The 72,089-nt window shown below is 43.8% G+C and overlaps 1 pseudogene; it reads right to left on the reverse strand.

Moving 5' to 3' along the window:
* Positions 1–20,005: 20,005 nt before the first annotated feature.
* Positions 20,006–47,176, reverse strand: LOC117546022 (annotated as a pseudogene).
* Positions 47,177–72,089: the final 24,913 nt, after the last annotated feature.

A 72,089-nucleotide genomic window follows, 5' to 3' on the forward strand; every position in this document is an offset into this window, starting at 1 on the left:
TTTAACGTATCTTTGCCTTGAAAAATATTCGATGCACACACACACTAAGACTGAATATCATGTTCTATTTGCAATTAAAGATTGATAATTGTGTGTATTGGGTTATTGAGAAGAGACTAGAGAGTGCAAGACATGTTTTTGGGCAGAGAGGGCCTTTTATCAGTCATTAAAGTATTAAAGTTGAAAAGCAATGATTAAAATACGATTAAAAGTTTAACTATTCCGGGCTTTGAACCAGGAGGACATCGCTGCATCCTGGCCGCCGGCTCTATCCACTGGGCTATCTATTCCTTAGACCATTGAAGTGTTTTTATATTACTCATTTTCTTTTTGTTCACAGCTTCTCCACATTTCGAAGTGTTTCACGAGACCTATCTTTCTTCCTGGCTTGCTCTATAATGATCCAATTCAAATGCAATAACAACAACAACTCAACAGCAACAACGCAAACTACGACAACAACCCACACATTGCGCATTGTTTAGAGCCGTTATAAAGTGTTGAAGCGCTCAAATTTGAAACTGTTTGAACCTGTCACCTGTCAGAATCGAGACGAGGCAGTGCATTGAATCGCGTGAATGGACCGCGAACCAGTCAAGTGAGTCATTCAGGAAATGAAGCAGTTGCTGTTTCGACCGTCAAATGTCACGTGATTTGAAGCAGTCGAACCACTTGGACAATTGTGTCGGAAATAGGTATAAATAAATATAAATATGTGTATATATATATAGAACTATAAATAAATATATATATATATATATATATATATATATATATATATATAGAGAACTATAAATAAATATGTATATAAATATAGAACTATAAATAAATATAAATATATAAATAAACTGTATGTATCATGAATATCATTTACAAATAAAGATGGATGAATGTGTGTATTGTGTTATTGAGGAGAGGGTTCTGGGAAAATATGGCATAGATTATGGTGCGCTTGTGTAACTTTGGCAGGGGGTGTTCATGTGGGATGGGGAACACTCAAAGATTTTTATTCAGGAACATTATTTTTTCAACAGTTTTTGGATTGAGCCGATTTCTTTTCTTGCTTACAATTTCCCCGCATTTTGAAAACACTCGCTCAGATGGAACCGATGATGCTGGCATGCATACAAATTGTTTCGCCAGTTTGAACAGATTGGGATACACATTTTGATGGTCCACCCAGTATGCCAGTGGGTCTTTCGATCTTTCCAGCGGTGGATCAGTCATGTACCGCTGCACCTCCACTGTAGCATCTGCTGTGGCATTCCTTGCCATCCTCGCTTCAGAAGCATCTCTGTCCAGAGTTTCCCAAAGGTTAAGGCCTGAAAGACAAACATGACTGTAATCATCAGTACTGAAAGGTTTCAATATGTATTTTTTTTAACTTATACTTATTTTGTCCTGCATTTTATCAATTAACTATTTATAACATTACCTGTGGATGATGGATTGTCAACATTTGCTGGTGCCGGTTGAGCTGATGTGGAGGGCTGTTCTTCTGTAGGTGTGTCAGGTTGTGCGTTTTTCCTCAGTTGTGTGCAAAATGCTGTCAGTCGTTTAACTGATGCCGCTGCCTGTACTTGATTGTAGAATCCAATAGTTTTGAATCTAGGATCCAACAGTGTTGACAGGGTCAATGCAGTTTGGCTCTCGGTGGTGTCAAACTTGTTTTGCATATTTGACACCATGTTCTGTCCCAGTAGTTTTGCTGTGTCGTGGCTTGTTTTTCCAATTGTGTCGTACAAGTATAGCATTAACATTTTCATCATTGGGATGATCTTGGATCCTGAGACTCTCTTCTCCTCGGAGAGTTCCACTGTTGCCTAGAAAAAGGGGGAGAGCAATTGCAGGCATGCATCTGCTGTTTCATAGTCCTCAGAGGACAGAGGTCTCACATCTGTTTTCAGCGTCGCAAGAGCTGCCCCCACTGACTTCCTCTCTTTGAAAATGCGTTGTAGCATTAGGTAGGTGCTGTTCCAGCGGGTGTCCACTTCCTGAATAAGCTTCAGCACAGGGCGATTCATCTGCTCCTGAACTTCTCTGAGCTTCTCTTTTGCTGTTGTGCTGGTTTTAAAGAACGTGACTACTTTTCTAGCCCTTGTGCGTAGGTCTTGTAGGCCAGGAGTTGCATCCAGAGATTTCTTCACCACTAAATTTAGTGAATGAGCAAAGCAAAGTGCATGTCTTAGATTTAAACTTCTGACAGAGGCAACCATATTTGCTCCTGCATCACAATTGAGGTCACTTTGCCTTCAGTGCCCCATTTCTCCATGAGAGACCTCATTGCAGCAGTGATGTTAACCGCTGTATGAGCTTCAGGGAAAGGCAGCACTCCCAAAAGCACTGTGGCCAGCTTCGCAGAGTCATCCACATAATGGCAGGTCACGACTAGATATGCGTCCATATTAATGGAGGTCCACATATCAGCAGTCAAGCTCACAGCCTCTACCCTCTGCATGACAGCCTTGGCCTTCGTCTTCTCCTCCTCATAGCGCTTGACCACCATCTCCTTTAGAACCCGTCTGGATGGAAGAGTGTATCTAGGATCAAGCAAGGCCACAAGCTCCTTGAAGCCACAGTCATCCACGATGGAAAAAGGCTGCAAGTCTTTCACCACCATATTCACAAGAGCCCCATCCAGCTCTCGCTTCCGGTCCACTAAGACAAAGAAATAAAGACATAAAGAATAAAAACAAAACCCAAAAAAGCAAATAAGGATTTACGTGAAATTGCACTCAAAGGAAGCAGACTTGTGAGTCATGGAATACAGTCATAGCATATTGTGTTAGTGTTACTAGTTAATAATAATATAATACATACCATGTATGTTCCCCTGGTTCACAGCAGCTCCATGTTCGGCAGTGAAGTGCCTAATCATGGAGGAAGTATTCCCATGATACTTCAGTTCAGTTGAACACACCAAGCACTGGACCTGTAAAGAAAGGCATTTGTAAATAAAAATGCAATTTCAGTCTATAAAGCTATAGCCTAATGGCTACATTGGTTCATATACATAATTGTACTTTAATGCTACTTAATATAGATTTGAGATAAACCATAGCTATAATACTGTAGTTGACCTACCTTATCATGCGCAATCAGATTGAAGTGATCCCACATCTCAGAACGACCTCTCTTCCTGGCTGCCTCCATAATGATCCAAACGCAATACTAACAAATCAACAGCAACAAGGCAAACTACGACGACAATCCCACAGATTGCCAAATTGTGCTTTTTTTTGAGCGGTTATAAAGTGTCACTTACTAAGTGACGCTCAAATTCAAACAGTTTCAACCAGTCAGAATCGAGACGAGGCAGTGCATTGAATCACCTGATTGGACGGCGAACCAGTGAGTTGATTCATTCAGGAAATGAAGCAGTTGCTGGTTCGGACGTCACATGTCACGTGATTTGAAACAGTTGCTGCTTCGGACGTCACAAGTCACGTGATTTGAAGCAAGCTTCGAAGCACTGCTTCTATGGAATAGGAAGTCTAGGGTTGAAGCTCCGTTCGAAGCTTCAGTGTCAAACTGCCATCACTAGTTGTACTTTGTTATCGGAATAAACTGCACAAATGGAGAATCTTGTCTGGACCTGGATCATTGCCCTGGTAAGATCTGCTAACTAGTGCCTCAGCGGCTGTATTATTTTAAGTTAATTATCTGTTTTATTTCTATATGATTTTGGCTGCTACATATTTATTCATTGATTTCTACATCAATTATTCTCGCGCAATTTGAATTAATCCAAAGTATTTGTTTTTATTTGCTTTTACACATTTAAAAAGAAAAGGTGAATAAAGAAGCACATTAAAACTAAAGTATCAATGTATGTCACATGTAACCAACTAGTGCCTACATGTATGGGTAATATTTAAATCAGTACATTAAATGGCATATTATTCAATGTAGGCCTATGCATTTTTATAAATATATTTATTTTGGTAGGGTTGCTCTTCCGTAATACATTTTAATTATTATAATAAAGTACATGTGTCTAATAATACTTACGTACTTTTACTTAAATAAGATATGAATGCAGTACTTTAACTTGTAATGGAGTATTTTCACAGTGTGGTGTTTGTACTTTTACTTCAGGATCTACTACCTGCAGCAAGTGCTGATAAAGGGTCTAAAGTGTTAATGTGACAACAAAGTGCTACTGAAGAGTGTAAAGTGTTGATTAAGGGTAAAGGGAACAGACCTGCTCTGTGTATCCGAAGCTGAGGCTGTAAAACAGCGTCCAGTAGTTTCTGGAGTCTCTTGTTCTCCTCTTTGGAAAGAGACAGCTCCTCCTCGAGATCTGCTATCGTCTTTTCAAACAGAGCAAATATCTCTTCAGCAGCAGCAGTGAGTCGCTGCTTCTTCAACGACAGCAGCATTTGGACTTTACTCATGTTTCCTAGATCACCTTTTCCTGCAGACTCCGTTAAACACACCGTTTCTCTCTCCATCAAACTCTCAATCTGACTAGTGTTGCTAACGTGTTTCCAGCTAGCATGCTAAGCTAGCTCCTATAGTCCGAGGTAAACGCTCCAGAAAAAAGAGCACACAGTCCATTCAGAGGTTTATCCAAACACACAGATGATGGATCAGTAGTGTTGGAGCTCACACACACTTTCTCAGGAACACACAGAGAGAGAGAGAACCGTAGCGACGAGACGCGACATGGATCTAGGTTCTTCTTCTTCTTCTCTCGGTTTTTGGCGACAGCTTTAAGGTGCATACCGCCACCTACTGTACAAGAGTGTGTTTCGCCATATCATCCTATCACCACTTGTGGAATTATACCACTGTATTTACGTTGTTTTAAATTCTTCCAATCAATCCTGTTTCACTCAAATACTTAAGAATGGCCTTCCTGGTAGCTATTACCCCCTCACCTTCTGTTCCCAGTGTCCCCATCAGGCTCCACTCCCTTCCTGCCTCTCTGACCCTGTCTCTTAGTGTTTCCCTCTCTGTTTTGTACATGTTGCAGTGTAATATGATGTGTTCCACATTTTTCTTTCACTCCACACCCCCTGCATTCTTCAACTTCGCTTCGGGGTCTTCTGTCCAGCTCAGCTAGCCACCGCACCGCAGCTGCCTGCACTGTACAATCGCTGGAGGACTGGGCTGTCACTCAAAAACTGAGTAGCCAATGGGGACACACCCCTGAAAGTCCCGCCCACCTGGGATGTTTGTGTCAAAATTGAAGCGAAAACGAGAAGAGCTGCAGTGAGAGCAAAAGTCTGATCATTGAGAAAGAAGAAACAAGAACTGCCAACAAAAACCTATGTCAAAACAAAGAAAAAAGACTTATAGTTTACATGATTACACAAATGATTTGTTTGCAACTTATAGTTTACTTTTGAAATGTATTTTTATTTAGCTTGAATCATTTTTTTTTTCTTTCAAACTCATAGTTTTGCTTTATTCTGAAAAAGTGTTGCTTTATCTTTATGATATAAAAACTAATCTCATAGAAAACCCTAAGATGTTATTTTTTTCAGACCACTGGGAGTTAAAGAATGCAGCTATCATCAGCTTTTACTCTAAACCAGTTACTTTTTGAGTAGAACTTTCTTTGAAGAAATGCTCATTATTAGAAAATAATGGGGAATAATAAGTGTTCAGTAGGTTCAAGGTTCTTTATTTAGTCATGCGAACATAGCTACAGTGTAGTTATGCCGATGACAATCTTGTGTCGCAGGCTTCTCCAACAGAGCAACACAAAACACAGATTAACAGAAAAATATAGTGCAAGTAAATAGTAATTAAAAAAGTGAAATAGTACAATAAGGGTCTATATGCAAGTTATGAAATATGATATATTAAGTAAATAGATAAATGATGTTGTTTCAACAGATTTTGCTTCAACAGTTCAGGTGTTTAACAGTCTTATTGCCTGTGGGATGAAACTGTCTCTGAATCTGGTTGTTTTAGTCCGGATGCTGCGGTAACGCCTGCCAGACAGCAGCAGACTGAACAGTTTGTGGCTGGGGTGCTGGGGGTCTTTTATAATCCGGAGGGATTTCTTCCTGAGCCGCTGGGAGTAAAGATCCTCCATGGATGGCAGCTCTGTCCTGGGGATGTTATGTGCAGTTTTCACCACCCTCTGTAAAGCCTTACGATTGAGAGCGGTGCAGCTGCTGTACCAGGCCGTGATGCAGCCAGTCAGGATCCTCTCTATGGTGCACCTGTAGAAGTTGCAGAATATCCTGGAGTCCATGTTGAACCTCCTCAGCCTGCGGAGGAAGAAGAGCCGCTGTCGAGCTTTTTTGGTGATGGTGGTGGTGTGAAGAGTCAGGTATCAGTGATGTGGACACCGAGGAACCTGAAGCTGCTGACTCTCTCCACCGTAGTCCCTCTCTCTGCTGCTTCCTGTAATCCACAATCAGCTCCTTTGTTTTGCTGACGTTGCGATGGAGGTTGTTATCCTGGTAGTATAATGCTCTGATACTTGGTATAATACAGTATAATAATATAGTTTAATGTTAATGTCAGGCTGAACATAAGGCCACTTTTAGGTTCAGGTTAATTATTCTTCACATTGCCTGAAGCTAATCGGGTACAAGGTTACGACTGAGAAAAAGACCAGTAGTAAAACTCCCCTCACTTGATGGTGAACCTGGGTGAAGGTGAAAAAGCGGTCAATGTGACGGAGCGCTTCCAGGACACGTGTGCGGAAGTGTAAATAAATGCAAACGCCTGCGAAAAAACAAAGAAACTAGGAGGTGGTTCGTACCAATGTCAACCAATAAGGAACAAGAAGGCTTAGCTCTAAAAGTGCTCGAACAACGTTTGTTTAGCAGTTTGATCCCGTTGTCTGCTCGGACTTTGATTTATGTCTTTGACGTATAAAAGCTATTTTGCATCAAACTCTGTCTGCCTCCAGCCACTTCTTCTGAACCTGTTCAAATGTGTTGGTATAGTGTTGAGGAGGTCCGGATCTTCAACTGGCCCAGACCCAGCTTTCCTCCAACATTACCACCAAACAGATTCAAGAGCTACTGTGGTTCTTAAAGCAGGCAAAGAGAGGGGCTGATAATCAAAGTGTGTCCTCTAAATAATACATTTCAAAGTCAAAGTCAACTTTATTGTCAATCTTTCATTTTGTGTGTACAGACAGAGAGATCCAAATACTGTTTCCCACAATCCCGAGGATTTAAAAAAACATATACACATACATAATCAACAGACACATATACACACATTAAGAGGCATAAACAAAAAGGCACAACAGTCAATACAAAATAACAGTCACTTCCTAACGGATGTGGATGAATATATTCCAGTAAGAAATGTACGTTTGTTTTTTGGGGGAGCATCCTGTTTTCGGATGAAGTAGAGGCGCCCAAACTAAAAACAGAAACCGAGTAAGAGACAGGAGTAAGTGTGCTCTCATGAAGTTTTGTTTTTCATTTGTGCTGTTTCATGTGTCTTTGAGGTAAACAGATGTATGATCTTGACCCAGCTTGACCTCGATGTTCTGAATTGTTTGAACTTCAAAGTCCTTTGATAATGTCCAAACAGACATACACAGCGATACATACAGTACACTCCTTGAAGTGTGGATCTGCCTGAACTGTGCTTGAAAGGAGTCAGCACAAAGATAAAACAATTTGTTGCCAAACATGAGAAGGAGAATCTGATGTGGAGTTTGTAGTGGAGTCTGATCCTTCTTCGTCTGACGCTTCCCCTGAAAGTGGAGAGGACACAGAGGATCCCATCCCGTAGCTGCGCTACATTCCTCTGCACTATCCTATCCGGAGGATCGTGTCCATCGTGGCAGTGGGTGGACATCAAAACATTTTCAAATCTGGTTTCCCTCTCACAAGGAAACGCCGCGCTACATTCCTGCTGCCAGAGGTTTGGTTTCAGGGCCCACGCGTTATGCCATTACGAGTGGCATAAATAAGAATTCATGACGTGGAATCCTTCTTTTATTTATTCTTTACCCCTGAGATCATCAGCAGTATTGTCGACATGACACACCTGCATGGGGGACGTTCGGTGGAAAACTGGAGGGATGTTGATGCCACAGATGTTTGAGCAAACATTGGATAGGATAGTGCAGAGGAATGTAGCGCAGCTACGGGATGGGATCCTCTGTGTCCTCTCCACTTTCAGGGGAAGGGTCAGATGAAGAACAATCAGACTCCACCACAAGCATCTGATCATTTCTCTAAGCATGGCTACACGTGGCAGCGCAACAAATATTCTTGTTACTCCTGGGGCAATCTCTGGTGCTATCATACCCTTTGTGGTGTGATTCAGGAGGGAATCACTAAGCACTTTAGTGAACATCAGGCTTTTTTCATCCAAAAGGTTTTGTAGTCCTTCATACATCTCAACCTCATCACCATCTTGTTGTTCCTCAGCAGCTCCTCAACCTCCTCAGCAAAGGACCTCATTGATTCCTCTGTATCAACGTGGGATTCGGGGCAGAATTGTTCCTTCTTCTCTGCCCTCATCTGATAAATGAACTGTTTGGCAAACTGTTTGGCAAAAAAGTGTTATATCCTTGTGCTGACTCCTTTCAAGCACAGTTCAGGCAGATCCACACCAGATTCTCCTTCTCAGGGTGTTTCTGTTTCAGAGGATAAGTCCTGCAGCTGAAGTTACGGGCTGCATGAGACCTCTTGTCCCACAGAGAAGCTCCTCTTCATCTTACTGCTTGTTGCGTATCACAGGAATGAAATGACCATCCAGCCAAACTACACATATTTGAAGCTTTGGCTTTGCAGCCAGGTGTTTTTATTTACTTCAAGGAGTATATGTATGGCTGTGTATGTCTGTTTGCTAAAGAGACATTATCAAAGGACTTTGAAGTTCCAAACAATTCAAAACATCGAGGTCAAGCTGGGTCAAGATCATACATGGATGTCATCAAACCTTCTCAAAATCAACAGCAATAAAACAGAGCTCATGATTGTGGCTCCCAAGGCGCAGCTCCAGAAGGTTGGAGACCTGCTTCTCTCCATTGACGGCTGCTCCATCTCCCCGTCCACTGAAGTCCGCACACACCGGCACCCAGTGAAAATCAGCGATCTCATTCGCCAGCTGCCAAATCCACTCCCCCATAAATACGCCGACTACCTGCTAGACGGCAGCTATTCTTCTCTTGACAGTTGCTGCCTCACCTCACCGCAGATCGGATCGGATCGGATCCCTCCTCCTGCTCATCCTCACCTCGCAGCAAATTGGACCGGATCGGATCCCTCCTGCTCCTCCTCACCTCGCAGCAAATCGGACCGGATCGGATCCCTCCTGCTCCTCCTCACCTCGCCGCAGATCGGACCGCACCCTCCTCTAACCATCGGATTCAACGCTGAAACAAACTCCAGATAAAGGGAAGTGGCTATTTCTCCTGCTTTTGGGCGTCTAGTTTTACGTCACGAAAGTTACATTGTTGTCTCCTCCCCTGAGTCTCCTTTTGTTGTTTACCGAGGGCTCCGCGACCAGAGGCCGACGGACAGAGGGCGGCGGGCCGGCAACGTGGAAATCCTGGCACTGGATTTCCTGGAAGAGACTTGAACCTTGGACTTCTGCCTGGCAAAAAACCATAGTGGAGTTCGCTTCCAAGCGGACAGGACTTTCAGGATTTTATCAACCCTTGCTAGAACTGTAATTCTTAAGTAACTGGTTTATATTTATTGAACATTATTTTAACCTTACGTTATTTTAAGTATTTATCAAAGGAGTGTTTTTAAGGTAACTTTGTATCAATAAACCATTTTACACCTATTGTGCTGTCCTTCTCGCTGTATTGGTGTGGCCGGGAATCCGAATCTTTTAATATAAATTTGATGTTAAAAGGCCTCACTAGGCTGTTACACACACACACACATTTCTCAGCTGATACTGTATCACTCTTCCACATCCATACCAACACACCTACATCATATTAGTTGCATACATGTATTCCAATGGCTGTCAGGGCCCCATTATACAACAGGCAAAGAAACCAATAAATGACAAGCATGTAATTCAATGGTAAAATGTCACATCTGGTTTTTACAGTAAAAAGGACAAATTTAACTATTTTCCTACAATATAAAACCCTGACATTACAACATGCATGATTTTATACCGGTATGGTGGAGAGATCAAAAGATGTGGTTATAATGGGAGTGGATGGGACATTTTTGTCCGCGAGTGGCTAATGTGTGACTTTTTTGTTTAATCTGATTCTGTGCAAAAACTAATTATCCACCAAAATCAATGTTGTTTCTAATCTTTGACATATCCAAGACTGTGATAAAATAAAAATAAAGCCGACCCCCCCCCAAACATTTATTATATGGAAAATAACTGCCTGTTTGTTCATGTTTTTCATAGAAAACGCAAATTCGTGTTTGGAAACTGGCAGTTAAAGGGTTAAAATCCTGAACATAAGTTAACATTTGGTATTTTTGATCAGGACTGAAGTTGTTTGTTTTTAGGATGACTTTTAACATCTGTCCAGGGACTACAGACGAAAAATAGCCTGTTGGCTAACTCTGGTGCATTTACAGAAATGTCAATCAATGTGCACTATCCCTGTCAAATAAATAAATAAATGATTGAAAGATTTAACCCCAAAACGTTTTTAAAAATATGAATCTGTTGTCATTTTAGAGCAGTTTTTGGAAGTGGACCTTTTTGTCCCGAATGACTAATTTGTAACTTTTTTCGTTCAATCTGATTTTGTGCAAAAACTAATAATGAAAAAAAATCCATTTTGTTTCTAATCTTTGACATATCCAAGACTGTGATAAAAAAAAAAAGAGCCAGTCCCCAGATATTTATTTTTTGGAAAATAACTCATTTTCTCTGTTTTCATCATGAAAAAAAACAGCGGTTTCATGTATTCAAAATGGCATTTAATGGGTTAAAATCCTGAAAGTGATTACATTTTTGGTATTTTCTATTAGGGCGGAAGTTGCTTTAAAGATTGAACCCAAAAAAGTTGTTGAAAAAACCTTTTAATATAATGTTTTTATTAAGGTCTTTTGCAGTGGACATTTTTGTCTCGAATGACTAATTTGCGTAGTCCAATCGAATGATACCGGAGGGTTAAGTAAAAGTAATATACTGCAGGGTAGCTTGTGAATTTACTCCAGGTGTAACTAAAGTCTGATTTAAGAGTTGATTATATTTCACATCATTCATCCAGATCTGTAAAGTAACTAAAGGTATGAAATATATGTAGAGGAGCAGAATTACAAAGAGGCAAAAGTGGAAATATTTAAGTACCTCAATATAAGTACAGTACTTGAGTAAATCTACTTAGTTACTACCAACACTGCAGGTATGTCATGTGTGCTAGAAGCCCATAATCCACACTATACATACAATAAATCAATGTGAATTATGTTTCCAATTTGTTTAATTTTTCCCTTAAAGAAATTACAAAAAAGAAAATACTGTTAAAGAACCGGATCGATAAGCAGTATTTGTAAATGTTTCAATCAGGCCTCATTATTTCACAGTGGCACAGGATCATCTGCCAATACAAGCACTTCTGTTCATGTTCAATCCATAATAATATATAAAATAATATATATTTTTGTCACGTTATTATTAGCAGAGAAAATGTAACGTTCGTACAATTAATACAATACAATTAATTCTAACAATCTAAGTGGGAACCGGGTTAGGGAGGGCTCGCAAATATTTCCAATCACCCAAGGGTGGCCTGACTGAAAAAGGTTGGGAACCACTGTTTTAGAGGACTAGGGCCATATCCAAGCAGACACAATAGAGGTTCTACTGACACCTGTTGACCGATTGCTGTAGTGATGTTTGCACATGTTGCCCTCCAAAATACTTGAGTTTTGCTGCATTCCTTCATTGCAATGCAGCCTAGTCCCCTATATGAGTCTCACATGTTGGACAATTCTGTGAGTTCCCCGTCTCATACTTACTATAGATATAAGGAGAATATTATAACTCTTTATATCTGTTCCAAATAGAAATGTTGGAAGGTAGCTTCAAGATATGAACCCAGATACCATCATGCATCACACAGTTAAGCAGAGTACACCAAGATGTTCTCAACCCTCCAAGTTGGTCTGCTTTTAGATTTAACATTTCCGAGTTGAATTTGGATATAAAGTGTTTTAGTTCTTTGTGATCCGGGAAAAATATCTTTAGTAGGTGAGAGTCTCTTGAGATTTCCAATGAATTGGATTTTTATACACATAATGTCTGACAAAATATTTTTAGAAGTCTGTATTTTGTAAATGGTAATTAAAATGTTGTAAGTCTTTCACTGTCAAATATCATTCTGTTACGGTGTGTGTAGGAAGCAGGACCCAAATGCAGATTAAAGTGACAAAAAACTCCTTTATTTCAAGGCTATACTATTAAATAAAGACTAAACAGAACACTCACAGAGGAACAAGCCATATCACAAGACGAACCGACAAAGACAGACAGAAAAACCAGAACTTAAATACACACAAGACTAATCATACAAACAAGACACAGGTGAGGAGGGAGGAGAAAACACAGGGACACCAGGTGAACACAATCGGGTAAATTAGACACACCAGGGAAACTGAGGCCAACAGGGTGGGTGGAGGGGGTCTGGAGGACGGACTTGGGCTGACAGCGGAGGACCCGGAAGGGGTCTCGGGCGGACGGCCAGGGGGCAAGGCAGAGATCAAGGATGGGGTCTCGGGCGGACGACCCGGGGGCAAGGCAGAGTTAAAAAAGGGGGACTCGGGCGGACGGCCCGGGGGCAAGGCAGAGTTCAGGGTGGGGCGAAGGCCAAACAGCACAGTGGGACAGGCTTCGGCAGGATCCCCCACGGAAGAGGACCAGGAGTTGGCAGCACCCCCGGCGAGACAGATGATGGCGGGGCCTCCAACGGAACTGGACAAGGGGTTGGCAGTACCCCCGGCAGGACAGGTGATGGCGGGGCCTCCAACTGGACTGGACATAGAGCTGGCAGGATCCCCAGCGGAACCTCCAAAGGCACGGGACATAGAGTTGGCAGGACCCCCGGTAGAAGTGTAGTCGGCGGGACCTCCAACGGGACAGGACATAGGGTTGGCAGGACCCCCGGCAGGAGAGTAGTCGGCGGGACCCCCAACGGGACAGGACAAAGGGTTGGCAGGACCCCCGGCAGAAGAGCAGTCTGCGGGAGCTCCAACGGCACAGGACATGTGGTTGGCAGGACCCCAGGCAGGAGAGTAGTCGGCGGGACCTCCAACGGCACAGGACATGGGGTTGGCAGGACCCCCGGCAGAAAAGCAGTCTGCAGGACCTCCAACGGCTCAGGACATGGGGTTGACAGGACCCCCGGCAGAAGAGTAGTCTGCGGGACCTCCAACGGCACATGAGTAGGGACTTGAGCGGGAACTCGAGAGAGGGCTTGAGAGGGAACTCGAGAGGAAACTTGAGAGTTGACTTGAGAGGTGACTTGAAAGGGATCTCGAGAGGGAACTTGAACGGAGACTCGAGAGGTACTCGAGAGGGACTTGAGAAGTGTCTTGAGAGGGGACTTGAGAAGTGTCTTGAAAGGGGACTCGAGAGGGGACTCGAGAGGGGACTTGAGAGAGGGCTTGAGAGGGGACTCGAGAAGAGACTCGAGAGGGGACCTGAGAGGGAACTCGAGAGGAGACTTGAGAGGGAACTTGAGAGGAGACTCGAGAAGAGACTCGAAAGGGGACCTGAGAAGGAACTTGAGAGGGGACTCGGGTAGGAACTTAAGAGGGGACTTGAGAGAGTACTCGAGATGGGACCAGAGAGGGGACTTGAGAGCGAACTTGAGAGGGAACTCGAGAGAGGACTCGAGAAGAGACTCGAGATGGGACCTGAGAGGGGACTTGAGAGGGAACTTGAGAGGGAACTTGAAAGGAGACTAGAGAGGAAACTTTAGAGGGGACTTGAGAGGTGACTTGTGTCGGTCGGTACGCCGACAGGACTCAGGGAGATGGCGTCGGCTGGAGAGCCAGCAGGAGATGAGGTGCTGGAGTCGGCCGGTACGCCGACAAGACTCGGGGAGCTGGCGTCGGCTGGGGAGCCAGCAGGAGACGAGGTGCTGGAGTCGGCCGGTACGCCGACAAGACTCGGGGAGCTGGCGTCGGCTGGGGAGCCAACCCTGTAGCCGAAACTGGAGTCGGGCCCATGGCTTCTGGGGCCGGTACTCAAGCCGGAACCATGGCTGCTGGGGCCGGAACTGAGGCCGGAACCATGGCTGCTGGGGCCAGAACTGGGGCCGGGACCATGGCTTCTGGGGCCAGAACTGGGTCTGGAACCATGGCTGCTGGGGCCAGAACTGGGTCTGGAACCAGGGCTGCTGGGGCCATAACTGGGGCTGGAACCATGGCTGCTGGGGCCAGAACTGGGGCTGGAACCATGGCTGCTGGGGCCAGAACTGGGTCTGGAACCATGGCTGCTGGGGCCAGAACAGGGGCCGGAACCATGGCTTCTGGGGCCAGAACTGGGGCCGGAACGCTGGCTACTGGGGCCAGAACTGGGGCTGGAACCATGGTTGCTGGGGCCAGGACTGGGGCTGGAACCATGACTCTTGGGGCTCGGGCTGCTAGCTTGGCCTTGCGACTCCTTCTCTTAGCAGCCGCCTGAATACTCCGTGGACCTCCATAAGACAGACGAGTTCCAGAATACGACTCCTGGACAGGAGCAGGGACTGGGGCCGGAACCATAGCTGCTGGGGCCAGAACTGGGGCTGGAACCATGGCACCTTGGGCTCGTGCTGCTAACCTGGCCTTGCGACTCCTTCTTTTAGGAGCCGTTTGGAGGCTCCGTGGACCTCCAAAAGCCAGACGAGTACCAGCGAATGGCTCCTGGATTGTAGCAAACACTGGGTGAGAAGCAGGGGCTGAAGCCAGACGGACCACACCGATGCGTGTGGTATCAAAAAGGGAATTGGGAGACCTGGGTCTATCAGGATCGGGAAAACAAACCGTGAGGTAATCCAAAAGCCAGGCAGGTAAGAATTTAACCAAATCTTGATTCTTAATTGTAAGGTGGAATGCATCTGCCAGAGCAGCATCTCGCTGCTGAACCCTGACCGCTCCTATCCATCGATGAGCGCAGTCAGACAAAGAAAAGGTATAATCCAATAGTTCCTGCTCAAACGGATCTGCTGGGCCCATATCTCAGGTCGATTCGTAATATTACGGTGTGTGTAGGAAGCAGGACCCAAATGCAGATTAAAGTGACAAAAAAACTCCTTTATTTCAAGGCTATACTATTAAATAAAGACTAAACAGAACACTCACCGAGGAACAAGCCATATCTTCTTTTTCTTTTTTTAACTTTTTATTAGAAAATTCATCATTTACATTTTATTGCGATACCTTGTCTTTACATACCGTAACTGTGGCCATACATTTTAAACAATAATCATGCAAGACATGACAAATAAGAGAAACAAGCAAAATGCAATTGCCCGGGATAGATTACAAAAAACCCCATTGGACTTCATTTGATAGTCCAATCACAGTAAATAATGATACAAAACCACAATATGAGAAACAATTAATTAATAATAATAAGGTAATCATTTTTGCATAAGCCACACTTTATGTGTATCAAGCCACTCCACACCATACTCCCACCGCACATGCTAGCCAACCCCATCATACTCAAACACCAGGCTGTCATCGTCCATAACACCCACTAGAGCGCACCCTTCCAAAAAGCTCTCCAGAAAAATGTCTTTCTCCAGGTATGCGTATGCCATGTGAATGTTTTTGCTTTATATCCATTTGAAAACATCCCATACATCTACTGTTCTGCTCTCATTATGGGCTACGTCCCTCCTGATCTTCACTGCATACCGGGCATTGCTCAGCACATAATTGCAGAGATTCACATTGAACCCTTTCATTCTCTCATGCACCCCAAACAGCCACAACTCCTTCCATACCATCGTTTTTATTATCCTCTCGCCCCAACATTTATCAATTAGCTCTTTCAGTCTTTCAAAGTACACTCCCAGCTTGCTACATTAAAAAAATGCATGCATACACGTTTCGACCTTTGTCTTACACACATCCCATTCCCTCTTCACTGTGACATCAAACTGGCTTATGATCAAGTTGTTGTACACCCTATTGTGACGCAAAAAAAATCTAAATGTTCACACTCTATGCTATTCCACTTCACCCTTAAATTCCCCCATATCTTCCGCACATCAAACTTCTCAAGAACCTTTACCCACACACGCTCAGAAGCAGGCCTTCTTATTTTATTTCCCCTCAGTATTTTGTAAATCGTCTTGGTCTTTACCTTTTCTATTTTCACACATACATCTCCCTCCCCCACGTACATTCCTGCCACACTCTCTCCACCTCTTACCGCTTCGCTCTCAATCATTTCTCTCCACCCACCAGGCATTCCCTTTTTCACCCTATTCATGATCCCTTCTGCTGTTTTCAAAGGCATTCTCCCCCCTCTACCCCTCACCTCATCCACTATCACATGTACCCCCATAAACCCAATCATTCTCCCTTCACCATCATCCTCAACCTTCCTATAGCATTCCTTACCTCCCCTGAGTTGATAAGTATCGCCACCCCCCTAGCATGTACACTCCCATTATTTGCAAACACTTCACCCACACACTCCCCATCCCAATGTGTTTCCTGCAGACATATTATACTGGCCCCACATAGAATTAGCGCCCGTTCTCTTCTAATCCTACTTTTGAGGCCATTGCCGTTAAAGGAGGAGATGGTTGCCATCAAAAGGGATGTTATTATGATAAGCGTCCTTAACATCGTTACCTTAAGCTGATTTATTTCCCGAGCTCCCCCTCTGTTGAGCTCGCTCTCCTTTTCTCCATCTACCTCTCCTTGTTCTCTTTGCGTCTAGCACTCCGCCCGGCGTTCTCCGCTGAGGTCTTCTTCTCATCTTCATGCCTATTTCTCCTCATGCCGCGGCCCCTCTGCTCATCATTAGGGTTCCCGAAGACCATTGCGCCCACAGGGTCCTCCTCCAGCACTCCCTCCTCCATCTCTGAAGCCTCCGAGATGTCCTCCACCACTCCAGGACTCCAACACTTCTTTCCCCCGCCGCTACTCCCTTCGGCGCCTCCGCCGCTCTGCCTTGCACTTTTCTTAGCTCCATCCTCACCTCTCGCCGCTCCTCCTCCACTCAGGCCTTCCTCCTCATCGCTGACCTCCTCAAAGGGTATTTTCTTTGCTCCTTCCGCCCCTTCCTCGTCCTCCTGGTCGTCCTCCTCCTCGTCTTCCTCCTCCTCATCTTGCTCCTCGTCTTCCTCCTTGTCCTCCTTCTCTTCCTCCTCTTTCTCCTCTCTCTCCGCCCTGAACCTGCACTCCCTGGCATAATGTCCTGTCTGGCCACACTTGTGGCACTTAAACTCCGGGCACTCCCTAAAGAAGTGACCGGGCTGGATGCACAGCCTGCAGACAGGAACCTGGCGATTGTGCAATACTCTGAAGTACTCCACCCTCCTCACTGTGTCTAACTTTGTGGAATAGGGGAGGGAGCTGACCTTGTCATTGAACCTTACTCTCAGGAATCTGGTGCCGTCTGTGATTTCTGTGCCCGGCCACACTCTTTTTTTGATTGCCGAGATGGGCTCGACCCCCCACTCTTCCAGTCTCTTAAGTATCATCCTATCAGGTACATATACCGGCAGATTTAGGAACGAGACAGTCAGATCTTTGTTCAAGAGGTCCTGTGCGTGCACCATGACACCGTTCACCCTCAGCCCCTCCATTATTTTAATTTTACTTTCATCCATCATACTTTCTACTTCTTACATTTTCAAAACCAACCCGTTACTTTAGTTTTAATCTGCATTTGGTCGAGGGATCATTATTATTTCGAAACATTGAGAGCCCATCTTTTGGTGACTATGTCCCAACATTGAGTCTAATCACTCAAACATGATAAGCGCTATTGTACTGTACATGTTCCTTTTTTTAACAAAGCCTTTTGGGAAGAGGCGTTAGAGGCTCTTAAAAAATAAATTCATGCCATCTTTACTTTTGTCTTACAGTTTTCACTTCACTATCTAAGAAGAAAACCCTTAAAATGATATATGTTTAAAAGAAAAATAAATAAATAAAATAAAATATATTTCAAGAAAAATCTGATTTCTGAGATTGTCTTGAAAAAAAAAATAGAAAATCTGAAAAAAAGGTTTAATTTTTTTATCATAATTCTGACTTTCACTAGTAAAGAAAAAGTTGAGGTACGACCAAAGTGATTTTTATCTGACTTTAAGTTTCACAGTTCACCACATGTCCCTAACCCTCTTCCATAGACGCTTCTTCATCTCCATTTTTGGTATAAATAAATGCGCTTGTGTTCACTTTCCCCCCGACTCTCTCAATGTTATTTGTTGTTGTGTGTTACTGTCTCCATTTTTGCCCTAGAGCTTATTTGGGGACGTAGCAGTAAAAAAAGAAATACATGCATTTAAAATTAAACTCAACTTAGTGCAGCTTCGCTGGAGAGGAGAGATAATTTCATTCATTACAAACAAAGAATGAGATTATCACTTGTGTTCTCTTAGCTCTTTTATTAACAAGAAAAATCTCAACATTTTATTTTTTACTGTAAATGTGGCACTCATCTCACATCTTGAAAATAGAAACACAATTTATAACAAACTCAACCTATTAGCTTTTCTTTTAATGTGTTTTCTTTCCTTTTTCAAACTTTCATTAATGCATTCAACACATTGAGACTTAGTCAAAACTAAAAGACCTATTCAACGAATATTTAGAGCAAAGTTTACATTTTCATGCAGAGAAATATCAGTTGAGGTTGACAGAAATCCTCCTGAGCAGTGACAGCCTCCATGGCAGAACAGACACAGGAAGCGTTGCCTAAAGAAACTCCAACATCTACAGAACAACTCATGAGAAGATGTTAAAGCACATCCCATAATGTTAGATTGACAGCTGATCTCTGTGCAGTGAAGACATGAACAACCAGCTCTCAGCAACAATGATGGACACACAATTAGTTTAAGACAGGGGTGGGGAACCTTTTTCCTCTCAAGGGCCATTTCAATTTTTACAATATCCTCAGAGGGCCGTACAAATTATTGACCTCTGTTAAAAAAACTAAAATCACAGCCCATTCATTTCATTCTGTGCAAAGAAAAAGCAACCTCTTAATCCAGATATCTCACCATGACTCGCGCATGCATGCACGTGCACGGTGTGGCGTGACCACCAAAACAGAAAGATATGGACACAAGATGTGTGCAAATGTATTTAGTTTCCTATCCATGTGAACATGATTTAAGTGGGGGGGGACCTAACCTCCTCTAGGGGGGTCCGGGGGGCATGCTCCCCCGGGAAGATTTGTTTTTAAATGTTGAAGTTAAAAGCATCAATCTGGTGCACTTTGAGAGCAAAATTAGGAGATCTATGGATACATCTCTCAACACCCATATGAAACAGAACTGGAAGCAGATTTATTTTTCTTTATGAATATTTGACAAATCACTCTCCTTTCAAACTGTATTCTTCTTTATTAATAACAACTTTTTTTTACTGTCATATAGTATTTTATACCTGTTTACTTTATTCTCTTATTTTTTTATAACTATAATGATCATATAAAGATGTGCCTTTACCTCACTGGTTGGAGAAAAAGCTTCTTGTATTCGTTAGCATAGCTTGCTAACCAGATTTCAACTAAAGACACTGACACGCAGAAACTGCAGCATGTGTACGGCTCCTTATCGGTACTGCAATTTCTGAAGTGCCGGAGTGGCGTTCTGGTGCTCTCCGTCAGAACTGCACCCCTGTCAGTCGAGACCGGTCGAGACATATACCACGTGATGACACGTTAGGCTCGTGTTGTGTTCAAGGACCCTGACCTTGGCCAGGAAAAAAAGGCACTCGCTTGTTTAATTTTTTGCGGACTAGATTTCTTACATTTTTTTCTTTTTTTGCGTGTGTTTCTAAATTACCTCGAGGGCCGTACCAAATTGTCTCTCGGGCCGTATGCGGCCCGGAGGCCGGAGGTTCCCCACCCTTGGTTTAAGAGGTAGAAGAGTTCCTCAAATGACTTCAAGCTATTTGAGTTTACACAACTCAGCTGTGGTTCCATTAGGATAATAAAGCCCAACTCCAGCATGTAGCGGCTGAGTGAATGTGGTGTGGACTCTGTGGAGGAAGAGTCATGGTTTCAGAGATGCTGTAGAAGGACAGAATACCTGCTCTGTGATCAAGGTACACTCCTACTCTGGAGGACAGAGGACCTGAGACGGGAGTTTTGATTCTGTTGTAAAGAAATTAATAACTGTTTTTGTCACAATATAACGCCCAAGATTTGTCATTGTTTCCAAATCCACATTCATTCCCATCCCCTACTCTGCTGATATTCTTGTATGCTACTGCTACTTCAACTTCTGCCCCTCTCCACTCCACCTCCCAGTAACAACGTCCAGTCAGACTCTCTCTACTCAGGACCTGAGGATATAAAGTGAATCTGTCTGGGTGACTAGAATAAGACTTGTGTGGTTTCATGTATGTTGCTTTTCTGCTCCCCTCAGATAATACCAGCCGTGTGTTTGCTGTGTTTGGATCCAGAGTGATCACCTGTGAATATTTGAAGAACCCAGCTCTGGTGGCGGGCTCTGCTGCTGACAGTAAAACATCCAATTCAGTCGGTGAGACGTTTTTCCATTCCTCTCTCAGGATGTCCTGTAGTTTGTATCTGACTGCTGACAGGAGATAGAGCTAATATAGCTAATTTGAATAACCTTATGTCCTGCTGCTGGATATCTTATCCTATAAATAACTGTCAAGGTGTATTTAATAATTGATTTATATTTTTGAATAATCTATATCTACCTAGTAACTAAAAGCTGTGAAATTAATGCAGTGGATTAAAAAGTACAATACTGTCTTCTAAAATGTATTAAAGTAGAAGTATAAAGCAGCATAAACTGAGACGTATTGGCATCAACCACTACTACTTACTGTGCGTAATGTCCCATTTTAGAATCATATATATTGAATTACTGGATTATTTCATTTTTTATAGATTAATGTGTTTGTTACATCCCTAATAAAGTGTAGGGAAATGGAGACAGTAACACACAACAACCAATAACAGTCAGGGTGAAAGAGAACACAAGTTTATTTATCTACACCAAAGAAAATGCCCAGCTGCACAGGCAGGAAGTGATCAGCTGGTTATCTGCAGTGAGAAAAAGGAGGAGAAGAAAAAAGAGCAGGAGGAGGGAAGGTGAGTCCACCTTAAATGAGCAGTGGGTGATCAGCAGGTAAAAGGCAGGACACGGGAACTTGGTCCTGAGGAGATGTAACGATTATTAAACAAGAAATAGTCGAGTCAAAGGGTTAAAGAAATGAACATGTCTGATTATTAGTGAATCGTTTGCAGGCGGGTGAAATCAGGCTTAGGGAGTAACGTATTACATGTAACGGCATTAGGTCATCAGGATACAAAATAGACAAATGTATTCCCTTAGTTACAGAAGCAGCTGACGACCAACACACTTGTGTCTTTTGAAACGATTACGCAATTTAAATCTTTTGTCACAAACTGTGCAGCTCTATTTTTCCTCTCCTGTGTGGACTCTCATGTGTCTCTTTAAATTTCCACTCTGTGAAAAACCTTTCTTACAGACTGAGCAGCTGTGTGGTTTCTCTCCTGTGTGGACTCTCATGTGGTGCTTTAAATTTCCACTCTGTGAAAAACCTTTCTTACAGACTGAGCAGCTGAATGGTGTCTCTCCTGTGTGGACTCTTATGTGGTCCTTTAAACGTACACTCTGTGAAAAACCTTTCTTACAGACTGAGCAGCTGTGTGCTTTCTCTCCTGTGTGGACTCTCATGTGGTCCTTTAAATGTGCACCCCGTGAAAAAGCTTTCTTACAGACTGAGCAGCTGTGTGGTTTCTCTCCTGTGTGGACTCTCATGTGGTCCTTTAAATTTCCACTCTGTGAAAAATCTTTTTTACAGACTGAGCAGCTGAATGGTTTCTCTCCTGTGTGGACTCTCATGTGGTCCTTTAAAAGTGCACTCCGTGAAAACGCTTTCTTACAGACTGAGCAGCTGTGTGGTTTCTCTCCTGTGTGGACTCTCATGTGGTCCTTTAAACTTCCATTCTGTGAAAAAGCTTTTTTACAGACTGAGCAGCTGAATGGTTTCTCTCCTGTGTGGACTCTCATGTGGTCCTTTAAATGTGCACTCCGTGAAAAAGCTTTCTTACAGACTGAGCAGCTGAATGGTTTATGTTCAGCACTATGTCGTGGATCACTGACAGATTCATGTCTATTTTTCAGTGAGTTTGAACATGATGCTGGTTCTCTGGTCTCTTTCCAATCAGCACTGTCTTCAGTGTCAGGTTCAGAAGAGTCTCCAGTGTCAGGTTCAGAATAGTCTCCAGTGTCCGGTTCAGAAGAGTCTTCAGTGTCAGGTTCAGTATTTGGTTGTAAACTGTTCTCTGGATCTGAGTTCCTCGCTGGTTCTGGTCCTCGACAGTCCTCTCCATCAGCTTCTGTTTCCATGTGTTCAGTTTGTCTTTGATGAGGCTGTGAGGACTGAGGTTTCTCTTTATCATCTTCACTCTTCACAGGGTCAGGAGTGAAAGTGGAATTAGTGATATCAGCCTCCTCCAGCTCCTGAAGCTGCTCTCCCTCCTGTTCCTGCTTAATGTGTTGGGGGGGCTCTGGGTCCTCCTGGTCCAGACTGGTGCTCCATTCCTGCTGGTCAGGGAGAAGCTCTTCTTTAACCACCACCAGCTGCTGGACGTCTGCAGGAAACAGGAAACACACAGTCAGAACAAACTGTTAAGTGTTAGCATTTAAAAATCTAATCACCATTACAATTGGAGACATTTTTCAGCCCTAATTAATGCCTTTGTTTTTATATTTTCACATTATCTTTCTTAGTCCCACCTAGTGTGTATTTGTGTTGGCTCAATTCACCTCATGTAGCCCAGCCCCTTTGAAAATGAAAAAGGGTTTTTTCTTCTGGCGTAGCACTAGCCGCAATGTAAACAATGAATTGTATTTGGGATCGTTCACAGATACACTGCGCCTACAGTATAGAATTAAAATACTCTGTTACAAATTAAATCCTGCATTCAAACCTTATTTAAGTAAAAGTATGCAAGTATTAACAGAACATTTTACGGCACCTTTTTATGTAAAAGTAATGATGGTGCAGTAAAATGTTCCCTGTCAGTGTTTAATTTATGTTGTTTCTTGATTATTTTGTATGTTGCATTTTACTGCTGTACATGTTCAAAGTTGTGCTTGCATAAATGATTATAGATGAGGGAACCTGCTAAATATTAAATTGTGTGTGTTTTCTATATACAGTACAGTACCAGTCATATGTTTGGACACCTTCTTATTCAATGTTTTTTGTTTATTTTAATTGGTTTCAGTGTTTACCCTATATACAAATAACGGCGGCGCAGCTATATAATATGTACGATGTACCACCAGAGGAAATAATACACTGGACCGGGTGTATTCTAACCTGAAGCATGCCTACAGAGCGGCACCACTTCCCCATTTAGGTCTATCTGACCACCTCTCACTGCTTCTCATCCCAGCTTACACCCCCCTCAGAAGTGACACCAAGCCGGTGGTAAAATATATCAGAACCTGGCCCGAGGGGGCATTCTCACAACTGCAAGACTGCTTTGAACACACAGCATGGGACATATTAGAACAGACAGACTTGGAGGAACACACAGAGCCTGTCTTATCCTACATCAAGTTCTGCACAGACACTGTAACTGTGGAAAAATGCATACGGGTCTACCCAAACCAAAAACCATGGATGACAAGAGTGGTGCGGTCTCTTATGAGTTCCCGTGACACAGCCTTCAGGACGGCTTGGCAAGGGTGAATCTGAGGAGAAGCATCAAGGCTGCAAAGGAGGACTACAAGGAAAAAGTGGAGGAGAATCTCGCTCATAAAAACACACGCTGCGTTTGGCAGGGCCTTCAACCGCTAACCATCTATAAGGGCAAAACATTTGGTACTAGTAGAGCTGACGCCCACCTTGCAGAGGAACTAAACCACTTCTTTGCTCGCTTTGAGGCTAGCAGACCCCCCCCCACTTTTCTACTCAGCCCCTGTCCCTGCAAACGACCAGCTCCATACCACCTCCCACTCTCAAAGAACATCAGGTGACGCTGAGGTCTGTGAATCCTGGAAAAGCCGCAGGACCCGATGGAGTACTTGGCAAAGTACTCAAAGCTTGTGCTGACCAGCTTTCAGGGGCCCTGACCAGGATATTCAACCTGTCCCTGTCACAAGCTTGCATTCCATCCGATCTGAAAACGGCTACCATCATTCCTGACCCCAAAAAGACACCAGTCAGAGAGCTCAACGACTGCATAGCCCTAACATCGGCGGTGATGAAATGTTTCGAAAGACTGATAGCCGACTACATCAAAGCCAGCCTCCCACCCTCCCTGAACCCTCATCAGTTTGCCTATAGAGCCAACAGATCCACGGATGATGCCATCGCCACGGTCCTTCACACAGCTGTGAGCCACCTAGAAGGCCCAGGCAACTATATAAGGATGCTGTTTGTCGATTTTAGCTCAGCTTTTAACACCATCATACCTGACATACTAGTGGAAAAACTGTCAAGCCTAAGTTTCCCCTCCATCTTATGCGCCTGGATTAATAATTTCCTTACAGACCGTCATCAGACAGTGAAAATAGGCCCCTACTGCTCCTCCACCCGCACCCTCAGCACTGGCTCCCCGCAGGGCTGCGTGCTGAGCCCTCTACTCTACACTCTCTACACACACGACTGCTCTCCCATTCACCCCTCCAACTCCATTATCAAATGTGCAGATGACACCAAATATATAAGGGAGACGACGAGTCGGCATACAGAGACGAGATCCTGAAGCTGTCTGCGTGGTGTTCAGCTAAGAACCTACATCTGAATACAAGCAAAACAAAATAAATCATCATAGACTTCAGAAAGCACCGTCCAGAACCCGCCCCCCTTCACCTCAATGGAGAGAGAGTGGAGAGGGTCTTTTTTTTTGCACACCGGGACAGAGTTGCACCCTGAATCTCGTTATACTTTGTGTATAATGACAATAAAAGGCTTTAACTTTAACTTAAATATATATACAGAATATATTATAAATACATGTTGGCAATAATTGATTGTTGAGATTTTGCATAATTTATATTAATGTTTTAATTACTTAATGACCTTTGTACTAGTTCCCCTATTCTTTATCAAGTAACATTTTAGATGTGTTTAATTTATTATTGAACATATTTATTCATTGATTTCTTCATGAATTATTCTCGCGCAATTTGAATTAATCAAAAGTATTTGTTTGTATTTGCTTTTACACATTTAAAAAGAAAAGGTGAATAAAGAAGCACATTAAAAATAAAGAATCAATGTATGTCACATTTAACCAACTAGTCTGGTCCAGGCTCTCGTCATCTCACGCCTAGACTACTGCAACTCCCTCCTGGCTGGTCTACCTGCATGTGCCATCCGACCTCTGCAGCTCATCCAGAATGCAGCGGCTCGTCTGGTCTTCAACCTTCCTAAATTCTCCCACACTACTCCGCTCCTCCGCTCCCTTCACTGGCTTCCGGTAACTGCTAGAATCCACTTCAAGACACTGGTACTTGCTTACCATGCTGCGAATGGATCTGGCCCTTCCTACATCCAGGACATGGTTAAACCGTACACCCCAGCGCGTGCACTACGCTCTGCATCAGCCAAACGACTCGTTGCGCCCTCGCTGCGAGGGGGACCCAAGTTCCCATCGGCGAAAACACGTGGGTTTGCTGTCCTGGCTCCAAGATGGTGGAATGAGCTCCCCATTGACATCAGGACGGCAGATAGCTTGCACATCTTCCGGCGCAAACTGAAAACTCATCTCTTTCGACTCCACTTCGAGTGTTAGAACTATTAACGAAGCACTTGTATACTAATAAAAGGACTGGCTTATCTAAAGCCAGTTGAGTAGCACTTGAAATGTTTGGCTCTATGAAACCTGATGTACTTATATGATTCTGTTTTCTTCAAGGTTGTGTCTTCCTGGTCGAATGTACTTATTGTAAGTCGCTTTGGATAAAAGCGTCAGCTAAATGTAATGTAATGTAATGTAGTGCCTACATGTATGGGTAATATTTAAATCAGTACATTAAATGGCATATTATTCAATGTAGGCCTATGTATTTTTATAAATATATTTATTTTGGTAGGTTTGCTCTTCCGTAATACATTTGAATTATTATAATAAAGTACATTTGTAATAATACTTACATACTTTTACTTAAATAAGATATGAATGAAGTACTTTAACTTGTAATGGAGTATTTTCAGTGTGGTTTTGGTACTTTTACTTCAGGATCTACTACCTGCAGCAAGTGCTGATAAAGGGTCTAAAGTGTTATTAATGTGACAATAAAGTGCTACTGAAGAGTGTGTGACAGTCGCAGATTGATCTAAGTGTTTCTTATAAAATGTAGTGACAGGGGAAAAGGTTAAGGCATGTGGTTTATATTGAAATGAAATGAAAACTATAATTATGTGTATTATCCTCGCAACTACAATTGTTAAATGTCCACTTTTATGTACGGTTTGAGGGTGTGGTTTTTCAAGCCTCATCTGCATATGCACCTGTCGCGGCGCGCCCAGAGGCTTTTTAGTGGGCGCGTCAACAGGATGTCCGAGTGGGGTTCTATTTCGTATATGGCTTCGCCCTCTAAGGCTATCGCTATAATCCCCTTGCGCACCTGCGCACCCCACTCTCGGGCTTCCTTACGGTATAAATAGGAAGGAGGCCCGACAATCTGCTCCCTCTTTTCTTCAGCAAACCAGCACAGTTACTGAAGCACAAGAGACACTTCAATTGCAGAGTAAACATGAGTAACAATTGTGTGAGAGATTGTCCCTCATGTGGCTCTGGGTTCATAATGAGTTATGACCAGCACAGATAAAAGCAGTATGCTAATCCTGCCTTGGGGTCAGAGCACGCGTACGCGGCTCTAAACCAGCATGCAAACTGCGCCCGTCTCCCCTCGGGCGACAGGAAGCGGAGAGTTGACGCTCTTGCTGCTGCGGCCGAGGAGGACGATTGGCCCGTCCAGGCTTACGAGGCCGCGGACGGGGGCCTCGTGTCCATGGGGCCGAGTGCCAGACAGGAGTCCCAGCAACTCCTGCCCCGCCTCCCTCCACGGTTCACCGTTCGGTTCTCCCCTCCCTCCTCCAGAGTCGGAGCAGGGTGCCAGCTTGGCGGCCGAACATGCCGGGTGCACCAGTGTGCCTTTCAGGTGGCGGCGAATAACATCGCGCTGCTCTCCAACTCGGTGGTGACACTGGTAGAGCGGTCCACCACCGAGGCAGAGGAAATCAGCAAGGCGGCCAGCACGGCGCTCACTCTGTGCGCGTTCGTCGCTGTCTCCCAGGCGAGGATTTCCGCGTGGGTGACACAGATCCAGCGCCACCTCTGGCTGCAGCAGGCGTATGTTACGGAGATGGCCAGAAAAGGGCTACTGGACGCTCCAATGAGCCCGGACGGGCTGTTCGGACCCCAGTTCCACGCCATGGTGGAGTCCATGAAGACGGCTGCGGAACAGGCGGACGGCATTCGCCAGCATGTACAGCTGGCTCCAACCTGCTGAGCGCCTGCAGCAGCCGCGGCGTCCCCGCCACCACAGAGACAGGGTCTCCCGTCGGCGTGTCTAAGGGGAGTGAGGCTCCCCCGCTCCTGGTCTGCTCCGCGAGAGCCTCCGAGGAAGCAGAGCCGGTAATTAAGCCAGCTGCCACTAATCTGTTGATTAAGTTAGACAGCAGGGCTTCCTGCAGAAGCCTGCCGGTTTTAACCTATTGGTTAAAGCAGAGCTCGCGGCATTCCTCTGTCCGAGATACGCCTCCTACACACGGTCATAATAACCTATGCGCGCCATTATAACGCCACATGTGGACAGCACTGCAGACACCTCCACTCATCCCCTGAGCGTGTACACGCCTCATGATGACAGCCGGAGTGAAACGCAGCGTGTGGAGGCTTCCTCGCAGCCCTTTCGCCTTACGGGCAGCGGCGGCGAGGGCAATGGCGTGGCTCGTCACCATGACGACCATTACAGCACATCACAGAAAAGCCAGAACGGGGGAATGAGCAGTATTCCAGGCTGAGTGCCCCCAGCGGCAGCGCCCGCAGCGCCACGGCGTCAGCACTCGCTGCAGAAGCCTGCTGGTTTTAACCTATCGGTTAATTAACTGCAGAGCTCGCTAATTAAGCCGGCTGCCACTAATCTGTTGATTAAGTACAGCAGGGCTCGCTGCAGAAGCCTGCCGGTTTTAACCTCGGTTAATAACCTGCAGAGCTCGCGACATTCCTCTGTCCGAGATACGCCTCCGACACACTGTCACAATAAACCCATGAGCGCTGTTATAACGCCTCGTGTGAACAGCACTGCACACACCTCCATCCATCCCCTGAGCGTGTACGCGCCTCATGATGAGAGCCGGAATGAAACGCAGCGTGTGGAGGCTCCCTGGCGTGGCTCGTCGCCATGACGACCACAGAACATCTCGAGCATGTGCGCCCGCTCTCAGAGTGTTTCTCAGAGTGTTTCTCAGAGTGGCAGCGCGTGTGTCTGATGGACAGATGGATGAGCAGGCTGATCAGCAGAGGATACGTCCTGCAGTTCGCCTCTCCCACCCCACAGTTCAATGGGATACAGGAAACACTCCTGTCCTCCCAGAAGCTATGTCTTGCGCTCCAATCCGAGCTGCTGGAACTCCTGTTGAAAGAGGATATTTCCAGGGTTCCTCAAAGGGAGGAAAATCAGGGGTTTTCACTCCCGTTATTTTTCTAATCCCGAAAAAGACTGGGGCAATGAGACATCCTCGATCTGTCAGTATTCCACATGCTGACGATCAAACAGGTGCTGGAATGTGTTCACCAGGACGACTGGTTCACTTCCACCTGAAGGATGCATACTTCCACGTACCCATCATCCCGAAACACAGGAAATTCCTGCGTTTTCCATTTCAGGGAATATCAGACCAGACAATCGTCTGCTGTTCGGATATTTCCTGGCTCCTCACATTTTTGTGTAGAGAAGGCTGGAGCCACTACACAGAGGAGGGATGAGAGTGTGGTTTTCTCTGGACGACCTGCTATTTGCTAGCTCGCTCCAGGGAGGAAGTCGCTTTACAGACGGTACATCTCGTATCGCATCTGTCAAAGCCTGGGTTTCATAATAAATTGGAAGAAGAGCTGTCCTCTTCCCTCTCAGACAATCGTTTATCTAGGAGTGGAATTAAACTCAGCCAGCATGAGAGCGCGGCTCTCGTGGCAGCAGGTGGAGGCTCTCTGACGGCTCTCCTCCAGCGTGTCACAACCCGCACAGCCCTCTCCGTGACGCAGCTGCTCGGTGTTGGCGTCATACTTGCCAACCTTGAGACCTCAGAAATCGGGAGCATTTCAAAACCACCGCGGGGGGGGGGGGCTAGTGGATCGCCGGAGCTGTATTAGCTTAACATTAACATGCTTATTGTAGTTGTGAGTGCACTGTCTGGCGGCCTGTAGCATGGAAAGGAGTTAGCAGAGGGTAGAGTTGTCGATTATTGTTCAGTTTACTGTGACTCTCTTCCTCACCCTCTCAGACTGTCAGTTGTGCGTGCTACTAAAGAGACGCGCTACCATGGAAACCAAACAATGGTGTAGCTGTATTAAAGTCAGAGTGGAAACAGTCCTGAGTCAAATCAGATTTTTTCAGAAATCAGGAGAAATGCGGAAGAAATATTACCCCGGGAGGAAACCGGGAGAGGGCAATGAAATCGGGAGTCTCCCGCGAAAATCAGGAGGGTTGGCAAGTATGGTTGGCGTAAGCTGGTCACGTGATGATGACCCCTTGGGTCTCTTCCAACAGGGTGACACTCCAGAGGTGGTTCATTCGCTGCAGAAGCCTGCTGTTTTAACCTATTGGTTTATAAACTGCAGAGGTCGCGGCAGTCCTCTGTCCCGGATATGCCTCCTACACACGGTCATAATAAATCCACGAGCGCCGTTTTAACGCCTCGTGTGGACAGCATACACACACCTCTCATCCCCTGGGCATGTACGTGCCTCATGATGAGATACGGAGTGAAACTCCCTTGCAGCCCTTTTGCCTTACGGGCAGCGGCAGCGGCGGCGATGGCGTGGCTCGTCACCATGACGACCATTACGGCACATCACAGAGAAGCCTCTCCCCCAGCAGTTCCATGGGATACAAGAAACACTCCTGTCATCCCAGGAACAGTGTCGGGGGAGTCGCCCCGTTGCTGTACACTCAAACATGTGTTGATTTGACAGACAACAGGCCACGGCTATGGAAGCAGCCTACCTCAATCGCCAGGGAGGAGTACGATCTGTGCAGCTTCTGAACAGCAGCCAGGCGGCTGCTGTTCTGGGCGCGCACACACGTTGCTCTCCATCGTATGTATATTCCCGGCGAATTGAACCGAGGGGCTCGCAGAACGCAGCAGCCGTGTTATGCGAGGAGTACGGAGACTCAGACCTGTGTCACGCGCACTGGCGCCTCAGTGGGATTTGGCTTTGGTGTTACGCGCACTAAGCAAAGTCCCATTTGAACCTTTAGACCAGGTTCCCCTTAAACTGTTGTCAGCCAAAGTAGTATTACTTTTGGCTTTATCAGCGAAAAGGGTGAGTGATTTGTCTGCTCTCTCTGTGGCTCCGTCATGCCTCCGGATCCAAGGAGATGGCCGTTCAGCTGTTTTACGCCCTAACCCTAACAAGCTCTTTAGAGTCGAGAGTGATCACCTTGGATGGCATCGTTCCCCCTCCTCACAGGTCGGAGGAAGAAGCCGCGTCTCATCTCCTCTGTCCTGTGCGCGCGCTGTCCTGCTAGTGGCGCGTACGGCTGCCTTGCGCCATTCTCAGCGCCTGTTTGGGCACTATAGAGAGCGCTCGATCGGGCAGCCTCTGTCTGCACAGCGTCTGTCACACTGGCTGTGTGAAGCTGTGTCACAGGCATATGTCTCCTCTGGGGTGGATCCCCCGGAGAACATCAATGCGCACTCCACCAGAGGAATTTCCTCCTCCACGGCTTTGCACGGAGGAATGTCAGTGGAAGACATTTGCACTGCTGCATCTTGGTCTTCCCCCTGTTCATTTACTCAATTGTATTTGAGGGATGTCTCCCATTCCTCTCTGACACACCCTGTACGGAGGGTCTTGTCAGAGTGAGTGACGTCAGGGATCCAGCTGTGCGCTCTCCTGCCTGTCTGCACGCAGAGAGCGGCTGATCCCCCTCTTTATGTCACTGGGCAAAGTATGACCTTCGTCTCTACTTTTTCACAGCGGTAGGTATGTATTGTTCCTAGCCTTCGTCCCCTCATGGAAAATATTCATGTTATGCTATATTCCAGGGATGGTGATGCACCATTACGCATGGCACAACAGGCAGGGGGTGTTATTGAGCGGATGTGTCTGTGCTTCTAGTGCCGGGTGGACCCAGTGGGGCGCAGACTACATCATGCTTCGCCCTTAACCCAATAGCGATAGCCATAGAGGGCGAAGCCATATACCAAATAGAACTGAGGTTACCTACTGTAACCCCAGCTTCTATGAGTAAATGGTGCAGCCCTCTAAGTGCTGGGCCCCACTGGCTCTACGAATAGCTGAAGAAAAGTTATTTTGCATCGGAGCAGATTGTCGGGCCTCCTTCCTATTTATACCGGAAGGAGGCCCGAAGGTGGGGCCCACCTTGCGGGTGTGCGTGGACTACAAGTGTGTCAGTGCTGCGCGGGTGCGCAGGAGGATTACCCAATAGCGAATAGCCTTAGAGGGCTGCGCCATTTACTCATAGAAGCTGGGGTTACAGTAGGTAACCTCAGTTCTATTTCGTATATGGCTTCGCCCTCTAAGGCTATCGCTATTGGGTTAAGGGCTGTCAGCGATACGAGCCGCATACATTGTTTGTTAAAGGCGAGACACGGCAGGCAAAACATCGTTTTTCATGCACTGGTCAATTTTGAGATGTGCTATTTTGATTCCATAACATGTTTTCTTTCAGGCTTTTGGAAGGAAAACGTACAAAATACACATTTAAGTGTTCATTTTACTATAGTTTGTCTATTTGCCTCTGTAGATTTCTCCTAAATTCACCAAAAGTTAGCATTCTAACGTAACATAAAGTACCGCGACCGCTGTTTGCACCATGTCATCAGAGGTATCGTTGGAAAGCTCCGTCTCTCCTGCACAATCTCATCGGATCCAAATATGGTCATTTCCTTTATATCAGCAACCAATCGTGAAAGCACAAAGGGGTCTTAAACCAAGAAACGCAATCTCATTGGCTGACAAAGTGATTCGTTCAGATGCGTCACGTGGTGTGCTAAAACACTTCCTGGTTAGCTTTCTGCTAGAAATTAAAATCTCAAAATGGCAAAAGAACGGCGAAAAAAACGTTTACAGAGAAGACGACAACAATTGTCACTTGCACGAAGCAAGATTATACAAAAAACAAATGACCCCGAACATGAAATACCTTCACGGAGTGCGTCGAGGCGCAAGCTGTCATCCAAAGAACAGGAGGGTTTAGCTAGCGCCTCACTGCAATCTTTAAAGGTCGTTTTCTCAAAATGAGTTTTTTCTCCTACTCTGAGTCCAACATTTCCACTTCAGTTGCACTTACATACACCAAACCTTCCAGTTATATTCCTATCAATATTATGAAGGCTTTTACAGAAGGGTTTGTTCATATGTCATTCATAGCCTGAATTATATAAGATTTTATACCTAAAAGCATGGCGAAAATGGATATTTTAGGGCTGTTGACAGTATTTTCTGATTTATGGAGTGATAAAAAGAGATATCCAATATCCCTTCTGTAAAAGCCTTAGATGCTAATATGACTACAAAATGAAACGAGAATTTTGAACCTGGCTTTATCCAAAGTTAAGATTTCAGTTCCTGAAATTTGTTAAAATATGCTCATATTTAATGAGATAATGGTCATTTGCATATTCAGAAAACTTGTAATACAAGAAACAATTGCCTTATTGTAGGTAATTAACTGGATACATTTCTAGCTGATATCTTTAAGTTAAAAAGAATTACCCTATTCACCTGGGGTGTCTCGCCTTAACTGTTATAGGCTTAATAAACCATTATAGACCTATATCACTTAGCAACAGCTGCAAATGCCCACATGCTAACTATGGGTCTTACAAACCTACATAACATTACAAATCAGATTTGATTTATTTGGAAAATGAATTCAAGCCACCTGAGTGATGCAAATATATACTATGACTATTATATGCTACTGTATACAGCTAATTTTATTTTAAGTAAAATCATAACTATTTTATGTAGTTTAATCATTTTTATTTAGGTGGTCACTCAGTTTTTCAAATGTACACCACTCGCCAACAGGGGGTGCTGCAGCACCCCCAGCACCCCTACATCCCGCGGCTATGCGGAGCCCGCACTCGCACAAGAGCGCGTGGCGGTGCGTTCAGGGACCTTAGTAAAACACACTACGCCTATAAAGATTCAGATTAATGCTGTTTACCGTAGTGGTGAGAACAGCATTAGGGTGGAGCGCGCGCTCACACAAGAGCGCGCGGCGGTGCATTCAGGGTCCTCAGTAAATAATCGGCCCTTTCTGTGTCAACCCTCCATGGGCAAATCTTCCCTTCGCGGGGAGTTTTTGCGGCGGAACGTGTCACCAGAGTGTATCACAGCTTCATAGCTGCGGCCCCACGGCTGAGGGCTTGTCCATTAACACAATGTTCTGGGGAATGGAAACTCAGCGGTGTGCTAACAAGGTGGAGGGACAGGAGGACGCTGAAACGGGGCTATTCACTCCAGTTTTGCAGCGTCCCACTGTACCACATGTCTATACACTGTATCACATGGACCACTGTCTTGTGGGTGTCCCACACCCACCTCTTTTTATGGGCATGCGAGAGGTAAATCTGTCCTCCCAGGAGGAGATGTGTTTCCTCTCAGCAGAGATTCAGGCTCTGGTGCAAAAACAGGCTGTGTCTGTTGTGCACCCTCAGCACAGAGAAAAGGATCTTTATTCCATGTACTTCCTGGTTCTCAGGAGGACAGGGGAATTCAGACCTATTCTAGATCTCTGCGGCCTGAATCGCCACATTTCCTGAAGGAAATTCCGCATGTTAACTATGAAACAGTTACTGGGGCTTGTGCAGCCAGGGCGATTGGTTCATCACCATCGACCTGAAAGACGCGTACTTTCATGTAGAAATTGCCCCAGAGAACAGAAAGTGTCTGCGTTTTGCCTTCCAGGGGATAGCCTACGAGTACAACAGGCTGCCGGTCGGCTATTCCCTATCCCCATGCACATTCAGCAAATGTGTGACCACAGCGCTTCAACCGCTGCGCGCCCACGGCATGAGAGTTTTCTTTTACTAGACGAACTCATAGTCATGGCTGGGTCCCGGGAACAGGCAATGTTTTGCACAGCACAATTGATCACACACCTAACCAGATTAGGCTTTGTGATCAATTGAAAAAAGAGCACCCCCATACCTCACCAACAGGCGTTGTAGTTGGGAGTGGTGCTCGATGCAGGCGTGCTACGTGCCACCCTGTCAGAGAGCAGAAGTGCGTCCCTTCTCCGGGTGGTTCACAGGCTGCGACAGGGGGCGACAGTGACAGCTTTAACTGTCATGCAGACTTTGAGTCTCATGGCGGCTGCTCACATTGTGGTCCCGCTGGGGTTACTGCATATGTGCCGCCTGCAGAGGTGGTTCTCCAGCCTGCTTTTGGATCCCAAGAGGCACAAACGACGGCTGGTGACCATCCCCCCCTCAGTGGAGGGAAACCTCCGGATCACCTCCGGAGGGGGTCTCCACTGGGACGGATGACCTCCTACATCACAGTGTTCACGGACGCATCCAGAACTGGATGGGGAGGGACCTGCCTGAAGAGGGCTATAGTTGGGCGCTGGGCTCTAACAGAGTTTCGACACAGCAACCTCCTAGAGCTACGGGCGGTAGTGTTAGTCCTCCAGCATTTCATGCCCCTAATTCAAGGGAGACATGTAATGGTCAGGAGCGACAACAGCACCACAGTGGCTTATATCAACAGGCAGGACGGAGTCCGCTCCGCCGTCTTGTTGGCCACAGCGGAGAGGCTGTGGTTATGGGCTTCAGAGGTGGAGTTAGCCCTGAGAGCCCACCATATCCCGGGACTGAAGAACAGGGGGACCGACCTCATGTCGAGGGGCGGCCCCCTGCCAGGCGAATGGACGCTTCACCCGGAGGTGGTGAAGCAGATCTGGGCCCAGTTCGGGAGAGCGGAAGTGGATCTGTTCGCCAGCCGGCACGACAACCACTGTGACCTGTGGTTCTCCGTGGCTCGGAGCGACGACCCGCCCTTGGGGGTGGACGCGTTTGCACACGAGCCATGGCCAAGGAAGCTGCTATACGCCTTTCCACTGCTGCGTCTCATTCTCCCTCTCCTGGGGAGAGTGAGGCGAGAACGTCTGTCAGTCATCCTAGTGGCTCCGGACCGCGTCGGGGAGCCGTGGTACTCAGAGATGACACAGATGAAGGTGGGCCAGCCCTGGGCAGTTCCCCAGTTCTGGGGGGCGATGTCTCAAGAGGCAGGTGCAATCGGGGCGTTACCCACTCTTGGCCAACCTCTCCAGGCTTGGCTCCTGAGAGGGACAGGCTGAGACAGGGTGGATTGTCTGACAGTGTTATTCAGTCTATCCAGGCAGCTAGAGCTGGATCCACCACAGCCTGTTACAGGCCAAGGTGGCTAGGATTCCAGCGATGGTGTGAGGAGAGGAGAATAGGAGAATAGAGCCCCTATCTTGTGAGTTAGGCTCTATTTTTTTTCCTTCTTTCAGTTACTGGTGGACAGAGGGCTTGCACATTACACAGTGAAAGTGTATGCAGCAGCCATCTCGTTCTGCCATGAGGGATTTGGCGGCAGGTCAGCCTTTAGTCAACCACTGATGTCGCGGTTTTTACAGGGGGTCAGGAGACTGCGCCCAGTCGTGCACGCCTCCACCCCGCAGTGAGACCTGCCCCTAGTGCCCGAGGCTCTGGCCTCTGGACCATTTGAGCCTCTGGAGCTCTCCTCCCTAAAAGCACTGTCGTGGAAGACAGCTTGGCTTCTTGCCTTAACGTCAGCCAAAAAAAGTGTCTGAGTTAACCGCTCTGTCGGTGCACCCGAGCTGTTTACTGATTCGGGGTGACCGGAGCGGCGCGACACTCAGCCCGAACCCCTCCTTTGTGCCCAAGAGCCTGAGGAGTGCGATCAGGTCGAGGGCTATTCAGTTAGGGGGTTTTAGTCATGGTGGGGACAGGGAAGCTAAACTGCACCTCCTCTGCCCGGTGCGTGCGCTAGCATGTTATGTGGATCGCACGGCTGCCCTTAGACGCACTGAACAGCTGTTTGTGTGCTTCGGGGGTAGGGTGATCGGGAAAGCTCTGTCCAAGAAACGCCTGGCAGGCTGGCTCTGCGAGTGCATTGCACATGCCTACGGACAGACAGGGAGAGCCTGCCCCACGGGGATTCGTGCGCACTCCACACGGGCTGTAGCTGTGTCAACAGCCTTATTCAACGGTGTGAGTGTGGAGGATATATGCACAGCGGCGTCTTGGTCGACGCCAGGCCCCTTCATAAAGGTTTTATCTCTTGGACATGTCTGGCTCTTTCTCCTCGTCTGTGCTTGCTGGGGCAACACAGGATTTGTAGGGGGGGGGTTGTGGGTCAGTTAGCATCTGACCCCTTCCCCAGACGTGATGCGCCGTTGCCTTTCCCGGGATGGGCGAGGGGCGTGCTGGGCCCTTACAGGGCTGGAGGGCTGCTCTACTCCTTTTTTTAGCACACTTTCTGCGAGGTAAGCGCAGCAGGGTGTTCTCTGTCAGCCACAGCCGAGATTTCTCCTCGGTCACAACCGGGTTAAAGGAGAATGTGGGGCAGCAGCTGCTGACCAGGAAAGCCGGTCAGGGGCAGTAGGGTGGAATGTTGTTGTTGGACGACAGTGCGCGTATAAATCGGGGCTCCACTCAATGTACCCATAGAGTCCAGTAGAGGGCGGAGCCTGTGAGAGATATAACGTTGGGTTACGTATTGTAACCCTTGTTATATTAGCACAGGCTGAGCCCTCTACTCAGGGCACTGTCTGTCCTATTCCGCTCGCTGAAGAGAGGTGTAGGATGATAGTCAGGAGGCGAGGCCTCCTTTTTTACGGTGTGATGCGCGCACATTCAGGTAGGCCCGCCCAAGGCCGGCTACGTCTATAGAAGTCTCAGTGGGAGAATGCTCGCAGGGTAAGGTAGTACCCATAGAGTCCAGTAGAGGGCTCCGCCTGTGCTAATATAACAAGGGTTACAATACGTAACCCAACGTTTTATGTTTATGTTGTAACCTACTTGCTGCCATGTTGGACAGGTCTCTCTTGAAAAAGAGATCGATGATCTCAATGGGACCACCTTGTTAAATAAAGGTTTTAAAAAAAAATAAAGTGTTTAAAAAAAAAATACTTAAAAAAAAAAAATTATTAAAAAAAAATCGCGGTAGATTTTGTCAGTCTCACGACGGTATTGGGACGTTTATTTACCGCGATATTCGGTATATCGTTACATCCCTAATGTATATCTATGTTACAATGCAATGGGTTAGTAACTGAAAGTACTGATTGTGGATATTGCATCGACCGACCTGGAAGCACGTCTCCTTGGAGAGGACGCGCACAGATAGAGAGAGAGATTCTCTCCGACACAGGGTGAGATCGCTCCTTTGTGCCACGCTGATCTTCGTATTTTTCTTTTTGTGGATTATAGCCTGAAAAGGCCGACAAACATTTCTGTTTTTGCCGCCGACGGGCGGAACAATAGTAGCCTGGATGAGGCAATAAAGACACTGTTGGTGTATCGCAGAGCGGACTGTTTCATTTTGTTTGTGTTGTGGCTGGAAAACTGTCAATATAATGGATCCATGCATGAAATATGTCTGTTTATTTTGTTTAAGAAGTAGATTGTCCGTTTATCAGTTCTGTTTACCTTTATAATATGATTTCATTCAAGAACCCCTTGTGCGTTTAATTAACACAACTATTTTAGATAGTTGACCGTTACAAGTGTAAAGTGTTGATTAAAGGAAACAGACCTGCTCTGTGTATCCGAAGCTGAGGCTGTAAAACAGCGTCCAGTAGTTTCTGGAGTCTCTTGTTCTCCTCTTTGGAAAGAGACAGCTCCTCCTCGAGATCTGCTATCGTCTTTTCAAACAGAGCAAATATCTCTTCAGCAGCAGCAGTGAGTCGCTGCTTCTTCAACGACAGCAGCATTTGGACTTTACTCATGTTTCCTAGATCACCTTTTCCTGCAGACTCCGTTAAACACACCGTTTCTCTCTCCATCAAACTCTCAATCTGACTAGTGTTGCTAACGTGTTTCCAGCTAGCATGCTAAGCTAGCTCCTATAGTCCGAGGTAAACGCTCCAGAAAAAAGAGCACACAGTCCATTCAGAGGTTTATCCAAACACACAGATGATGGATCAGTAGTGCTGGAGCTCACACACACTTTCTCAGGAACACAGAGAGAGAGAGAACCGTAGCGACGAGACGCCACATGGATTCAGGTTCTTCTTCTTCTTCTCTTGGTTTTTGGCGGATTGCAAACAGCTTTAAGGTGCATACCGCCACCTACTGTACAAGAGTGTGTTTCGCCATATCATCCTATCAGCACTTGTGGAATTATACCACTGTATTTACGTTGTTTTAAATTCTTCCAGTCAATCCTGTTTCACTCAAATACTTAATAATAATAATAATAATAATGCATTATATTTTTTATTAGAGCGCTGTTACAGGTGCTCAAAGCGCTTTACAAGTACACATTACACATATTAGACATGTAAGAGTCATTACTGCGGACATTACCCACAGGAGCAAATGTGGGTAAAGTGTCTTGCCCAAGGACACAACGAATGGCCTTCCTGGTAGCTCTTACCCCCTCACCTTCTGTTCCCAGTGTCCCCATCAGGCTCCACTCCCTTCCTGCCTCTCTGACCCTGTCTCTTAGTGTTTCCCTCTCTGTTTTGTACATGTTGCAGTGTAATATGATGTGTTCCACATTTTCTTTCACTCCACACCCCCTGCATTCTTCAACTTCGCTTTTTCGCTTTAAAAACAATGTGCCGTTTAATCCTGTATGATCCAGTCTAGTGATTGTGATCTCCTCCCGTCTGTTTCTTTCTGTATTATGACTGATTTGTGTAACTGGTGGTATCTCCTCCCTTTCTGATCTTCCTCCCACCTTTTCTGTCATATTTCCATACCCTTCTTCTTAATTATTGCTTTTCCTTCTCCTTTTCCAAGTGAAACTGGTATTGCTATTTCCTTTTGTAACGACTCTTTTGCTAACTTATCAGCATGCTCATTCCCTTGAACCCCCTCATGTGCAGGCACCCAGCATAACTGCACATATATTCCCCTCCTCTGAAGTCTCAGTAAGCAGTGGTTAACCCTCTGGAGTCTAAGGGTATTTTCTCGATTTTTAGATGTTTTCTTAAATCACCTTTTAAATGTATTTCTTCTAACATGGCACCCCAAGTGTTACATATCAAAATGTTCAGGACAATCTCTGGTATTGCTATATATGCAAATTACTCACCTTAGATCACTGTTTGATGAGATAAGTAGCTCAAAAGCATAACATTTGACATCCGATTTTCAGAAAATCTTCAAAACTCTTGTGAAAACACAAATGTACTCATGTGATCGAATTGTTTTGGTGTTTTAGATTTGGTTACCAAAGTCTTGGGATCACAAAATCAGTGAAATATTTGAATTACACTGTATATAAATGTGTTATTCATGTCTAAAATAGGTGTTTATCACTCTACTTTCACCACAGCAGGTACTGAGATACATTAGGACTGAATAATAATAATATATGACATATTACATACATTACATTCATGTGATGTGTACAAATACAATTTGAGCATTCAAACTTTTTTTTTCAACCATAAATGTATTATAAATATGTTTTTTTCAACCAACTATTTATATAAATATAAGAAACTGGAAAATCTCACTATTTACAATATTGAACATCAGAACTTTCGACCAACTATTCATTATAAATGTCAAGACAGTGTCAAGGTCTTTGTCTGTCTTCCAAGACAGTGGGTCTGGCTGCTGTGAAGATGGAGGTGATGGTGCATGGGCTGCTGTGTAGATGGGGGGTACAAGTGCTATACGAGACCTCCACGAGACCTCCTTGTTGGCTGGGTTGAAGGTGATGGCTGTGGTGGAGCCTTTGTGCTGAGATGTATCTTGACCTGGTGGCAGCCGTAGATGGAGGTGGAGGCAGCTGTAGTGATGCTGGTCTGCTGGTCCTTGGTGGTGATGGCTCTGGTGAAGGCCCTTGAGCCACAGTAGATCTTGACCTGGGGGCAGGCACAGATGGATGTTCTGGCTGCTGGATAAATGCCGCCTGTGGGCCACTAGGCCCAGGCAGCTGTGAAACATCTCTGTAAAACAAATTAAAATGTAGGACAATAACTAATTCAATGGAAATAAAGTTCAAGTAAAATGTTGCTGTCAAGCACAAATAACAATGCACACATAAAAAGAAAGTTTGGGAGGTTGGACAGGAGTCTCTCTCTCACTCTCTCTCACACACACACACACACACACACACACACACACACACACACACACACACACACACACACACACACACACACACACACACACACACACACACACACACACACACAGGTATTTCCAGTTACTTTACATTTAGTATAAAATCACAGACACACATATACATAGGCTACATCTGATTACAAAGTCTCATCTGTACAGGACGGTAAAATAATAACAGGCACACATATAAATACATCTACGACAGTCTCATCTTTACAGAACAGTATGATAAAATAATCACAGGCACACATATAAATACATCTATGACAGCCTCATCTGTACAGAACAGTATGATAAAATAATCGATGGCAAAAACATGTCTATAGCCGCTGTAAATGTCTCCGTTGTGGGACGAATAAATGATTGATTTAATCATAAATGATTGATTTAATCATCTACACATGTGTGGAAGCTATTCAGTATTTTTCACATTTATTTCATGTATTTCATGGGGCGGTCGTGGCGAAGTCGATAGGGACTTGGCTTGGCAACTGGAAGGTCACCAGTTCAAGTCCCGGCAAGACCAAGTGCTATCGAGGTGTCCCTGAGCAAGGCACCGTTCCCCACACTGCTCCCCGGGCGCCGTTCAAAATGGCAGCACACTGCTCCTAACACTAGGATGGGTCAAATGCAGAGAAACTATTTCCCCAAGAAGGATTAATAAAAGTCCATCTTATTTGTTATTTTTTGTTTTGTAGAATTAATTTATTTAGAGCCATATTATTTAAGTTAAATTGTGTTCCAGCTAAAATGCTTTTATTTTGAAGGTGATGGGTCAATTTGGGCACACAGCTGGGTTTATTTAAGTCAATCAGGGCACATCAGCAGTCAGTGGTCACTGGGAAGGTCTATGTTTTTTTTACCAGTATCAGGGCTGAGTTCAGAAAACATTTCAACACCTTTTGCTGTATTGTTCTTGCCAAGGCGAAGCTAATAAATACCACAAAAACGTTGATGCCTTGTCTGGACAATGGACTCATTACCAACTCATGATCTGCGTAAGATCCACTATACCTGGTGCCTCAGTGGCCTTTTGAAGTTTTATTGTTGTTGACAAATAGCCACTACATAAAGTAAAAAACCTCCCTTATTGAAACGGAGATGATCATGCTGATCAAAGGACAAAGGAACATGGACGCCGACGCATCAGCGTTTGATCTGAAGATCTGAGACAATACTCATTGACTTTGTGAAACTTTGAATTGCCTGTTAAAGACACGATCGGAGAACAGAGGACCACCCACGGCTTAAATGGACGCAGCACAAACCTACTCCACAACAACATAACATTGGTATGTGAAGGATAATCTGTCAGCTTTATTGGAAAAAAGCAAACTTATTTGGAGTGACTGAATTACATTTTCGCTACATGTTGATGAATATTGGGAGTTGTTGGACTTGAAAAGACATTTATTCATAAATCTCCGACGTGACGGGTCAATATATTTGCCTGTGTGAACTCAATCAGACAATATGGAGCAGCTGGTTGAGACAAACGAGACAATGCCTGTGGTTGATTCAAATGTTTCAAGTGTAGAGAATGTTGCTCCGCCCGAGCCCTCTTTAAAACGGGGCCTCAAGTTTACCCCAAAAGGCTTGACGTTTTACATAGAAACGTGCCAAGAAAAGAGATCGGCAAAAATCAAGCAGGTCAAGAAATACATTGAACCAATACATGTCTGAATGAAATCTACTGACAATGTGAAGTCTGTGCTAGCTCATTTGTGCAACTTCATCAAGTGTTATGAGGACGCTAAGGACATGCATGAGTCTTTCATAGATATGGATTTGCCCGAGGAGGAGGTCAAAAGGCAAAATACATATTTCAATGCAACAATGATGACATTTTGTAATTTCACTGAGTCTGTAAAGGATTGGTTGTCTGCTGCTGGGCACCCTCATGTGGAATCAAATGAAAATGTTGACAATGAAGTTGAAAATAATGACAATGTTGACAATGAAGTGGAAAATAATGACAATGATGTTAGCAATGTTGATGTTGAAACTGATGTTGAGACTCTGACTAAACAAAGTGCTGTTATTGATGATATAAATCTGGAGGACAGTGCCTCTAACATTTCAGGTCCAAAGGAAAGGCAACACAAAACACACTCTAATGCAGTGGTTCTCAACTGGTCAGGCCTCGGGACCCACTTTTTACTTGGTCAATACATCGCGACCCAACATTTTGAAGCACTCAAATCTATTCAACAAAAAATCGTGCTGTAATATACGCTTTTCAGCATACAATATTAATAAAAGTGAAGTACAGTGCATAATATATCCCTTATATCCCTTCACACAACTAAAGTATGCTTTTAAAAAAGGTTTAATGAGATGATGGAATCAAAGCTGAACTATATAAAAAGGGACGCATGCTGAAAACCCAACCTCAGCAAGGGGTCTGGGGGGGATTCTCCCCCAGGAGATTTTTAGAAATACTAACATAAACTATGCATTCCGGTACACTCTGAGAAGAAAATAAATAAATCTATTACTACCCGACATATTAATAATATGTTATGCCATTGTTTGTTTTTCACTTTGTTCTGACATCTTGCTGCGAGAAGAGTAAAGAGAAGATAGTCTGTGTGACTTACTTTAAATTGTGGGTAGATAGCTCCCATTGTTCTGTGACCTGTCAGTCATCAGACCGGGGGTCATATTTCATTATGTGTTCATTGTTATCTGAAGTTGTAACCATGGATGTATAAAAAAGAGTTCTACCACAAAGTTATTCTCCGTGGGGACTTCCGGCAACAATCTTGATTCTGATTGGCCAGAAGACTCGAAAAAACATCAGCAAAGATATTTTATTGAGAAGATGATCACTACGTGACAGAAGTTTTCAAAACCATTTATGGTCTCCGGTACTTCCAGTCCAACGCCGACTGCATGCACAGCGTTAGAAAATCGGGCCTTCAAAATAAAAGTTTGACTTTTTTCCCCAAAAAAAAAAAAAAAATTGCAATTTTTTTTTTTTTACATTTTTTTTTCTTCATCCGCAACCCACTTGAAACTGGTCCGCGACCCACTTTTGGGTCGCGACCCACCAGTTGAGAACCACTGCTCTAATGTATCTAAAACATAATCCACTGCATCTGCCAGGCTAAAAGCAGAGGCTGATAAAGCAGCAATTGTGGAGCGCATGAAGGCTTTAAAAAGGAAACATCAGTTGGAAGCAAAGGAGGAGGAACTAAGAAAAGAAAAGGAACAGTTTGCTCTGGAGACCGAGCTAGCTGCAACTAATGCCAAAATCAATGTTCTGGAAACTAGCTCAAAATGCAGCTCCAAAAGGGATGGAATTAACTCTTATCTGGAAAGGAACAAGGCTCAGAGTACAAGGCAACTCAATCCTCAGGCTAATCAAGAAAAAGTTGTCCCAAGAAAAAGTTCATGACTATCGATAAAAAATATCAATAAACCTATTGTTCATTTTCGCGGTATTCCCCCACACATTGCCAGATTAGTTTTGTATCATAAAGGTAAAGCAACACTTTCTCCGAATAAAGCAAAACTATGAGTTTAAAAGAAAAAAAACTGAGTCAAGCAAAATTAAATAAATTTCAAAAATAAAACTATAAATTGCAAACAAATCAATTATGTAATCATGTAAACTATACGTATTTTTTCTTTGTTTTAACATAGGTTTTTGTTTGCAGTTCTCGTTTCTTCTTTCTCAATCATCAGACTTTTGCTCTCGCTGCAGCTCTCTCATTTGCGCTCCTTCACTTTTTGTTGGAGATTCTGACCAAGCCCCCAGGAAGTAAGCCGGACTCTGATGAGAATATTCGTTGTGGCCAAACGGCGGTACTACACTTCCGTTAGGTTGCTGGGCCCGGAAACACTTTTTCCCATTGACTTACATGGGGAAAGAGTGGTCTGTAAATCGTTGGATAATTGTTTTAAACTAAATAAACTACCCAGTATGAATGTTTGTATACCCCTTATTAAAAACATTCGGTCCTCAAGTTGTAAAATATGCTAATAACGTTATTCTGAGAGTTATTTCCCTCTGCATTATGAACGCGCATCTAACCCATGGGACCGCGCCGCCCGGCACATTCATGTTACGTATTCAGCACAACATGCGTTTATCTTTACCCATGGATGCACAATAAGAAATGACCCATATCGCTTTACTGCCAGCCCACGGAGCTGTAATAATGGATATATTGCACATGTTTGCTGTAATTCATCATTTGTAAAATATTATACTACATGGGCTGTATGATTAAATCTTGTACCGTAAATGTTGTATTAAGTAAAGTTAATATTACCGATGTAGATTAACGTCCCTGTAGCTTCTTATTGCACTAAGAAGCTTATTGCACTGTATATATATATATACATATGCAGCCTTTTATATATATATATATATATATATATATCTATTATATATATACATATATCTATATATAATATAGATATATAGATATATGTATATGTATATATATATATAATATAGATATATAATATAGATATATAATAGATATATATATATAGGTATATATATAGATATATATCTATATATATATATATATATATATTGTAGCTCCCTCCAGTAAATTAAAATATAAAAGGTAAAAAACAAATAAATATGTAATGCATATGTCATCACTGTTAATTCCGCCAATTAAACAATAAACGGCGCACATATCCCACACAGCAAGTAGCACAAGCTAACAATATCATGTAGCACAAGCTAGCGCATAGCATACATACACAAACAAACCTGCAGCTCAACCGCACACAATTACACAAACAACCAGCACGAAACGTACCTCGTAGGCTGATAACCTTATATGCATTTTCCCCTTGGTTTTCTTAGTTTTCCATTAACGTCCTACGTTGCTCTGCCGTTGCAACTATCCAGTGCGTCGATTAAACATGGGTACAGTAACACAAAACACAGCAGATTTGTTCCGCCTCTAATAATGTTGCACATAAAAGGTAGGAACCAAAAATACAACGTGGAAACAAATGAACAACAGAAAGTGAAGACAGTTACATATATATATATTCTTTCACACACACATACGGGTATTGGGACGAGGGCGACACCGTACTTCCGGTATCCGCCGTTTTACGCGAGGTGCAAGCAGCCGTACACCGTCTAGGTGTTGCTAAGCTTCCTGTACTGAATATCATAGTCTATTGCCTTAATCAATATTTAGTCAACTCCAAAATACCACATATATGCAATGTTATGATAATATTATTGTGACAAGTGGAGTATTCACCTGGTGTTTCCAAAAATTAGACGTCGATGCAGCCAAAATCGACGAAGGCCACTGTCGTTTTTCCATACATCTGCAGGCAGTCTGTAAGGGCAATCCGAAAACCCACACAGCTCTAGTTTACGCTGGTAACGACCTAAAGCACACCCCTCAAGTCCAGAGATGTAATCCGAAGACATGCAGCGATTTCTTTGGTCGTTAATTCAGAAAAAAACCCCAGTGCGCTCTGCCTTGCTACGTTAGCTAGCTGTTTATATTTGCACTTCCAGGATATTTGCACCTGCAGGAAAATGGCTATTTATATATATATATATGGTGCGTGTTGCATTGTGGGTAGCTCGTGACGTGTGTGTAAAAGAATACAGTGCAATAATTATTTCATGCTAAATGAAGCTCTGTTGCTTGGATATCACTAGATCCTGTTACAGCGTAATAAAAGTATAAGGATTGATGTGTACATTTGCATAATTACTAGCTAGCCGCTAGCTGCTAACTGCCGCCCATGCTCCCGCCTCGTTAATAACAATCCAGTACCATGCTGTCATGAACATGCGGTGCTGCCTATTACATGTACAAATTGACGTGAACGAGCCTTTTGGGGGGTGTGGTTAAAGTTGTTAGTTAGATCCATAACAATGCAAGCTAAGTAGCCTAACAGTTAGCTACATAGCTATAGCAATGAGTGGATGTTCAGACCATACTTGCCAACCCCCCCGATTTTCGCGGGAGACTCCCGATTTCATTGCCCTCTCCCGGTTTCCTCCCGGGGTCATATTTCTTTATATTAATTGGGCCTGGACAATCGGCATATTTGGTCGTATGAGTTGGAGGACTTGTTGCACGTCCAGTCAGACTCTCTCTACTCAGGACCTGAGGATATAAAGTGAATCTGTCTGGTTGACTAGAATAAGACTTTTGTGGTTTCATGTATTTTGCTTTTCTGCTCCGCTCAGATAACACCAGCCGTGTGTTTGCTGTGTTTGGATCCAGAGTGATCTCCTGTGAACATTTGAAGAACCCAGCTCTGGTGGCGGGCTCTGCTGCTGACAGTAAAACATCCATTTCAGTCGATAAGACGTTTGTCCATTCCTCTCTCAGGACGTCCTGTAGTTTGTCTCTGACTGCTGACAGGGCCGCCGTCACGTCCTCAAAGTAGCTCAGAGGACGGATGTTGATGCTGGAGGAGTGTGTAGCTTCACTGAGGGCTGGCAGTGAGGGGTAGCTGTGCAGAAACTGGTTGTGATCCTCTGTGTGAGAAAGCAGCTTCAGCTCAGCGTCTCTCCTCTTCAGCTCCAGCATAGCAGAGATCAGCAGGAGCAGCTTGGAGTCCAGTCTTCTTCAGCTCCTCCACTAAAGCTGCCAGCATGGTGTTTTCCAGCGGGACAGGCCTCGGTGTGAAGCTCTGCCTACACTGAGGGCAGCTGTGGATCTTCTTCTCATCCTCTCCGTCCCAGAATTCTTTAATACACTTCATGCAGTAGCTGTGTCCACAGGGAGTCGTCACCGGATCCTTCAGTAGATCCAGACAGATGGAACAAGAGAAGGTTTCCCGCTCCAAATGAACTCCTTTCTTCACCATTTCACCTCTCAGTGGCAGCGAGTGTCTGAGTTTCACTTCCTGAGAGCTGAAACTATGTGAGCTGTGATCTGAACAGCATGTGTGTGTGTGTGTGTGTGTGTGTGTGTGTGTGTGTGTGTGTGTGTGTGTGTGTGTGAGCAGTGAATGTGGCCTATCAGCCCTTGTACTTTACCCACATGTTGGTTACACCCATCCTCCTCAGCGTGGATCTGAAGGGGAGGAATTTACAAACGGAGACTCGCTTACAACCTGCTCTACATTTGAAAACAGTCTTCAGCTGTAAAGTATTTGTTTTAAATTCAGGATTTTGTAGCACACAGCTCCACGCTCATGGTAGCAGTGGTGTAAGAAGTATTCAGATATTCTACTAAAGCAAAAGTACAAATACTACAGGGTAAAAATACTGTGTTACAAGTAAAAGTACAAAAGCATTGGTATCAAAATATACTTAAAGTACCAAAAGTATGTGTGTGTTATCACAGTTAGTAAATGTAGAGCTAATTTGAATAACCTTATGTCCTGCTGCTGGATATCTTATCCTATAAATAACTGTCAAGGTGTATTTAATAATTGATTTATATTTTTGAATGATCTAATAATCTATATCTACCTAGTAACTAAAAGCTGTGAAATTAATGCAGTGGATTAAAAAGTACAATACTGTCATCTAAAATGTAGTAAAGTAGAAGTATAAAGCAGCATAAACAGAGACGTATTGGCATCAACCACTACTTACTACTTACTGTGCGTAATGTCCCATTTTAGAATCATATATATTGAATTACTGGATTATTTCATTTTTTATAGATTAATGTGTTTGTTACATCCCTAATAAAGTGTAGGGAAATGGAGACAGTAACACACAACAACCAATAACAGTCAGGGTGAAAGAGAACACAAGTTTATTTATTTACACCAAAGATAATGCCCAGCTGCAAAGGCAGGAAGTGATCAGCTGATTACCTGCAGTGAGAAAAAGGGGGAGAAGAGAAAAGAGCAGGAGGAGGGAAGGTCAGTCCACCTTAAATGAGCAGTGGGTGATCAGCAGGCGAGAGGCAGTACACGGGAACTTGGTCCTGAGGAGATGTAACGATTATTAAACAAGAAATAGTCGAGTCAAAGGGTTAAAGAAATGAACTTTTCTGATTATTAGTGAATCGGTTGCAGGCGGGTGAAATCAGGCTTAGGGAGTAACGTATTACATGTAACGGCATTAGGTCATCAGGATACAAAATAGACAAATGTATTCCCTTACAGTTACAGAAGCACCAACACACTTGTGTCTTTTTAAACGATTACGCCATTTAAATCTTTTGTCACAAACTGTGCAGCTCTATTTTTCCTCTCCTGTGTGGACTCTCATGTGTGACTTTAAATGTCCACTATGTGAAAAAGCTTTCTTACAGACTGAGCAGCTGTGTGGTTTCTCTCCTGTGTGGACTCTCATATGTATCTTTAAATTATAACTCCGTGAAAAAGCTTTATTACAGACTGAGCAGCTGTGTGCTTTCTCTCCTGTGTGGAGTCTCATGTGTGCCATTAAATTTACACTCTTTGAAAAAGATTTGGTACAAACTGAGCAGCTGAATGGTTTCTCTCCTGTGTGGATTCTCATGTGTGACGTTAAATTTACACTCTTTGAAAAAGATTTGGTACAAACTGAGCAGCTGAATGGTTTCTCTCCTGTGTGGATTCTCATGTGTGCCGTTAAATTTCCACTCTGTGAAAAAGCTTTTTTACAGACTGAACAGCTGAATGGTTTATGTTCAGCACTACTTCTTGGATCACTGACAGATTCATGTCTATTTTTCAGTGAGTTTGAGCCTGATGCAGGTTCTCTGGTCTCTTTCCAATCAGCACTGTCTTCAGTGTTAGGTTCAGACGAGTCTCCAGTGTCAGCTTCAGAAGAGTCTCCAGTGTCAGCTTCAGAAGAGTCTCCAGTGTAAGGTTCAGTCTTTGGTTGTAAACTGCTCTCTGGATCTGAGTTCCTGGCTGGTTCTGGTCCACGAAAGTCATCTCCATCAGCTTCTGTTTCCATGTGTTCAGTTTGTCTTTGATGAGGCTGAGAGGACTGAGGTTTCTCTTTATCATCTTCATTCTTCACAGGGTCAGGAGCGAATGTGGACTTGGTGATATCAGCCTCCTCCAGCTCCTGAAGCTGCTCTCCCTCCTGTTCCTGCTTAATGTATGGCGGGTGCTCTGAGTCCTCCTGGTCCAGACTGGTGCTCCATTCCTGCTGGTCAGGGAGAAGCTCTTCTTTAACCACCACCAGCTGCTGGACGTCTGCAGGAAACAGTAAACACACAGTCAGAACAAACTGTTAAGTGTTAGCATTTAAAAATCTAATTACCATTACAATTGGAGACATTTTGCAGCCCTAATTAATGCCTTTGTTTTTATATTTTCACATTATCTTTCTTAGTCCCACCTATTGGGTATTTGTGTTGGCTCAATTCACCTCATGTAGCCCAGCCCCTTTGAAAATGAAAAAGGGTTTTTTTCGTCTGGCGTAGCACTAGCCGCAATGTAAACAATGAATTGTATTTGGGATCGTTCCTAGATACACTTCGCCTACAGTATAGAATTAAAATACTCTGTTACAAATTAAAATCCTGCATTCAAACCTTATTTAAGTAAAAGTATACAAGTATTAACAGAACATTTTACGGCACCTTCTTATGTAAAAGTAATGATGGTGCAGTAAAATGTTCTCTGTCAGTGTTTAATTTATGTTGTTTCTTGATTATTTTGTATGTTGCATTTTACTGCTGTACATGTTCAATCAATCAATCAATCAATGTTTATTTATATAGCCCAATATCACAAATGTTACATTTATCTCAGTGGACTTTACAGTTTGTACAAAATATCAGTATGACAATATGACACCCTCTGTCCTTAGACCTTAGATTCTTCGGGCCAGGAACAATAACTTCAGTTTTGGTCGTGTTTAACATCAAAAAGTTTAAGGTCATCCACGTTTTTAAGTCCTTAAGGCAGTCTTTAATTTTATTTAGATGATTAATTTCATCAGGCTTGATTGATAAATATAGTTGAGTATCATCCGCATAACAATGAAAATTTACAGAATGATTCCTTATAATATTGCCTAACGGAAGCATATATAATGTGAACAAAATAGGTCCGAGCACTGAGCCCTGTGGCACTCCATGGCTAGTGTTTGCGTGGAAGATTCATCATTGACACGTACAAACTGAGAGCGTTCAGATAGATAGGACCTAAACCAGCCTAAAGCAGTTCCCTGTATGCCAACTAAGTGCTCTAGTCTTTGCAATAAGATATCATGGTCGATAGTATCAAATGCAGCACTGAGATCGAGCAAAACAAGAATAGAGACACGTCCCTTGTCAGAGGCTATTAGAATGTCATTTGTGACTTTAACCAGAGCTGTCTCTGTGCTATGATGTGTTCTAAAGCCAGACTGAAAATCTTCAAATAAATCATTGTTTTTTAAGTAATCACACAACTGTTTTGCGACCGCTTTCTCAAGAATGTTTGAGAGGAACAGAAGATTAGAAATAGGACTATAATTGGCTAAAACCTCTGGATCGAGGTTGTGCTTTTTAAGAAGCGGTTTTATCACTGCTACTTTGAATGATTGTGGAACATAGCCTGATAATAAAGACATATTCATAATATTTAATAAAGAAGTGCTAATTAATGGAAAAACTTCCTTTAACAGCTTAGTTGGAATTGGGTCTAACATACACGTTGATGGTTTAGAAGAGAGAATCATTGAATTTAATTGTTCAAGGTTTATGGCTGAAAAGCATTCTAGTTTACTATCTAGTGTAATATTAGAACTTACGTTTCCGGGAGCTGTTGATAACACTATACTGGTCAAAGGAAAGAGGTCATTCATTTTGTTTCTAAGAGTAACAATTTTATCGTTAAAAAAGCAAATAAAATCATTACTACTGAGTGCTATGGGAATAGAAGGCTCAATCGAGCTGTGGCTTTCTGTCAGCCTGGCTACAGTGCTGAAAAGAAATCTTGCATTATTCTTATTCTCATCTATTAATGAAGAGTAGTAGGCTGCTCTCGCTTTACGCAGTGCTTTCTTATATTCATTGAGAGTAATATGCCAAATTAAACGAGATTCTTCAAGTTTAGTGGAACGCCATATCCTTTCAAGTTGTCTCGACTTTTGCTTTATTTTGCGGGTTTGGGCATTATGCCATGTAGCTAATCTATGTTTTATTTTCTTCTTTTTCAAAGGAGCAACAGAGTCTAATTTTATTCGCAGCGCATCTGAAGCACTATCAACAACATGATCAATTTGGGGTGGTGTACATTTTGTATAAGTTTCCTCCCTTACATGCAGACATGCTATCGAGTTAAGTATTGGTGGAATCTCTTCCTTAAATTTGGCTATAGCACTAACAGATAGGTTTCTGCTGCAGGAGCTTTTGACTAATGCTTTGTAGTCTAGTAACAGTACTTCAAAAGTTACTAAGAAATGGTCGGATAAAGCAGGATTATGCGGTTCGACTAATAGTTGCTCAATTTCAATACCATAAGTCAGAACAAGGTCGAGAGTGTGATTATAGCAGTGGGTTGGTTTATTTACACTCTGACAAAAACCAACAGAATCTAATATAGAGTTAAATGCAACAGTAAGGCTATTTTTATCATCGTCAACATGAATATTAAAGTCACCTACGATAATTACTTTATCTGTTTTAAGTACCAAAGTTGATAAAAACTCAGATAATTCTGATAAGAATTCTGAATAAGGACCTGGTGCACGGTACACTGTAACAAATAAGATTGGCTGCAAAGTTTTCCAGGTCGGATGCGTAAGACTAAAAACGAGACTTTCAAAGGAGGAATAATTTAATTTTGGTTTAGTATTGATAAGTAAACTGGAGTCAAAGATTGCTGCAACTCCACCTCCTCGGCCCATGCCTCGGGCAATATGAGTATTGATATGGCTGGGTGGAGTGGCCTCATTTATGCTGACATATTCTTCATGTCTCAACCAAGTTTCAGTGAGACAGCATGTATCAATATTATAATCTGATATTAAATCATTTACCAATATTGCTTTAGATGCTAGAGATCTTATGTTTAAGAGACCACATTTAATATTCCTGTTTTGTTGCACTGTAGTAGTTGTTACATTTACTTTTATTAGGTTATTATGTATGACACCTCTATTAGGTTTTACCTTAAATTGTCCTTGGGCAGACACACACACCGCTAATATTGGGTATTTTATTGGGTTCGGGATTCCTATGGATGACTGCCTAGGAGAGAGCGCAGAGAAGCGTGTAAGACTGCGACTCCGCCTCCTGGTCTCAACTCCAGTTTGTCATGGATTAAGTCCACAAAGCCCTGAAATGTTTGCCGAAATGAGATTTGCACCTTCCAAAGTAAGATGAATGCCGTCTCTCTTAATCAGACCAGGTTTTCCCCAGAAGGCTGTCCAATTATTTACGAAGCCCACATTGTTTGCTGGGCACCACCAAGACAACCAGCGCTGAAATGATGACATGCGGCTATACATGTCACCATTGATCAGATTGGGGAGGGGACCAGAGAAGATTACGGTGTCCGACATTGTTTTAGCATAACTACACACCGACTCCACATTAAGTTTGGTGCATTCTGATCGGCGTATACGAACATCATTACCACCAACGTGAATAACAATCCTACTGTATTTACGTTTATTTTTAGCCAGCAGTTTAAGATGCGCCTCAACATCGCCCGCTCTGGCCCCTGGAATGCATGTGACTGTGGAGGCTTCGGTCTCTAAATTTCACGTGTCTCATAATAGAGCTACCAATAACCAGAGTTGGCTTCTCAGCGGGTGTCTCGCTGAGTGGGGAATATCTGTTAGATACGTGAACGGGTTGGTGGGGACCTGCGGGTTTCGCGTTATGCCCCTTCTGAACTGTCACCCAGTCTCCCTGCTGCTCGGGAGTTGCCGTGGGACGGCTAATAGGAGCTACCTTTTGCCGTTCCGCACCGGCTAATATGGGCTTTACTGGAGCTGAGTTACTTTCTAAGATAAGGAGCCCGGCTTCTATGGCTATGATTCCCGCCTCCAACCTAACAACTATACTACATTTAACACATGTACCGGTACCAGTAAAGGAGGTAGGGAAGTAACCAAACATGAGACAGTTAGAGCAGGAAATAGCACCCGAGGGTGGGGAAAGAGCCATGGCTAGCTATCAAGCTAAAATAGCTACCGTTAGCAAACCCGAAAAGAGTGTAGGCAACTGTGGAGTTACAGTCGCTAAGAGAAGGAGAGTTGTGAGTGCTTAAGCTGTAGTAACGTGTGATTACAACGTCAGGCAGTTGCCGTGATCAAGAGTTTTAAAACGATCGATTAAGTTAAGATAATAAACTATCAGCAACAGAACAGGCACACGGGATACCCGGAGATGACAACAACCGGAAGTTACAACATGCTTACCGCAATAGTGGTCCATCCCTCCACGTTCAAAGTTGCGCTTGTATAAATGATTATAGATGAGGGAACCTGCTAAATATTAAAATGGGTGTGTTTTCTATATACAGTACAGTACCAGTCAAACGTTTGGACACCTTCTCATCCAATATTTTAAATTGGTTTCAGTGTTTACCCTATATACAAATAGCGGCGGCGCAGCTATATAATATGTACAATGTACCACCAAAGGAAAGAATACACTGGACCGGGTGTATTCTAACCTGAAGCATGCCTACAGAGCGGCACCACTCCCCCATTGACCACCTCTCACTGCTTCTCATCCCAGCTTACACCCCCCTCAGAAGTGACACCAAGCCGGTGGTAAAATATATCAGAACCTGGCCCGAGGGGGCACTCTCACAACTGCAAGACGGCTTCGAACACACAGCATGGGACATATTTGAACAGACAGACTTGGAGGAACACACAGAGCCTGTCTTATCCTACATCAAGTTCTGCACAGACACTGTAACTGTGCAAAAACGCATACGGGTCTACCCAAACCAAAAACCATGGATGACAAGAACGGTGCGGTCTCTCATGAGTTCCCGTGACACAGCCTTCAGGACGGGGGACGCAGCCCAGTACAGCTTGGCAAGGGTGAATCTGAGGAGAAGCATCAAGGCTGCAAAGGAGGACTACAAGGAAAAAGTGGAGGAGAATCTCACTCATAAAAACACATGGTGCGTTTGGCAGGGCCTTCAACAGCTAACCAACAAAACATCTGGCACTACTAGAGCTGACGCCCACCTTGCAGAGGAACTAAACCACTTCTTTGCTCGCTTTGAGGCAAGCAGACCCCCCCACACTTTTCTACTCTGCCCCTGTCCCTGCAAACTACCAGCTCCATACCACCTCCCACTCTCAAAGAACATCAGGTGACGCTGAGGTCTGTGAATCCTGGAAAAGCCGCAGGACCCGATGGAGTACTCGGCAAAGTACTGAAAGCTTGTGCTGACCAGCTTTCAGGGGCCCTGACCAGGATATTCAACCTGTCCCTGTCACAAGCTTGCATTCCATCCTGTCTGAAAACGGCTACCATCATTCCTGTCCCCAAAAAGACACCAGTCAGAGAGCTCAACGACTACAGGCCCATAGCCCTAACATCGGCGGTGATGAAATGTTTCGAAAGACTGATAGCCGACTACATCAAAGCCAGCCTCCCACCCTCCCTCGACCCTCATCAGTTTGCCTATAGAGCCAACAGATCCACGGATGATGCCATCGCCACGGTCCTTCACACAGCTGTGAGCCACCTAGAAGGCCCAGGCAACTATATAAGGATGCTGTTTGTCGATTTTAGCTCAGCTTTTAACACCATCATACCTGACATAATAGTGGAAAAACTGTCAAGCCTAGGTTTCCCCTCCATTGTATGCGCCTGGATTAATAATTTCCTTACAGACCGTCCTCAGACAGTGAAAATAGGCCCCTACTGCTCCTCCACCCACACCCTCAGCACTGGCTCCCCGCAGGGCTGCGTGCTGAGCCCTCTACTCTACATTCTCTACACACATGACTGCTCTCCCATTCACCCCTCCAACTCAATTATCAAATGTGCAGATGACACCACTGTGGTCGGCCAAATATATAAGGGAGACGACGAGTCGGCATACAGAGGCGAGATCCTGAAGCTGTCTGCGTGGTGTTCAGCTAACAACCTACATCTGAACACAAGCAAAACAAAATAAATCATCATAGACTTCAGAAAGCACCGTCCAGAACCCGCCCCCCTTCACCTCAATGGAGGGAGAGTGGAGAGGGTCGCCACCTTTAAGTTCTTTGGGGTTCACATTTTGGAGAGCCTCAGCTGGACAGCACGCACCACTGCAGCAGTTAAGAAGGCCCAACAGCGACTACACTTCCTGAGGGTGCTTCGGAAAAACCGACTGAACAAGAAGCTGCTGATGTCCTTCTACCGGGCGACCATCGAGAGCGTGCTGTTATACTCCATCTTGGGGTGGTATGCAGGATGCTCAGCTGCGGACAAGAAAGCCCTGCAGAGAGTGATCAGGATGGCAGAGAAAACCATCGGCTGCCCCCTGCCTTCTCTGGAACACATCTCCACCTCCCGCTGCCCCAACAGAGCTAACAAAATAATAAAGGACAGCTCTCACCAGGGGCGGACTGTTCTCTCTCCTGCCTTCTGGGAGAAGATACAGGAGCTTCAAGTCACGGACAAACAGCTACTACCCCTGGGCCGTCAGGCTGCTTAACCACCACACATAGTGCAATAACCGTAACCATTCTCACACATACACATACTTTTTATGTCAATATGTTTAACTATGTATTCCCCCGTATGATTGTTTATGTTGTCTGTCCTATTGCCGTGTTTGTATAGTGTTATGTATGTTTGTATTTTGTTTTGAGAGAGAGACCGTGTTGTTAGCATGTGGTTAGCAAGCTGCACCAACGGACGGAGGAGCTGTTTGTTCCACAACAAGCTGGAGGAGAATCCTCTCCTCTCAGACTGAGAGACTCAGGTGAGCTAAAGGACCCTGAAAAAAATAATGACCATAGGGGCATAGTGCTGCCATCCCCACCATACGTCATCTCACATAATTCAGAGCTGATTGGCTGTAAGTACGTGTGCCGCGAAAAGTGTGGTGTGTGAAGAGGAGGAGAGAGACGCGTCCTAAAACCAGGAAGTAAGCTGCGCATTGCTTCCCTCCACAAAAAAGCAATGAGATTTCTCCATAGGATTTTAGAAAATAGCTCAAAATAAGATCTGTGGGAAACGTAGCTGTTAGATAAATGTACGTTTTGTTCAGCCGGATAATATCCACATGTCTACCCTACTTTTATCATTTTCGAATCATAAATCTATCGATTAGATTTATGATAGACTTTTGAAACTACAAGAAGATAAGGAGGACTTTTACAAAAAAGTAATAGAGATGTTTGTCCAGAAGGATAGGCAAATTGACTTCATCTTCAAGTCAAGGTAAGACCTCAATTTTATTGAAAATGGGATCTTACTAAGAGAGAACAATTCAATATTTAAATGATAAAATTACATTTTTTGGGTATCCTTCTGTTGAACGGTCTGTTTAAAATTAATTGAAGCATCAGACTAAAAAAGTTTTGAAAATAATATTATATTTTGATTTAGGTCAAAATATAATATTTGTAAACCTGAAGAGTCAGTGCCAGTGCCTCACCAGCCATGAACCTCACTGCAGAAGCTTATATATAGACATCTGAGTTTTTTGTGCCCCACTACTTTTGTACATATAGAAACGCCACTGCCCCTGCCTATATGCCGTGAGCTGATTATCGAGCCTTCATTGTAACAGTCGCAGGTGTACTGTGTGTTTGCGTGTGGGGAGTGTTGCAGTAGAACATTCCACTGTAGCGCCCCTGGTGCTCGCGCTTTTGTGCGTGCTCAGGGTTTCCCACACATATACTATACTTGGGCGGGCCGCCCAGGTATATTAACGGCCGCCCAAGTATATTTCGCGACCCATTTAGGTTTTTTTTATTATTTTTTTTATTTGTCCGTGACCACGACGCCATCTGCGATCGATTAACTTGTGGACACTGATCCCTCGCTCTGATCTCGCCTCCTTCTGATCTCCTACTGGCTGTCCACATGATGTGGCCTGCCGACATGGCCACTGTCATACAGATCATAAATCAAAGCCCTTGATTGGTCTCTGTGTGTCATTCAAGCTCGGGATAACCTCAGCTCAGGTGAGGTAAAGGACTCTCTGAGTGTTTAGATAGTTAACTTAGTCTAAGTTCTCAGTGGGTCTCAAACGGTGTGGTCACCATTTATGTAAACACATATTTCCATTTGAGAGGGTAGTGATTGGTCTAATGCAGGGGTGGGGAACCTCCGGCCCCCGGGCCGTATACGGCCCGTGAGGCCATTTGATGCGGCCCTCGATGTATAAACACATAAACACACGCAAAAAATTAAAGAAATCTAGACCGCAAAATAATTAAACAAGAGTGCCTGTTTTTCCTGGCCGAGGTCAGGGTCCTTGAACACAACACAAGCCTAACGTGTCATCACGTGGTATATGTCTTGTCTGACATGGGTGCAGTTCTGCCGGAGAGCACCAGAACACCGCTCCAGCACTTCCAAAAATTGCAGTACCCATAAGGAGCCGTACACATGCCGCAGCTTTTGCGTGGCTGTGTCTTTAGTTGTAAGCCCAGTGGCGATCTGTTCATCTGTCATACTGATCATACAGTCAATAACTTTGTTGTTATTAGCATCTGGTTAGCTAGCTATATGCTAACGAATATAAGAAGCTTTTTCTACAACCAGTGAGGTAAAGGCACATCTTTATATGATCATTATAGTTATAAAAAAACAAGAGAATAAAGTAAACAGGTATAAAATACTATATGACAGTAAAAAAAAGTTGTTAAATAAACAAGAATACAGTTTGAAAGGGGAGTGATTTGTAAAATATCCATAAAGAAAAAGAAAATCTGCTTACAGTTCTAATGTTGCTCTCACACCAGATTGATGCTTTTAACTTCAACATTTAAAAATATATATTCCCGGGGGAGCATGCCCCTAGGAGGTTAGGTCCACATCTTGTGTCCATATCTTTCTGTTTTGGTGGTCATGCCACAACCGTGCACATGGTTTATGTGTATTAAGGATCCCCATTAGCTTTTGCTCTTGACAAAAGCTACTCTTCCTGGGGTCCGACACTTAAAACAATAATACAACAACATGCAAGACATAATTCCTGACATCATTAACAACATCACCAATATCATCAACAATTTCCAACATCATCAACGAACAAGCGACCAACAGAAAGGTTAATGTTAATGTTGTTGCACGTCACCTCAACCCCCCCCCCCGCGAGAGGCAGTACACGGGAACTTGGTCCTGAGGAGATGTAACGATTATTAAACAAGAAATAGTCGAGTCAAAGGGTTAAAGAAATGAACTTTTCTGATTATTAGTGAATCGGTTGCAGGCGGGTGAAATCAGGCTTAGGGAGTAACGTATTACATGTAACGGCATTAGGTCATCAGGATACAAAATAGACAAATGTATTCCCTTACAGTTACAGAAGCACCAACACACTTGTGTCTTTTTAAACGATTACGCCATTTCAATCTTTTGTCACAAACTGTGCAGCTCTATTTTTCCTCTCCTGTGTGGACTCTCATGTGTGACTTTAAATGTCCACTATGTGAAAAAGCTTTCTTACAGACTGAGCAGCTGTGTGGTTTCTCTCCTGTGTGGACTCTCATATGTATCTTTAAATTATAACTCCGTGAAAAAGCTTTATTACAGACTGAGCAGCTGTGTGCTTTCTCTCCTGTGTGGAGTCTCATGTGTGCCATTAAATTTACACTCTTTGAAAAAGATTTGGTACAAACTGAGCAGCTGAATGGTTTCTCTCCTGTGTGGATTCTCATGTGTGACGTTAAATTTACACTCTTTGAAAAAGATTTGGTACAAACTGAGCAGCTGAATGGTTTCTCTCCTGTGTGGATTCTCATGTGTGCCGTTAAATTTCCACTCTGTGAAAAAGCTTTTTTACAGACTGAACAGCTGAATGGTTTATGTTCAGCACTACTTCTTGGATCACTGACAGATTCATGTCTATTTTTCAGTGAGTTTGAGCCTGATGCAGGTTCTCTGGTCTCTTTCCAATCAGCACTGTCTTCAGTGTCAGGTTCAGACGAGTCTCCAGTGTCAGCTTCAGAAGAGTCTCCAGTGTCAGCTTCAGAAGAGTCTCCAGTGTAAGGTTCAGTCTTTGGTTGTAAACTGCTCTCTGGATCTGAGTTCCTGGCTGGTTCTGGTCCACGAAAGTCATCTCCATCAGCTTCTGTTTCCATGTGTTCAGTTTGTCTTTGATGAGGCTGAGAGGACTGAGGTTTCTCTTTATCATCTTCATTCTTCACAGGGTCAGGAGCGAATGTGGACTTGGTGATATCAGCCTCCTCCAGCTCCTGAAGCTGCTCTCCCTCCTGTTCCTGCTTAATGTGTGGCGGGTGCTCTGGGTCCTCCTGGTCCAGACTGGTGCTCCATTCCTGCTGGTCAGGGAGAAGCTCTTCTTTAACCACCACCAGCTGCTGGACGTCTGCAGGAAACAGGAAACACACAGTCAGAACAAACTGTTAAGTGTTAGCATTTAAACATCTAATTACCATTACAATTGGAGACATTTTGCAGCCCTAATTAATGCCTTTGTTTTTATATTTTCACATTATCTTTCTTAGTCCCACCTATTGGGTATTTGTGTTGGCTCAATTCACCTCATGTAGCCCAGCCCCTTTGAAAAGGAAAAAGGTTTTTTTTCTTCTGGCGTAGCACTAGCCGCAATGTAAACAATGAATTGTATTTGGGATCGTTCCTAGATACACTTCGCCTACAGTATAGAATTAAAATACTCTGTTACAAATTAAAATCCTGCATTTAAACCTTATTTAAGTAAAAGTATACAAGTATTAACAGAACATTTTACGGCACCTTCTTATGTAAAAGTAATGATGGTGCAGTAAAATGTTCTCTGTCAGTGTTTAATTTATGTTGTTTCTTGATTATTTTGTATGTTGCATTTTACTGCTGTACATGTTCAATCAATCAATATCCCAATATCACAAATGTTACATTTATCTCAGTGGACTTTACAATTTGTACAAAATATCAGTATGACAATATGACACCCTCTGTCCTTAGACCTTAGATTATTCGGGCCAGGAACAATAACTTCAGTTTTGGTCGTGTTTAACATCAAAAAGTTTAAGGTCATCCACGTTTTTAAGTCCTTAAGGCAGTCTTTAATTTTATTTAGATGATTAATTTCATCAGGCTTGATTGATAAATATAGTTGAGTATCATCCGCATAACAATGAAAATTTACAGAATGATTCCTTATAATATTGCCTAACGGAAGCATATATAATGTGAACAAAATAGGTCCGAGCACTGAGCCCTGTGGCACTCCATGGCTAGTGTTTGCGTGGAAGATTCATCATTGACACGTACAAACTGAGAGCTTTCAGATAGATAGGACCTAAACCAGCCTAAAGCAGTTCCCTGTATGCCAACTAAGTGCTCTAGTCTTTGCAATAAGATATCATGGTCGATAGTATCAAATGCAGCACTGAGATCGAGCAAAACAAGAATAGAGACACGTCCCTTGTCAGAGGCTATTAGAATGTCATTTGTGACTTTAACCAGAGCTGTCTCTGTGCTATGATGTGTTCTAAAGCCAGACTGAAAATCTTCAAATAAATCATTGTTTTTTAAGTAATCACACAACTGTTTTGCGACCGCTTTCTCAAGAATTTTTGAGAGGAACAGAAGATTAGAAATAGGACTATAATTGGCTAAAACCTCTGGATCGAGGTTGTGCTTTTTAAGAAGCGGTTTTATCACTGCTACTTTGAATGAGTGTGGAACATAGCCTGATAATAAAGACATATTCATAATATTTAATAAAGAAGTGCTAATTAATGGAAAAACTTCCTTTAACAGCTTAGTTGGAATTGGGTCTAACATACACGTTGATGGTTTAGAAGAGAGAATCATTGAATTTAATTGTTCAAGGTTTATGGCTGAAAAGCATTCTAGTTTACTATCTAGTGTAATATTAGAACTTACGTTTCCGGGAGCTGTTGATAACACTATACTGGTCAAAGGAAAGAGGTCATTAATTTTGTTTCTAAGAGTAACAATTTTATCTTTAAAAAAGCACATAAAATCATTACTACTGAGTGCTATGGGAATAGAAGGCTCAATCGAGCTGTGGCTTTCTGTCAGCCTGGCTACAGTGCTGAAAAGAAATCTTGCATTATTCTTATTCTCATCTATTAATGAAGAGTAGTAGGCTGCTCTCGCTTTACGCAGTGCTTTTTTATATTCATTGAGAGTAATATGCCAAATTAAACGAGATTCTTCAAGTTTAGTGGAACGCCATATCCTTTCAAGTTGTCTCGACTTTTGCTTTATTTTGCGGGTTTCGGCATTATGCCATGTAGCTAATCTATGTTTTATTTTCATCTTTTTCAAAGGAGCAACAGAGTCTAATTTTATTCGCAGCGCATCTGAAGCACTATCAACAACATGATCAATTTGGGGTGGTGTACATTTTGTATAAGTTTCCTCCCTTACATGCAGACATGCTATCGAGTTAAGTATTGGTGGAATCTCTTCCTTAAATTTGGCTATAGCACTAACAGATAGGTTTCTGCTGCAGGAGCTTTTGACTAATGCTTTGTAGTCTAGTAACAGTACTTCAAAAGTTACTAAGAAATGGTCGGATAAAGCAGGATTATGCGGTTCGACTAATAGTTGCTCAATTTCAATACCATAAGTCAGAACAAGGTCGAGAGTGTGATTATAGCAGTGGGTTGGTTTATTTACACTCTGACAAAAACCAACAGAATCTAATATAGAGTTAAATGCAACAGTAAGGCTATTTTTATCATCGTCAACATGAATATTAAAGTCACCTACGATAATTACTTTATCTGTTTTAAGTACCAAAGTTGATAAAAACTCAGATAATTCTGATAAGAATTCTGAATAAGGACCTGGTGCACGGTACACTGTAACAAATAAGATTGGCTGCAAAGTTTTCCAGGTCGGATGCGTAAGACTAAAAACGAGACTTTCAAAGGAGGAATAATTTAATTTTGGTTTAGTATTGATAAGTAAACTGGAGTCAAAGATTGCTGCAACTCCACCTCCTCGGCCCATGCCTCGGGCAATATGAGTATTGATATGGCTGGGTGGAGTGGCCTCATTTATGCTGACATATTCTTCATGTCTCAACCAAGTTTCAGTGAGACAGCATGTATCAATATTATAATCTGATATTAAATCATTTACCAATATTGCTTTAGATGCTAGAGATCTTATGTTTAAGAGACCACATTTAATATTCCTGTTTTGTTGCACTGTAGTAGTTGTTACATTTACTTTGATTAGGTTATTATGTATGACACCTCTATTAGGTTTTACCTTAAATTGTCCTTGGGCAGACACACACACCGCTAATATTGGGTATTTTATTGGGTTCGGGATTCCTATGGATGACTGCCTAGGAGAGAGCGCAGAGAAGCGTGTAAGACTGCGACTCCGCCTCCTGGTCTCAACTCCAGTTTGTCATGGATTAAGTCCACAAAGCCCTGAAATGTTTGCCGAAATGAGATTTGCACCTTCCAAAGTAAGATGAATGCCGTCTCTCTTAATCAGACCAGGTTTTCCCCAGAAGGCTGTCCAATTATTTACGAAGCCCACATTGTTTGCTGGGCACCACCAAGACAACCAGCGCTGAAATGATGACATGCGGCTATACATGTCATCATTGATCAGATTGGGGAGGGGACCAGAGAAGATTACGGTGTCCGACATTGTTTTAGCATAACTACACACCGACTCCACATTAAGTTTGGTGCATTCTGATCGGCGTATACGAACATCATTACCACCGACGTGAATAACAATCCTACTGTATTTACGTTTATTTTTAGCCAGCAGTTTAAGATGCGCCTCAACATCGCCCGCTCTGGCCCCTGGAATGCATGTGACTGTGGAGGCTTCGGACTCTAAATTTCACGTGTCTCATAATAGAGCTACCAATAACCAGAGTTGGCTTCTAAGCGGGTGTCTCGCTGAGTGGGGAATATCTGTTAGATACGTGAACGGGTTGGAAACCTGCGGGTTTCGCGTTATGCCCCTGCTGAACTGTCACCCAGTCTCCCTGCTGCTCGGGAGTTGCCGGGGGACGGCTAATAGGAGCTACCTTTTGCCGTTCCGCACCGGCTAATATGGGCTTTACTGTAGCTGAGTTACTTTCTAAGATAAGGAGCCCGGCTTCTATGGCTATGATTCCCGCCTCCAACCTAACAACTATACTACATTTAACACATGTACCGGTACCAGTAAAGGAGGTAGGGAAGTAACCAAACATGAGACAGTTAGAGCAGGAAATAGCACCCGAGGGTGGGGAAAGAGCCATGGCTAGCTATCAAGCTAAAATAGCTACCGTTAGCAAACCCGAAAAGAGTGTAGGCAACTGTGGAGTTACAGTCGCTAAGAGAAGGAGAGTTGTGAGTGCTTAAGCTGTAGTAACGTGTGATTACAACGTCAGGCAGTTGCCGTGATCAAGAGTTTTAAAACGATCGATTAAGTTAAGATAATAAGCTATCAGCAACAGAACAGGCACACGGGATACCCGGAGATGACAACAACCGGAAGTTACAACATGCTTATCGCAATAGAGAGGCGAAGTCCCTCCCCTTCCGAAAGCCTCCATGGGACCCCGGAAGCGGAAAATTATACATTGAAGTCAATGGAGAGAGAAAGGTTATCTTTTGATCCCGTTTGAATTGTGCCACGAATGACACATATGATGTTTGTCAATTTAAAAGAACATTTTGCAAGTCAAAAAAATAAAAATGTGTCGTAAAACTGTGAAGTTACACATTTTTTCGTGTGAAACCGCTCAGTGAACTACAGGTCTCTCGTCTCGCACAATACGCGTCACCAACATAAAGATGGCCGTCACGTTACCACATTTCACCACATTCATTCAGAATGAGAATAAAAGTATTTTACGAGGTGAAAATCACTACAAGTCTGGGCACGTTGAGAGCTGTACCTATATGAAAGGGGAGTTAGTCGGTTCTGTAAGAGCCAGCATGCGGGACCGGCTTTACAAGGTTTCGGTGAGTAATATGAGTGCAATGTGTAACGTTAATGTCAGCTAGCTAACATTAGCTAACAAGGTACACTAACGTGTTTTGTTTTAGCAACTAGTTTTCTCCTTAAGAACTTCGTGGTCTCTGTGTATGCTGTGGATAACATTAGTGTTCACAAGAACAAGGTACACTCCCGTGTTTTGTTTTAGTTGCTCTTCAGATTGAAGCGGCCAGTTTTATATCGACTATACTGTATGTGTGATCTCCTTTTTCTCGTTGTGTCATTTGACTTTATTTGCTGTGTGTAGATTCAAGGATTTTGGTTATCTAGGCACAGCTGTGTGTGACTCCCTCTGGTTCACCGGTATGTGTTTTCCTAATGTAGAGAGCATTGATTAATTAATAAACTACACACTGAGTCTAGATCCTGACCAAATCCTTTTTTATTGTTGATCAAATGTTTTTCAAAAATGTATTCATACACATTTAGAAAAATACAATGTACAATCACAACCAATACAACACAAATTACAAAAAATACAGAAAAAACAAACAATAACAACAGACAAGAGGACAAAACTATGGAAAAATAAACCCTCCCACCCCCAGATCCGGACCATCCTTGTATTATTGCTCATTCAATCTATTATAGCATGCTAACAAATGGTACTTACTTTATTTTTACAGATCTGCATGGGAGACGATGGCGCGATGCAGAGCGCTGTCTGTGATTGTGCACAGGAGATGTACAAATGCAGCCACGCTGCAGCATTGGCAATATTTGCCATGTGGCAGATCAGCTCCACAGATGTTGAGTGCCAGTGGAGGAAGCCTGGCACTTCCAAAGTAGTCCAGTCGGTGTCTCAACTTTACCAACAGCGAGAGGAGACATACAACCCACTGGCCAGAGACATCGCCAACTGTCAACTGGGGGGTTGTAAACGAGGCCGAAGGGGTGAAGGCTTTTGTGGAGGCCTATCAAGTGACAGTGTTCGAATCGAGTCTGGTCTCTTTGTGAGTGAGTCGGGTGTTCTGGGAGCATCACCCGATGGACTTGTGCAGCCATCTGCCCTGCTGGAGGTGAAGTGTCCACACAGCCAGAGGAACATGACCATCACGGAGGCAGTCCAGTTACCATCCTTCTGTCTCCGTGAGGAGGGTGGGTCATATATTCTCAAGGAGAATCACCCATACTGGCACCAGGTCCAAGGGCAGCTGCACATCACAGACCGGAGTCTCTACTACTTTGTTGTGTGGACCACGAAGGAGGCGATCATCATCCCCATCCCCAAAGACCCTGCATGGCATGGAAATCTCCTCCTCCTGGAACAATTCTACACCCAGCATATGCTCCCTGTGTTGGCCAGTAGAGAGGAGGACATTTCAATAAACATACTCTTAACACCCTCGGACTCTGCGTTGTGTTTCGTATGTATGATGGGGTGTTATGCAGAGGGGAGGAAAACAGGACACAGCAGATTGGGATTGTGGTGGAGATGCTGAGCAGTTATTTAATTGTTGCATGTAATTATTATTATACTGCTTGCTTCTGAGTTATTCCATCTTTTGCTGTAACATGGATCTGTATGTAACTCTATATTTACTTGTTATCTACCACACTTCCTTCTACATCATACACCATCATTATACATGATGGTGTATATAGGATATATATATTTGTATACATATCTGTAAATTGTATAATTTTATTTAAACGTCTTTTTGATCTCTCAAACTGAGTAAGATTGACAATAAAGTTGACTTTGAAAAATATATATATTCTTTATGAAAATAGTTGACTGTTGTCAAATGAATCCAAATGAAACGTTGGACTGAACTACAACTACGCCTTTAAATCTCTACGGACTGTTTTTCAGTGGGATGGCAAGTTCCTATCTTTAAACATTTATTAGTTTTTTCTCAGAACAGATTTGATTATCTGAAGTTAATTTAACTTTGCCGACCATGTAAGGTCATCATTAAAAGGTACAATCAATTTGTTTAGGGTTGACTAAAATAATGAAAAACGTTCATTTGGATACTTTACTGACAGAATAAGAAACTCAATGATGCTTTACTCACCTGTTCCCTTTTTATAAAGTGAAACAGTTGAAACGATAGATTTTAGTAAACTTAAAAACAACCTTCTCCAAAAGCTATCAAGGAATATACCGAATACTTGTTTTAGAACTTTATTACATATTTTTATATAAATAGTTTGAATGATCCATAATTAACAGAAGCTTGTGTTTACACTGACCTGTTACTCATATATTAATGTATTTGTAACTTCAGTAAACCACTACCTCACTCATTTCTTTCATTCATCACGGTTCAGTAAACTAAGTGATACATGAACCAGTTTAATCATTATAATAACGTAGGATTGCAACTCTTTGAAAATGTATGTGGCTCTTAAAAGAGCTGTTGTGTTTGGGTGTGCTGGTCTCAGGTCAGTCTAAGCCCTCTCTCCGCGGATGCAGCGGGCCAGCTGGATGTCCTTGGGCATGATGGTGACCCTCTTTGCTTGGTTCATCTTACTGGGGGGCAGCTACATGGATGTCGGTGCAGTCCACAATCATTGCGCAGTTGAAGGCAGAATGAATTTATTATTGACTCCGAATGAAGCACAACTTCATGTCATACAATACAATGACTTTATTTGTAATTGTGTAAAAAAATATGAGCATTGATTAGCAAGCAGGACCTGCAGGAACAGAGAATGGTGATGGATGGAGCTGGGAAGAGAGAAGAATAAAGAAAACAGATCAACTTTATTATCGGATATTAAAAATTCAATTTCAAAACAAGTTGCCGCTCCTACAGTTTTCTAGTATGTAAAGATGATTTCACATGACCTATGCAAAATATCACACTCAATACATGTGTGTCTCTGGGGGGTGCATTGTGCCTTTGATGTATATAAATAATATACCATAACCAAATACTATTACGTACAGTGGAAATCAGGTTGCCAGAGCAGGTCAGTATGCATGTTCCTCAACGTCTCAGCAGTTACAGGTGAGGTAAAGAAAATAAAAGAGAAAAAGGTCAGTAACAACACTTTAAAGTAACAACACTTTGAATAATTATCTCTTCTAACAATTTTCTCTCAATAAGCACACAACGACTGTCTTTCCAACAAACAGATTGTCATCACAATGAAACACGTCCAGAAGAATGACATGCAAAGCTCCATGCCTGCCTTCGACTCTCCCTGAACTGCTTCCTTAGCACCCGGTGGAGGGCGCAGTAGGCTACTCTTCAAAAGTTTCACGAAATACTTACCATCATGTTTGGTTACTGTTTAACATTTTGGTTTACTTCATGTAATAAAATAATAACTTCATGGTAAGGCTACTAAAAATGACAAGGCTAAGTAATGTAATGCTAACTAACGTGCTCGCTACTCGTCGCTACTAGCTAGGTAGCTAACTTGACTATGTTCCATGCACAACATGTATATTACCTATGATATTACCTGATATGTCTGATCCAGCGACTCCTGGTCCTTTCATCAGACAGGAATCGATAGAAGGAGCAAGTGGTATGATCACTTTTATGACTACAACCTGGTACAAATCACACAGGCATCTTGTAAAAGTGAATTTATTTTTAGCGATCTATAATTTATTGGAGGGAATAAATCAGTTATGAGATCTTCTTCTTCTTCGCTTTAATTACGAGTCTTATTATAAATCACCGAGCATGCCTGTGACATCACTTACGCGACCCAGAATGGGATTTGGGATTTGTAGTCTTTGTAGTAGCGTATTTTTCATAGTCTTATATTTCAGCAGTTTTACGACAAAATGTGACTTTTTTGACATGGAAATGATTGTTTAAGATTGACAAACATCATATGTGTAGTTCGTGGCACAATTCAAACGGGATCAAAAGATACGTGTTCTCTCTCCATTGAATTCAATGTAAATTTTTCGCTTCCGGGGTCCCATGGTCCGGAAGTAGATGGGCGTGACTTCGCCTCTCCATAGTGGTCCGTGTAGCTCAGTATCCCTCCACGTTCAAAGTTGCGCTTGTATAAATGATTATAGATGAGGGAACCTGCTAAATATTAAAATGGGTGTGTTTTCTATATACAGTACAGTACCAGTCAAACGTTTGGACACCTTCTCATCCAATATTTTAAATTGGTTTCAGTGTTTACCCTATATACAAATAGCGGCGGCGCAGCTATATAATATGTACGATGTACCACCAGAGGAAAGAATACACTGGACCGGGTGTATTCTAACCTGAAGCATGCCTACATAGCGGCACCACTCCCCCATTTAGGTCTATCTGACCACCTCTCACTGCTTCTCATCCCAGCTTACACCCCCCTCAGAAGTGACACCAAGCCGGTGGTAAAATATATCTGAACCTGGCCCGAGGGGGCACTCTCACAACTGCAAGACGGCTTCTAACACACAGCATGGGACATATTTGAACAGACAGACTTGGAGGAACACACAGAGCCTGTCTTATCCTACATCAAGTTCTGCACAGACACTGTAACTGTGCAAAAACGCATACGGGTCTACCCAAACCAAAAACCATGGATGACAAGAACGGTGCGGTCTCTCATGAGTTCCCGTGACACAGCCTTCAGGACGGGGGACGCAGCCCAGTACAGCTTGGCAAGGGTGAATCTGAGTAGAAGCATCAAGGCTGCAAAGGAGGACTACAAGGAAAAAGTGGAGGAGAATCTCACTCATAAAAACACATGGTGCGTTTGGCAGGGCCTTCAACAGCTAACCAACTATAAGGGCAAAACATCTGGCACTACTAGAGCTGACGCCCACCTTGCAGAGGAACTAAACCACTTCTTTGCTCGCTTTGAGGCAAGCAGACCCCCCCCCCACTTTTCTACTCTGCCCCTGTCCCTGCAAACTACCAGCTCCATACCACCTCCCACTCTCAAAGAACATCAGGTGACGCTGAGGTCTGTGAATCCTGGAAAAGCCGCAGGACCCGATGGAGTACTCGGCAAAGTACTGAAAGCTTGTGCTGACCAGCTTTCAGGGGCCCTGACCAGGATATTCAACCTGTCCCTGTCACAAGCTTGCATTCCATCCTGTCTGAAAACGGCTACCATCATTCCTGTCCCCAAAAAGACACCAGTCAGAGAGCTCAACGACTACAGGCCCATAGCCCTAACATCGGCGGTGATGAAATGTTTCGAAAGACTGATAGCCGACTACATCAAAGCCAGCCTCCCACCCTCCCTCGACCCTCATCAGTTTGCCTATAGAGCCAACAGATCCACGGATGATGCCATCGCCACGGTCCTTCACACAGCTGTGAGCCACCTAGAAGGCCCAGGCAACTATATAAGGATGCTGTTTGTCGATTTTAGCTCAGCTTTTAACACCATCATACCTGACATAATAGTGGAAAAACTGTCAAGCCTAGGTTTCCCCTCCATCTTATGCGCCTGGATTAATAATTTCCTTACAGACCGTCCTCAGACAGTGAAAATAGGCCCCTACTGCTCCTCCACCCACACCCTCAGCACTGGCTCCCCGCAGGGCTGCGTGCTGAGCCCTCTACTCTACATTCTCTACACACACGACTGCTCTCCCATTCACCCCTCCAACTCAATTATCAAATGTGCAGATGACACCACTGTGGTCGGCCAAATATATAAGGGAGACGACGAGTCGGCATACAGAGGCGAGATCCTGAAGCTGTCTGCGTGGTGTTCAGCTAAGAACCTACATCTGAACACAAGCAAAACAAAAGAAATCATCATAGACTTCAGAAAGCACCGTCCAGAACCCGCCCCCCTTCACCTCAATGGAGGGAGAGTGGAGAGGGTCGCCACCTTTAAGTTCCTGGGGGTTCACATTTTGGAGAGCCTCAGCTGGACAGCACGCACCACTGCAGCAGTTAAGAAGGCCCAACAGCGACTACACTTCCTGAGGGTGCTTCGGAAAAACCGACTGAACAAGAAGCTGCTGATGTCCTTCTACCGGGCGACCATCGAGAGCGTGCTGTTATACTCCATCTCGGGGTGGTATGCAGGATGCTCAGCTGCGGACAAGAAAGCCCTGCAGAGAGTGATCAGGATGGCAGAGAAAACCATCGGCTGCCCCCTGCCTTCTCTGGAACACATCTCCACCTCCCGCTGCCCCAACAGAGCTAACAAAATAATAAAGGACAGCTCTCACCAGGGGCGGACTGTTCTCTCTCCTGCCTTCTGGGAGAAGATACAGGAGCTTCAAGTCACGGACAAACAGCTACTACCCCTGGGCCGTCAGGCTGCTTAACCACCACACATAGTGCAATAACCGTAACCATTCTCACACATACACATACTTTTTATGTCAATATGTTTAACTATGTATTCCCCCGTATGATTGTTTATGTTGTCTGTCCTATTGCCGTGTTTGTATAGTGTTATGTATGTTTGTATTTTGTTTTGAGAGAGAGACCGTGTTGTTAGCATGTGGTTAGCAAGCTGCACCAACGGACGGAGGAGCTGTTTGTTCCACAACAAGCTGGAGGAGAATCCTCTCCTCTCAGACTGAGAGACTCAGGTGAGCTAAAGGACCCTGAAAAAAATAATGACCATAGGGGCATAGTGCTGCCATCCCCACCATACGTCATCTCACATAATTCAGAGCTGATTGGCTGTAAGTACGTGTGCCGCGAAAAGTGTGGTGTGTGAAGAGGAGGAGAGAGACGCGTCCTAAAACCAGGAAGTAAGCTGCGCATTGCTTCCCTCCACAAAAAAGCAATGAGATTTCTCCATAGGATTTTAGAAAATAGCTCAAAATAAGATCTGTGGGAAACGTAGCTGTTAGATAAATGTACGTTTTGTTCAGCCGGATAATATCCACATGTCTACCCTACTTTTATCATTTTCGAATCATAAATCTATCGATTAGATTTATGATAGACTTTTGAAACTACAAGAACATAAGGAGGACTTTTACAAAAAAGTAATAGAGATTTTTGTCCAGAAGGATAGGCAAATTGACTTCATCTTCAAGTCAAGGTAAGACCTCAATTTTATTGAAAATGGGATCTTACTAAGAGAGAACAATTCAATATTTAAATGATAAAATTAAATTTTTTGGGTATCCTTCTGTTGAACGGTCTGTTTAAAATTAATTGAAGCATCAGACTAAAAAAGTTTTGAAAATAATATTATATTTTGATTTAGGTCAAAATATAATATTTGTAAACCTGAAGAGTCAGTGCCAGTGCCTCACCAGCCATGAACCTCACTGCAGAAGCTTATATATAGACATCTGAGTTTTTTGTGCCCCACTACTTTTGTACATATAGAAACGCCACTGCCCCTGCCTATATGCCGTGAGCTGATTATCGAGCCTTCATTGTAACAGTCGCAGGTGTACTGTGTGTTTGCGTGTGGGGAGTGTTGCAGTAGAACATTCCACTGTAGCGCCCCTGGTGCTCGCGCTTTTGTGCGTGCTCAGGGTTTCCCACACATATACTATACTTGGGCGGGCCGCCCAGGTATATTAACGGCCGCCCAAGTATAT

This window comes from Gymnodraco acuticeps, unplaced genomic scaffold, assembly GCF_902827175.1.
Source record: "Gymnodraco acuticeps unplaced genomic scaffold, fGymAcu1.1, whole genome shotgun sequence".
Classification (NCBI taxonomy): Eukaryota; Metazoa; Chordata; class Actinopteri; order Perciformes; family Bathydraconidae; genus Gymnodraco; species Gymnodraco acuticeps.